This window comes from Hoplias malabaricus, chromosome X2 (genome assembly GCF_029633855.1).
Source record: "Hoplias malabaricus isolate fHopMal1 chromosome X2, fHopMal1.hap1, whole genome shotgun sequence".
In the NCBI taxonomy this organism is placed as follows: Eukaryota; Metazoa; Chordata; class Actinopteri; order Characiformes; family Erythrinidae; genus Hoplias; species Hoplias malabaricus.
The window spans coordinates 2212554-2284642 of NC_089819.1; the positions used below are offsets into that span (position 1 = coordinate 2212554).

Consider the following 72089-nt stretch of genomic DNA (forward strand, 5'->3'; position numbering starts at 1 on the left):
ACAAAACATGGCATCAGTTTCCTTCTTACATCACCAAGCGCAATGCCAAGTGTTGGGTGGAGTGGCATAAAGCTGCCCTGACACTGGACTCTGAAGTCTGGCAAATTTCTGGACAATGTTACCTGCCTGACTGCATTGTGTGAGCTGTAAAGTTCTGTGGAGGAGGGATAATGCTTTAAAAATGTTTCGAGGTTGACCTGGGCAATTGGTTCCAGTGAAATAATATCATAATGCTTCAGGAAACCAAGATATTTTGGAGAATTGTTTGCTTCCAACATGCATTCATGAACAATTTGGGGAAGGCCCTTTTCTGTTCTAGCAAGGCTGTCTTTGGTGTGAAGGATTTTGACTGGCCTGCTCACAGCCCTGACCTCAACCACATCGAGCACCTTTGGGATGAACTAGTACAGAGATTTGGAGTCAGACCCTTTCATACTCACAAATGCTCTTCTGAATGAATGGGCAAAAATTCCCACAGACACATTTCAAAATCCTGTAGAAAGCTTTCCCAGAAAAAATGGAAGCTGTTATGGCTGCAAAGGGAGAATCAACTCTATATGAATGCCTTTGGGAAGTCATAAAATCTCTAGAAGGTTTAATGTGTAGGTGTTCCAATATTTATACATATACATATAGTATATGACCTGGTGCTTCTCTTCCACAAAGTGCACAGGTCTATAGCAGCAGCTGAACCTGCTGATGCAGTTCTTTTAGAACTATGCCCTAAGAGTGAATTTGTGCAAAACTATAATAGTATTCTTCCAGAATGAAATAAAAACAGGCACCTTTTCACTGTAGGAAACCCTCTTAAATACATACCTGGAACCTACTTATCTACCTTGATTGCTTTCTAAGCAATCAAGTCTCAAGATCCACAACATAACCATTTTTATCTGGTAAAATCTGGTATGGGGTCCGTCTGAAATACAGCAGTACAAACACGCTACAGCATGAAGCATTTAAAACCCAAGGGCTCTGCCCTAAGCTGGTCCTGCCTTCAGCTGGTTCTGAGACATAACCCACTGACAGTTGTCTCAGTCCAGCACTGCTGACCACAGTCAAATTAGAGTAAACCAAATGATCAGTCATAGTAAAACCATTTATATAGAAGCCTGGGAAATGAAACTAAAACACAATATAAACTACAACGCTATCAGGCCATCAACAGAGCATAAATTCGCAGAGTATCTCGTCACCAGCAGAAATCCATCCATCCATCCATTATCTGTAACCGCTTATCCAATTTAGGGTCGCGGGGGGTCCAGAGCCTACCTGGAATCATCGGGCGCAAGGCAGGAATATACCCTGGAGGGGATGCCAGTCCTTCACAGGGCAACACAGACACACACACATTCACTCACACACTCACACCTACAGACACTTTCGAGTCGCCAATCCACCTGCAACGTGTGTTTTTGGACTGTGGGAGGAAACCGGAGCACCCGGAGGAAACCCACGCAGACACGGGGAGAACACACCAACTCCTCACAGACAGTCACCCGGAGCGGGAATCAAACCCTGGAGCTGTGTGACTGCGACACTACCTGCTGCGCCACCGTGCCGCCCCCAGCAGAAATCCTCAACAGAAAAACATCCTGACTAAATAACACAGGCAACTCAGTGACTGCAGACATTCATACACAGCAAATTCACCAGTGTTAAATCAACACTGTTAGTGTAATAATTTAACACTCTCAGTGTTAAGTTAACACTAATAGTGTTGATTTAACACTGGTGAATTTGCCGTGTAGAAATGGGCAGGTATAAAAATGATTTAGTTTCCCAGAGAAAGAGGAGTGTAGTCAATTTGAGTGCTGAGAACTGAAAAACATTTACTCAAACCAAAAAAGTAGGTTAGAAGCTGAAAAATTAAACATTTTCCATGGTGAGGGGAACACAACACTCTTCACTGCAAAATGAGACTGCATGTAACCACCTGAGGGACAATGAGTAACAACTGACATTGCCCCAACCCCACCAACCCCACTCCACACCATATATCTCACTATATATACAAATATTTTTATGTAATGTTAAATTAGCTTGTACAATTATATATTTTTATGGTTATTATCAACATTTCTATTATTCAATTTATGTTTGTACTAATTTCCATGTGTTTTTGTGTTAATATTTATGTTCATGCCAACATTGTACCCAAATATTCATACCAATAAAACTACTTTGTGTTTGGGAGAATGGAGGACTGTGAAAAAAAGAGAGGGTGGGACTGGGCAGAGGGGTGCAGAGAAAGAGAGAGAGTGAGAAAGAGAAAATTTTCTATTTACACAATCAGTTTACACAACAGATAAAAAAAGAAAATCACATATTGTGTTAAAATTAAGATATTATGTCAAAGGGGACACCCCTCCCCCACCTCCCTCAATAATGCCACTAACTCTCAAACCCATTCAAGTCTTCTCTTCCTCCCTACCTATTCTTAATCCACAACATCTGTTCCCCCTTTCTGATCATAAGCTTGTTATGTTTACTGCTACTCTGGCTGTACCCCACCACTGTATTCAAATGTGTGTTTCTATCCTCTAAAATTGAGCCTGTGGACCTCTTTCTTAACCAGCCCATCTCTTCTGTCTTTCCAGTCAATTCTGCTCCTTCTTCTCCTGAAATACTTGCTACAATGCTAAATAATCTTCTCTATGAACCATTAAATACACTAGCCCCTTTGAAAACTAAAACTGTGACTTTTTCCACTTCCTCCCCCTGGTATACATTCATGAGCTCCGTACCATGAATCAGACTGGCCACTGCCTGGAATGGCATTGTAAGCTCACTGTTCATGTGAAGGCCTACAGACAACATCTATCTGCCTACAGAGATGTCATACATAATGCTAAGTTTCATTCTCATTACCAATAAATCTAATAAAAATCCCACCAATTTTTTTCCAACAGTTACGAAACTTCCTAAACCCATTGAAAGAATTGTAGCTGCCTCTCCTGCACTCTGTAATGCTTTCCTACATTAAATCAAAAATTGCTAGCATAAACAGCTGTCTGGCATCCTCTGCTACTGATGCTGCTTCTGATCTCTCTTCTACTCATTTTCATCCTCTCTTCCTGCCTTTCATACTGTTAATTCTTCTTACATTGATATCTGATATCTTTACTTCCTGTAAGATTACAACTTGTTCTCTTGATCCACTTCCAAAAACCCATCAGATTTAAACAATTACCACCCAATCATTAACCTTCCCTTCCTAGCTGAAGTTCTTGAATGAATTGTCTACAGTGAGCTAAAGAAGTACTTAGTGGCCCACAATCTGGATATCAAGAGCACTGCACTGGACTGGTTTATATCATGCCTAACCAAATGATAGCGGTTCGTCATGTTACACCTGTTCTCCAACATCTTCACTGGCTTTCGGTCAAATAACACATTTGAATAAAATCCGTCTACTTACCTAAAACGCTCTTGACGATCCCGCTCAAGATTCCTCCATTTAGCTGCACAGCTTTGGTGCTTGAGCATTTTCTAGATTTGTGACTCTGGAATTATCTTCCTCCACTGGTTAAACAATGTAACTCTCTCAACATATTTAAATATAATATTAAATCATATTAAACCATGTCTTGTCACACTTGCATATAATCTGCCTCAAGCCTAATCTGTTATATCTGTTTTCCACTGTGTATTACATATTGTAAACATATTTTAGTTCCTAAAAAGCACTATATAATGACAATATACATTATTATTTCCATTATTCATTCATTAATTAATTCATTGTCTGTAAGCACTTATCCAATTTAGGGTCGCGGGGGGTCCAGAGCCCACCTGGAATCATCGGGCGCAAGGCGGGAATACACCCTGGAGGGGGCGCCAGTCCCCCACAGGGCAACACAGACACACACACATTCACTCACACACACGGACACTTTCGAGTTGCCAATCCACCTGCAACGTGTGTTTTTTTGGACTGTGGGAGGAAACCGGAGCACCCGGAGGAAACCCACGCGGACACGGGGAGAACACACCAACTCCTCACAGACAGTCACCCGGAGCGGGAATCGAACCCACAACAACCCACAACGCGACACTACCTGCTGCGCCACCGCATCATATACAGACGTCATCTATAAACAGAGTGGGTATTTCACACTACACGACTGTTTTTGTTGATTTTTATGGAGATTGGAAAAATATCACACACTAGTTAAGATAGATAGAGTTGGTATTGGTATTGGATACTTGAACATGAAATATTGGCATCGGTATTAGAAGGGAAAAAATGATATTGGTGCATCCCTAATTGTAATAAAAAAAACACCGTTATGTATTTTTATATATATAAAATTCACAAGATGTTTCCTCACCTTTTGCTAGCTGTCTGGTCTGACTGTGTGCTCGAAACCAGCCTAATGTGTTTACAAAGCCATGAACAAAGGCAGGAACAACATGTTCAGGAAAGGGCCTTGTACAGGGGGTGAGTGAAGGTGTTTTACCAGGCCAAACTCTCCAGCCTGGTAGACACCCCTTTGAATGTGCATTTCAACCTCAGCTGTGAGGTCAGACCTGCATCCAGGGCATTTTATAAAGCTGACAAAATCAGCTGGGGACTTGCAGTAAAGAATTTAACATGTTTCTGTGAATGCTTTTCAGTCCACTTTGATCCCTGTAGCGCCCTCGGAGTGACCATTTTGTTTTAAAAGCGAAACCATGTTTAATTTTTTATGTGAACAACCAACGTGAACAACTTTAAGTGCAGTTTTAAGTTTCCTTTTTGCTTGTTTTACAGCCTGTGTTTTTATTCCAGGAGTAAAAAATAAATAAATAAAACGTTACAACTAAACTGCTATTTATTTATAGATTGATGCAAGCAAGGATGAAGGTGGATTTTATGTTTTAAAATGCAGTTGTGAAAGTAATAATAATAATGAAAACGGGAGGCACGGTAATGCAGCACCTAGTGTCGCAGTCACACAGCTCCAGGGACCTGGAGGTTGTGGGTTCAAGTCCCACACCGGGTGACTATCTTTGAGGAGATTGGTGTATTCTCCCAGTGTCCACACGGGTTTCCTCCTATGGTTCAAAAACATGTTGGTAGGTGGATATGCTACTCAAAGTGTCCATAGGTGTGAGTGAATATATGTGTGTGTGTGTGCAAAGGACTGGTGCCCCCTCCATGGTGTGTTCCCGCCTTGTGCCCAGTGATTCCGGGTAGGCTCCGGACCCACCATGACCCTAAACTGAGTAAGGGGCAATTTCCAACACACCTGTGGTATCGGTGCTCTCTGTAGCCAATATCGATGCTGTGTTTAAGTGCCAGTATCAGTATCGGTGCAACACTAATTACAATAATGAACTATGCCTTACAAAAAAAACATCAAAATACAGAGAAACACAAAGGGGATGGGGGTTTGCCATTCAGAAATCTGTGTATGATGCTTGCTTTAAAATCTGTTGCTCTCTTTGGGGGACATTCAGTATCATTATAAAGCACCTTAACCATCAGTAAAATTAGGCCAAAAGCTTATATATATATATATATATATCTCAATATAAAAGTATCTCTCTCTCTCTCATATATATATATATATATATAAATACATTAAAATACAGGCAGACCACAAAGCACCACACCCCACCACACACTTCCAGGATGTCTTTAATAAGAGAGATATCATCACTAAAATATCTGCCAGGGACACAGTAGGCATGATCTGTATGTATGGCCTAGGCAGTCATGTATGACTCCTGCAGCTGTACTTTTGACAGGGCCTTATATTCTGCGCACAACAGGCTCACTGGCTTCCAGCTTTTCACTTCACTTAGGTCCCCTGTTCTGTCAGAAGGGTAAACACTGCTGTCCTGCAGCTCAACCATAACTGTTGTCCAACCAGATTATCACTGAGGACTGCAAGCAGGTCCTCCCCAAACACCAGCCAGAAAGACTTGTAAAAGTCAACTTGCAGATCATAGATGCTGGGAGCATTATAAATTGGCATGCACTACTGTGCTACTTGCAGTTTCTGTATGGATATGACCTGCACCATCTCCTCATTTGCCTCTGGAGACACCTGAGGTAGCCCTTCATAAAACTATTGGAATAACGTTTGGTCCTTCATTTGCTCCCTGGGAGGGAGAGAGAGAGAGAGGGAGAGAGAGAGAGAGAGAGAGAGAGAGAGAGAGAGAGAGAGAGAGAGAGAGTTGAAGAGTTGTTGATATGGTTTGGAAAAACTGCACTGTCATATCACGCCTGATTTTTTATTTATTTATTTATTATTACTTTTTTTTTAAGTAGGCATGTAATTATAAGTTAAGTCTGAATAAGAGCATCATTCCATTGAGCCGTGTTATTTATTTTGGATGCAGAGGTTTGCCATCCATAAATATGACCTTCACACTCCCTTTGAAGTTTTCTTTGCTCCAGAATGTGCTTTGGCCATCTCCTCAGGAAAAGAGTAATAAAAGCAGGCTGTTTTATATTCAGGAAGGCACATTATATGTACTTCTTTTCTGTTGGAATCTCAACAGTTTGATAAATAAATGAGGTCCAATTGTTACTGTTTAATATGCAATAACTTCTCGTTTGCTCCAGGGGTCAAACAAGCCAGGTGCTCATGAATATTGAAAGAATTAAAGATGCGTGAAGTTATTAATTACAAGTTTGGAATCCTTTTTTTGTTTACAAGGTTATTGTGTGTTTTCAGTTTCCGCCTGGACAGACCTGTCACCACAGAGTTACTTTTGCCCTCCAGGTGGTTGAAAGCTGAGAATCTGTCTGTGTGAGTGTGTGTGTGTATCTGTTACAATGAGGCTTAATTATCTACTACTACCATATAGAGTGGTTGTGGTCACTTTGGTTCTTAAAATTTGCTATTAATTGAACAGTGACACAACAAAGCTCAACTCATCTTAATGGCGTTGATTTGTATCCTTGACCAAGCAGAGAACTTGAAGGGTGTTGTGTTGTGTTAATATTACACACCAAGCTACACAAACCACACACTTACCAGTTCTTCAGTATTCCCAGCCCGTCCAGTGAGTAGGAGTGTGTCCAATGTTAAGTTTGTTTCAAAACAAATTGAACCATTAATACTGAGCAAAACCACATTAACATTAACGTTAATATAGCCTGGCTATTTGTTTTAACTGCCCAGTAGATCATGTGACTTATTAATGAATACTCCTGGAGTTGTACAGAAAACCCTCCTCTGCTGTGCAGAAACAATGACAGAGCTAAACATGGCAAAAATCCACATTTAAATTCTATAAAAATATTTGGTCTCACAAACAGCTTAGAATTGTTATTAACTCATCAAATTTAGGTGCCCCATTCTCAACTGGAAAATACTGACTCTTTCTGGACTAAACTGTTGGGAAGACTTGAATGCTTAAAGAAATCAAATAGGAAAGGTATTACATACTAAAATATTTGATATATGTTTACTTCCTGTTTTTTTGAAAACTACATTTTTATTTACTTTGGCACGGCACTTTTATTATGTGCAGTTGACTGTCACCACCGTCACATTCCCGAGCACAGCACACAAAAGACACAAATACCACTCTCAGCATCACACAGGAACAGAAGTAAGCTTTTGATTGACAGCAGTGAGTGGCTAAAATCAAATTACTGGAAGCTGTTGTCAAACCCAGAGCTACATATGGCTGCCTGATTGCACAGCATGAACTGTGTCTCAGTCATCATGATCATTCATAGCATGCAATCATATACATCTCTCACTGCGATTGCCAGTTAAAGTTGAAATGTAGGTAAATGTTTGGTCTGTGGGACATCACATGATAAGCTATTTGAGCAGGGTAGTAAAAGTGGTTACATGAATTTCTGTCCTTGCAATCATCAGTCGCCTAAGCTGAAGCTGGAAATGTTTCTCTCTCTAAAAAGCAAGAAATCAGCTACTGTTCCTGGCTTCTCATTAGTAAGATCATCCTTAAATAGAAGAGAGAGCATTGCAGTGGACACATTCTCTACCATTTTAGGTGATTTCAGGAACATGGGGCCTGACCTCATTTTTTTTTTTTTTAAGTAATTTTGGGGCATTTCTATTGGTCCATTCATCATGGAATTTTCACAAAATATGATAGACAGATGCTGTGTTCAAATGATGTAGTTAATTACAAATCGACAAAATTGAAGATACATATTTATTATTGGACCGTGACAATATATATTCCATTCCAATAAAATTCCATTTGGTGAGCAGGGGTCAGGTCTGTCAGCATTCTTTTACCCAAAAAACAAAAAACTGTTGAAAAAACATGCAAAAGTTCAGTGCACTTTCAGTAATGAGCAATGAAGTACAATAATGAATGGGGAATTTTAAGAGGCACAAATAAAAATTAATATAATTATATAAATCAGGACATTTGTAAATGTTTAAAGGGGACAATATCCAGGTGAACCTTTCTTGTGTTTTATTTCTATATTTTTAAATTATTATTACTAAATTATTTAAACTTAAATTATTATTATAAATAGGAATTCTGAAATGTGATGGTAAAATGGATTTTGGATAATGAACTACAAATAAAGTGTAGCTCTACAGCAATGCTGCAGATAATCCTGTTCAGGGTTGCCAGAATATGCAAATAGTGCAAAGACTTGATAGAAGACAAATCAATCTCTTGAATGTTCCTGGATGTAGTAGAAAAGGATGTAATGGAAGAGCATTTAATTTCACAAAATTACAGTTCCTTTATCTACTCACTCTTGCATCAAAGTGTTTGGTAGGGAATGTATTAAATGATAGTTCTGTTATTGAACTTTGCTTGCAGCCATGGTTTGTTTTCAGCTGAATCCTGTTGCACCTGAACCTCTTACGTTAAATCTTGCATTGCAAGTTGCTTGAAGGAACCTGTTGGTGGACAGTGGAGGTACTTTTGACCTATTTTTTTTTTTTGGCCTTTAAATAAAGCTGCATTATGATACAAGAGTTTATATTTCTGTCACATTTTAATGATTAAAGCTGGGTGTACTCACTATTGATATACAGTCTGTATAGTTATGTTGACTGACTTCTCATGGTCATTTTAGGATAATGATCGGATTATGTTAAAAGATGCTATAGTCTGTTTTAGTAAATGTGTGAGACCACCTAGGTACAGAGAGTGAATAAAGTGCTACTATACTGCATGTAGGCTGCCTGAGTAAAAATAACACATGGTGATATATGAGCCTAATAACATTTAATAAAATGTGAAAACTTCACTAGGATTTTACATTTTCAAATCTCTTCTAATTTTTATTCATAGTATAAATTAAAATATTAAGATGTACATGGACCATTCATACACCACTAGCACATGCTCTTGTTCATCTCTGCCATTGTGTCCTACTGTGCTTTTCTATGGAGTTTACTGAAACTGCAGGACAGACTATCTGTGTCCACAATGGGTGCCAAGAACTCTCAGATTATAAGGATCGTCTGAACACTTTTGGACATATAGGTTAGTTTTTCAAAGACCAGGGAGCCTGTAGTAATCTTGAACCCTCTGGGAAACCAGATATTCTAGTTCAATTATTAAACTTCCACATGGGCATTCTTTCTTGGAACCAAACACTGATCATTTAATTACATTTCAATATTCTTTTTTCGTCGACTACCACACCATCCTCTCCATAAACTGTGGTAAATGTCTAATGAGCACAGAGTGCACTGGATGAGGCTGTCATTGAAATCATAAACTCAGAAGGAGCAACCAGAGTTACCAGAATGCCTGATGGACTAAAGGAGGATTTACTTTCAAAGCCAAAAAAACAAGACAATGGTCATCTTAGTCTTTGTATCATGTCACAGAATTAGGCTATTAGGCATAATTGGATTGTTAGGAGTCTCGGCCAAAAACACTTTTTGATATATCTTCCTGCCTGAGCCGGGAACTGAACTTCAGTCTGCCACATGTGGAAGGTGTATGAGCTGTATGGATAAAAATGCTTCAGAACTAAGTCTGTCTTTGGTTTGGGGAGCCAGAGGGTTATTTTTACATGCATGCTTAAATTCAGTAGTTGAACCCTCTAAAATGGGCATTACATAATTTAATGCTGACTCATAGACAGAGAGAGAAGCAGCATCCTATGAGGTTGTGTGGCAAGGACAGAACAAGTGGTGATGTGAAAAAACTAGAAGCAGCTAGTACACAGGGAATGAGAGAGAAAGCTGTGAACTAATAGCAAGCTAAATTAGATAACTGTAATACTACTAAGTACCTCATCATTTACTAATTAATAACTAATGCTTAATGAATATATAACACATTTATTAATAATGTAAGCAGTGACTCATAAAATAACAACTCATTCGTAACAAATCATTCATTAATTATTTGCCACTATTAAAGTGTTTACATAACTTTCAATATTACATTACTTCTATTAGAAATGGTTTTGTGATTATGTCTTCAACATCTTAAGGTAACACTAGCCTGCTGTGTATGTGTAAGTCTATGGGTTTTTGCCAATGGCAGTGTTTTCTACAGTCAATGGTGTTTGCAAATGAACTGACTAATGTGGTCCAGCATTGTCTTGGAAGACAAAAAAAATATCCACAAGATGGTGCTGTTCCCCTTCAATGTTCAAAAACTACATTTGATGTAGTTTTACAATCTTGGTCAAATTAAAATGTTTGTAGTTTTCTAAGGTGTTGGCAATTTAATGTTTGAAATAGTTAAACAGGCTAAATTCAGTTTGAACTTTTTTCAGTTTTGATTTAGTTCTTTAGAGGGTTTGCACTGGCAAGCACTGATCTTGGTCTCTCTTTCTCTCTCTCTCTCTCTCTCTCTCTCTCTCTCCAAAATTAAACAACAACAAAGCAAATATGCGGTTTCAAACTGTGTAAAGTATAAAAACAAATCATTTTATTAACAACTAAATGACAGATTTTCAACAAGATAAACAAAATATTTGAAAAGATATTAGCTGGGTCAAGTGTGCTGGCAAGCATACTGCTAAATGATGTAGGACTCTCTGTAATAGACTATATCTCTATATGCAAGACTACCTGACTAGCCTGCTAGGATCAATGACAGCTTAAAAGAAAAAGGTACAGTTTTAAGATTGTCATTGCACTACTATGTAAACTATTAGCATTTTATTTAGATGTATTATTAGCCTTATCTCACCAGTGTGCGAATATAGACACTGTGCCACACAGACAAACATTCACTGTAATATTGGAACAGAGAACCCATGTGAGACCTGTCTCAGTGGATTGCCTCCTAGAAAAAAAGTAGAATTTAAAGAAATACAAAGTTCACATGAGTGAATGGAAAATTGTGTGCACCCTCTATCAGAATTAGCACCAAAAAATAAAGACAACTAACTGATTCAAAAGATTTATCCTTTTCTCCCATCAAAACATTGTGTGTTCATGTTTTTGTAGCAACGTTCTCCATGTTCTCATTGCTTGACACAGTCTTCTCAGAGCCGAGGGGGGACTGGGCTCCTCCTTTCTCTGGTGTGGCTATGCCATTTGTCCCTTTTGCCATGCCGCAGCCTTTGGGTTTGGGGATCCTGGTGGGGCCAGACTGACGGAATGCTTCAAGAGGTATCTGTCAGGAAAGAAAACCAGAAAAAAAGGCAAATCAAAAATAATCTATTAAATGAATTTTCAGGGCTGGGTTTCCCAAAGGCTTCCTGGAAATATAAGACTATTGTTAAATGCTAAGTACTACTGCCTAAAGCTCCAGGGTCCTGGGATTATGGGTTTGATCCTCGCCTCAGGACACTATCTCTGAGGAGTTTAGTGCATTCTCCCTGTGCCTGCATGGGTTTACTTCAGGCATGCTTTGGTTGCCTTCCAAAAAAAAAAAAAAAAAAATGGACTCTGTGTGTTAAAGTGTCCATTGATGTGAGTGTGTTCAAGGTGTGTTCCTGCCTTGCATCCAGTGATTCCAAGTGGGCTCAGTATCAATGATAAAGGGAGCAGCACCACATTTAACACTCACTGTAACAGGTATCATGACATTAATACTAGATTTTTTGGGGGGCAAATGGGGCCTAATTCATTAGTTGTAAACTACATAAAGCTGAAGTATATGTGTGCAAAATACTTATTCAATAACTAAGCATTGTATAAGATTCATTCATTCGTTGTCGGTAAACGCTTATCCCGTTCAGGGTTGCGGTGGGTATGAGCTAACCTGGAATCAATGGGTGCAAGCCAGGAACACACCCTGGAGGGGGCGCTAGTTTTTCTCAGGGCGACACACACACCTAGGGACACATTTGAGTCGTCAATACACCTACCAAAATGTGTTTTTTTTTTGACCGTGGGAGGAATTCAGATCACCTGGAGCAGGGCTCAATCCCACAACCCCTGGACTCAGGAGCTGTGGCTCTACCTGTTGTGCCACTGTGCTAACCCCTAATCAATGACTTTGTAAGATTTTGGGGGTTTTGCTTCTGAGGCTATACTTAATGTAATTCATATTTATAGCACTATACTGAAATCGATGGTGGAGGGAGGGAGGGAGGGGTTTCTACCCACCTCCAAAAGTTACAGAGTGCAGTTTCTGCAGTGCTGAGTAGCAAAGACTGAGGCGCTATTCTTCCTTTTACAGACTGGAGGAGCGTCACAAAATAGTGTTCTTTAATGTCTTATTAAATGATTATGTGCATCTATTAAATAAAGTGGTTCAAAAGGTTTAAACTGTAATTAAATACAGTGTAAATAGGCGATGACATAGTGATCTCACAAACTTCATGCAGTAGTGTCAGGTAATTTTAATCAGGCTGTATTTTGACGCATGTGGTTCAGCAATACACATAAATGTCCACAAGAGGGTGATGTTCCCCTTTAATATTAAACTCATACTAAAATATCTAGGGCATTAAACATAAGTGGAAATTTTTTGTGTTGTAAATAAATTTTTATTAACAACACATACTGATTTACTGATTTTCAAACATTTGGTTGGATTTTAAGACAGCAAATTACAAAATAAATAACCGAGAGAAAATTTTGCTTTAGAGAAAATACTACTACTCATTCACAGCAATAAAACCAACAAATAGAACAGGAACTCATTGGAAGTGTAATGGTTCACTCTAGTACATAAACAGCCTGACCGCCTGTGTCTTCTAGCTGGTATTTTTAATCCTAGGGCTTGATGAAGAGCGCGAGATGATGAAGACAAACTTGTGTTGGACTGTTTCAGCAGTAATATTTGAGGAGAGGTGCTAAATGACTCTCCTAAGGGTTGTTTGACAGTTCTGTTTACTGCACAATCAACTCAAACCGTCATCTAATCCCAGCCAGGGAATGATGTCATTGTAAAAGCACTGAGAGAGTATGTCATCACCCCTACATTCATTATCAAGCTAAGATCAGAAACCACAACCAGAAGTGCATCTAAAACCTCTAAAACAGTCCTGGGAACTGAACAGATGAGAACAAAGAAATCTCATAAAAATGTTCTAGATATTCAGCCAAATTATTCCATGTCCTGGATCTCCAAGCTTTAAATGTCTTTGGCAGTTTCTTGGTGTTATGAAAATCCACACAACACTGTTGACACTAAGGCTACTTTCACTGTTTCCAAACTGTAAGCATTATGTCCTGAGTACAAAAATATTCATGTAGAATACGGGTTATGCCTCTGGCAAAGGCAAGGCACCAGAAAATCAACATTTGTCGACTGGAAGGGGCTTTACACATAATGGTCATTAATTAAAAGTGTCCATTTGGAGTTGTAAAGCTTTGAGTGAGCACGTCCTGTGGCAGGAATGACCTACCGACTGGCAGCGCTTCAGCTACTGTTGCCACGGCCAACCAAACACAGGGTTTGTTTGGGGTTTGGAGCATTGGATCTCCCAGGCCTTCAGGAATCATGGTAAATCACAAAGCAGTCAATGAGGACATTTTGTGCTTCAGTGGGTTTTTTTTTTTTTTAAGGACCGCTTGCAACAGCACTAATGACCTAGTCTATTTTGGATATGTCTGTTTAAGGAAAGTTCACAACAGAAACAATGTCTGATGTACCGTTTCAAGACACGACAAATCACATGTGCTTATAACCTTATTCGTTTCCTTGTGATTATGTGGTCTTTGGATATGAATCTTGCATGTGACTCTTTTTGGAAAGGCATGGTTATTTACAGGAAATGGGTAGCATTCTCAGTAGTGCTACTGTTAGGGAGAAGCCAGTCATGAAAATATACAACTAATGTTGGACATATTGCATCGGATTTCCAAGGCATGAATGTCTGGTAGAACTGAACATTTGAATAATTAGTCATGATATAGTAATGAGACAGTTCGGAAAGTGCTTTGCTTTTTCATGGACCATCACAGCTGTTCTCATCGCCTCAGTGAATGACAGCTCCTTTATCCAGACGCATTTTTGCCCTGAGTGTGCAGTTAAGTGGATATAGACTCCAGACTGTAAAAATTCCAGCCTGAATCAATTTAACACTTGATATACTCAGCATTGTACATTAATGGTGAGTCACAGTCTGTGTTCTCTCAGCTTTGGTGTAAGTGTGTGTGTGTGTCTGTTAGTGTGTGTGTGTGTGTGTGTATATACCTCTTTTTTCTGGCCCAGCATACAAGACCGTACCACCAGCTGCTGGCCTTATTTCACTCAAATCCTGCCATACTAATGCACTCTATATTTAAAACTTCATAAGAGTATGCGGAAGAACCACAGACAGTAAGAAAAGGGGATTTCCTCTTGGGTTTGACCAAGATTTCAGTAATAATGATGTCTGCTAATTATAAATAAAGATTGAAAATGAGTTTAAACATTAAACAGAAGCAGATGGAAACAAAGAAAAGCAGTGATCATAGTAGAGACATCTCCCAGAAGTGTTTTATATCTGTATAAAACAACAGTGTTTGGGGCCAGTTGTGAAGATGCGTGAGAACAACTGCCCTAAATTTCAAGGCACTGCTTATTCCAATTTATAGTTATTCTAACATGAATTGAAGGGGTGAGGGTGAACAGAATGTCACAATTTAAAAATAGTATATTTATGCATTATCATACAAATGTCAGATATGTAACAATATAAAAACGACATTAGAAAAAAAGACATTTGAGCAAAAGTTGGAGAACATTTGGTGACACTTAAGGGTTAGTATCACTAATTTGGCTCTGGTCCTTCTGACAAGAACATTTTATTTGGCAACACTCATAGTCATTTTGCAAGCTAGAGAGCCACTCAACGGTGACTGAAACAATGCAACTAAAGATTGTTCTTTTGAAGACAATTATCCTTTTCTAGCCACTGCAAAAAAAGTCAGTCATTCCGAGAGCATGATTTCTACACTTCAATTTCAATAATGAATTCAACTCCAAAACAAACGCTGATCATCAATGTAATGTAATGTACAAGTGAACAGAATGGTAATTGGACTGTCAACAGGGAATCAGTTTACCACTGCAGCTGGAATTGCTCACTAATTCAGTGCTAATACGGCAAGGCTGTGTCTTGGCATACAGTGTCTGAGAGAATTCAGACTGAACTCTACCCTGAAGTAACCAAGCATCTTATGATAGGCTAGACTAACATTTGTTATGGACCATGTTGTGTGGATGAAAAATTAGTAGTATACATGAGAATGAATTCCATTTAATTAGGTCAGACTGACAATTATATTTGGTATCAACCTGGGTAAACACTGATCCCAAAGTGTTAATATGTCACTAAATTTTGGCAGAGGAAGTGTCATGATTTGGGGGATGCTTTCTAGTTGGACTTCTTATAAGTTATATGGCAAGGTGAATGCAAACATTGTCATTCTTGCAAAATATGGGTACTCCCATGAAGCCAGCAACTCTTATGCAAGGCAGAGGCTCTTTCAAAACCATTTCTTAAAGCAGTTAACATTGAGATATTGATTGATTGATTGATTCATGGCCTTATCTGAACCTGATCACTGATGTTAAAGTTACGACGAATAAAACCCTATAGTTACAGAAATATGGAAGAAAACTGGTACAAACAAAATGTCCTGGAGGTGCATATGTGCTCAAGTCATTCAGAGTGAGGGTCTTTACATTTCCTGCAAATTTTTGAAAGCTGTAACCATACAAATGGCTTTTGTTCTTTTCTTTTGGTATTTTTTTCTGCTAGAATTAATACTGTTCCTTAATTAGTTTTTAAACTCTGATTATATGATTTTTATTTACATTGTGAAATATGCTTCCCCTACTTCCATTCTATTCATGTTGGGGTAACTTTAAATAGGGATGAGCAATGACTATGAAATGTAACAAAATATAAGTTGTTCTCTAAATTTGTATTTGAATGAAGAAAATGTAATATACCCACGAAGAAAACATTCATGAAAAAAATGCAGGGAATAAAATAAATGTTCATTGTTCATTTATCCAAAGTACAGCCATGATTAAACTTCATCAAACTCTGAGCAGGCTTCCACTCTTTCATTGAAGATGACTGCCATTTCAGCCATGCATAGACTTCCTTGCAGATTATAGTGTTTTAGATAGAGGCAGAAACTGTGACATCAGCCTATGATTTTACCTCAGCCAAGCAAACGCTTCAGAAATTTCAACATTTTCCACCTGACTTGTAACATTGAACATTAACAAAGACCTCTCCATATGAATCTGCTCACAAATTGATTACATTCTGTACAATAGAACCACCTCCTTGTTCCAACATTCACTGAGTTTTCATTTTCTAAGCTCCACTGACCATATAGGTACAATTACTGACTGTAGTCCATATTTTGCTTTGCATACTTTATTCCACCCCCCCCCCCCCCTTAATCTGTTCTTTAATGTTTAGGACCACCACAGAGCAGGTATTATTTGTGTGGTGGATCATTTTAAGAACATCAGTCATAGTTGATGTTAGTAGACGATAGTAGACGGGGCCCAACCCAAGTCAAACCACGTGGTGTGTGGGCCAGACATAGACCTTTGGTAAAGTTGAGGTGACCGGACTAACCCTGAGTCAGCAGTGTTATTCAGGGCCAAATGTGGGCCATAAGAGAACTACAGATGGGGGCAACATCTGAGCCAAACATTCATTGATATCAGGGATGTAGTGTGTGTGTGTGTGTCACTACTGAAAATGATTTCACAAACACCCAAATACTACCTGCGCACTGGTGGACCTGACAAGGGAAAAAGAAGGGCTTAAATTAATAAGGACCTAACAAAGAATGCAGAGCAACAGATGGACTAGAATCTGCAATTGTAAAACTACAAACTGCTCCTGAGTGCAACTTAAAAAAGGACAGTGAGTATAGAAACAAGAAGGTTGGTTTAATGTTTTGGCAGATCTGTGTATATCATTTCTTCAGTTGTGTGAATCAGATAATTACTGGAATGGATTTCATTTTTAAATTGTACCTTTATAATCAGTTTTAGTGATTAATACTTAGGATACAAAACTGGGAAACTTTACCTGAGTATTTTTTATTAAAATATCACAAGTGTAAAAGAGCACACACAGTCCAAACATAAAAAAATGTCATGCAGTTGAGCATTTCATGACTAAATCACACCTGCATGCTCATTGCATTAGAATGGCCTGAATGCAACATATCACACATGGTATGAATGAGAAACATGTTAAGGTTGATTCATTTTAATAATTATAAAACAAAATCATGTGGTAAATGACAAATACACAAAGAAATGCTAATGGTACATCAGTGAACAGTCATATTACAAGTTGGTTTGCCATTGAGAAAATACAGTAAGTGCACACATTAAAAGGTATGTTAAACCAAAAGTGAAAGTAAATTCAGCACTAGTGCTCTAATTATATATTTGTTATATTATTAGTCACTTTCCTGTTTTCAGTCATAGATCATGCACCCGAATATTGATAAAAACCCCAAATGAAACAGAAACCAATGTCCTTGCATTTTTCTGATGTTAGACACGAGACAAAACGTGCCAAAAACAAAATACAAAGATCAGATTTTATTAAGGTGTCTAGAGCAGTGGTACTCAAAAGTTGGACTCTGTTTTCAATTCATTTAAATTTAGTGTGATCTGTTTTTTGTTACTTGTTATCTGGTCAAAGAGTTTGTAAAACAGTGTTCATGAGAACAATGACATCACTCAGCACGCAGTTAACTATAAAACTTTGCTTGCCAATAACTGATTAGCAAATGTACCAAGGTAAGCTAATACCATGTCCAATAACATAAAAAGCAAATTAAAAATTACTCTGTATAAAGAAAAGGTAGACAGTGAAAACTTCTTGTTTAATGATGAATGAGCTGAAGGTTATGGATATGTTTTGTTGTCTCACTAATTTGTTCTAAATGGACATTCAGCTCTGAGAAAATTTGGTAAATGGACCTCAAAGATTGAGTACCCCTGTTCTAGAGCAAAGGATTACCACCGGTGGCCACCATTACTACAATGACCACTTGGTAAATGATAGACCAGCACACAAATCACTCTGGGTCACTCATATATACTACTTACTGTAATTTGTGAGGGTCGTGAAACTGGGGAGGATGTGGGCTTTATCAGGATGCTACTTGTGATTTTGTTGTTGCCCTTAACTGTAGAACCATTAGGAAAAACTGGAGTCCTTTGCTCCTGTCCAGGGGAATAGCAAGGGCTGACAGGTCGAGGACCACTGTTTATAGCTTGTATATATGCATTGCCTAAATGAATATGGATCTTGTTGTCTTCAGTGGTGATGACATTAGGGCCTGAGCTATTGGACCTCTGTAGTTGCCAGCTGTTTTGTCTCTCTGGGGTTACACGGAAGATAGTGTGACCAGCTGCGACTTCTACAGGCTCTATTGACTGTGGCCTATCAGGGGTTGCTGTTGTCACAGACACTATCTGAATGGGAGACATGGCTCTGTCTGGGCTCAGTGAACCAGAGAAGTCAGGGCTCATGGTTTGGGAATAAGTTGACATAGTAAGAGGTGACATTGCTTGGTCAGGTGTGCAAGGGCTTTCAGTAGAAGGACACCCCTTGGTTTTGTTTTGTGGAGAGATGGAAGCATTCTGGATTATGGTGATTCGTTGTTTTGGTGGACCTCCACTGGTTGGGATGACTGCTGTGCTGGTAAATGACTGGATGCTTTCTGCAGTAGGGCTTGTAATTGCAAGAGTGGCTGTGTTATGACCATGGTCTGGTGTCACCTTGATGTGAAGTGGTTGGCCTGGACTGCGTGCAAGGACCACATCACCTTGCTGAACATGAGTTCCATTCTGTTTTGGTAGCACTTTGCCATTAACTGGCTGCTGACTTTCTCTGTCCTTGAAAAAGGGACCTCTGACTCGTCTTATATTGTTCAAGTTGTTGACACTGTTTATTAGTGAGGGGTTGCATTTAGTAAAATTCATCTCATTATAAATGTGTTCTTCCTCCAGATCACTCTCCTCAAACAATTTCCCATTAACCACGGCTCGTTCTAACGGACCAAGGCTCTTATAATTAGGAGGAAGGGTGTCTGTTGGATCTGTCTGGACCTCCTTTGAGGAGAAATGCAGATCTGAGAACCGCCTTCCATTCATGCCAGGGCGGAGACTTTTACTGAAGCGGCGGTATCTCTCGAGCTCTTTTGTTAAGGTGTCCATCTCTCTGGCCAGTTCTTTATTTTTGACTTCCTGCTGTGTAAGTTTTCTCTGCAAAGTTGCATGGTCTGTTTTCATGCGGCATATGGACTCCTCTGTGCCCATATACTCGTGTATCTTTTCCTTCAGTGCTTCAACTTCTCTTGTTAGATGACTTGATTTGGCCTCTTCCTCTTTCAACCGCTTGTACAGAATGTGTTCTTGGTTGGATTCTTCCTTTTCAGCAAGCTGATACTTGGAAAGCTCCTTCCTTGAGATCTCCAGTTCTTCCATCAGTACTTTTGCTCGTTCTTGTTCATTGGAATACCTCTTTTCCAAGGATTCAAACTCATCCCCTGTCTTCATCAAATCATCTTCAACCATCTTCATCTCCTTTAGTTTTCTCCTGAGCCATTCTACCTCCTGTGTCAAGTCCTTCACTTTGTTGTCCTCCTGCTGAAAGTGATTTGGGATGGATCCCTTTATATTTTCAGCTTTAGCTTTGTTCTTCAAATACTCCCTTTCAACAGTTTCCAGGGACTGAAGTCTTTTCTTCATCATGCTGATTTTGGATTGAAGGTCACAGTTTCTTTCCTCTTCAACTTTTAGTTTAGTCTTGAGCTCATCCCTTTCTTTGGTGGCGATACACATTCTTTCCTCTAGCTCTGCCTTGGATCTCAAGGCTTTCTTGCTCTCTTCAATCAACTTTTCAGTCACTGAGGTGACTTTGTCCTGTTCTGCCTGCAGTTTGCCAGTGCTGTTTTGCACCTTGTCTTCCATCTGTTTCAGTTTGTCTGCCAAGGTTTTCCTTTCATCCACAAGCATCACTGTCAGTGTTTTCAACTTTGTAAGATCTTCTTTCAGCATCAACTCTGTCTTTTGTAGCTGACACTCAGTACCTTCAAGCTCTTTGATCCTAACTCTTAGGGCATCAAGCTCATTGCACATGTGTTTAGTTACTGTCCGCTCCTTCTCTAGGTTGCATTTGAGGGAGCTACATTCCTGTTTGCTCTTCCCAAAAGCATCTTCTAATTTCTCAAGCTCCATAATTCTGTGGTTCAGTTTGTCCACTTCTGCTTTCAAGCTATGACTCTGAGTGGATTCCTTCTCCAGCTTTCTGTTGAGGTCTCTACACAAATCCTCCATCTTGATCAATTCTTCATCTTTTCCTTCCATTTCTAACACTCTTTTCCTTAACTGTTCAACTTCTGACACTAGACTGGAGTTGCCACACTCTCCATGACTTATTTTGTCCCTCAGCTCCTGCAGTTCTTCCTCTGCTCTACGGAGGGTCTTATTTGTCTCTTCAAGTTCATCCAGTTGACGACTAAGTGTGGACAGTTTTTGACGCAGCTGTCGGTTCTGGCTGTCCTCGTTGGTGAGTTTGGCAGTCATGATTTCCTGCTCCTGGTGGAACCGACTGGCTTGGTCACGCAATTCAGTCTCTAAACGCAGGACTTTGCTCTCCTCTTCTTGTGCCCGGATCTGAGCAGAACTTAGCTCTTCTTGAGCCTGTAGGGCAGAGGTCTGTAGCTCCTGAACCTTTGCTGTTTGCTGAGCCAGCTGCTCCGTGAGGCGCTGCTGTTCATCAACAACCAGCAAAGCAAATGACTTCAGCTTAGTCAACTCGTCCTTAAGACTGATGAATTTCTTATTATTCTCTTCTTCTCTTCGCTCTTGGCAGGTTTTTTCTTGATCAATAAGCAGCTTCAATCTAATGAGGGAAAAGGAGACAAAGGTTGGTTGGGGTGTATAATACATCAAAGGAATACATAAACCCTACATAAAATGCTCACAAACAAATATTTAAGCCTACTATGGCGTGTTTTGGACATTTACGTCAGGTACATTGTTATTCCACATACTTATGCTAATCACATTGTTAGGAGTTTGAAGTAGTGGGTGTTCCTTAGTTACTGAGCCAAAGGGGAAAACAGGGTCATGTTGGCTGGCAAATGTTTCATTGGTCTTAGGCCCGCCAGTGGAGGAGGGAATGTTTCAATTGCAGCATGCACAGCTGCCAGCATGTTTTACAAGTAACACATTGGCATAGAAAAATATCCTATTTTGGTGTTTCTCTCCTACATACCCACCAACCACCACCACCTACCTCACTATTAGTCAATAAAAAGGAATTTTCTTTCTTTTAGATTCCTCAGTAGAGAGATTCTTTATTTCCACTTGAACATGTGTCACGTTGTGAACATTTTGTCAGAGGTCAGAGCATAAAGGCTAATCCCTTTCAGAAGTTCAAATGCTCCTGTGTGTTTATAGATAATATTCTGAAACAGAAAATAATCAAACATGAGAAAAAAATTTGGATAATCTACATACAATTTCGCTCACTGTTACAGTTTTACTCAAAAAGAAACTAACTGTAGTGTGTCTTAACTTTTGTGAAGCACTGTTAAGTGTGGGAAATGTGGAAAAACAATGGAACACTGCAGTTTTTGAGCATAATCTTTTCAATGTCATGAAAAAGCAAAGTTGTTATATAGGAGTACCTTTTGCCAATATTACTGTTATTTTATTCCTCATATCATACAGTTTGGATTCAGACCACTCAAGTTAACATCCACTACACACACATTTAAAGATTACGCAAGTGTAAGCGGAAACAACAGGGTTTCCTGTGGAAAGGATTAGGGGGAAATGGTCTTAAAGCGGTCCTCAGAGAATTTGTGCTTCGAGGAATATACAATGAGTGTTTTAGACAGCTCATAACATGATTTAAATCAGAAAAAACACATCTCATATCCTTCCACAGGAACCTGATGCTTTCTTTGTTTTCTGACCTCTGTATAGCTGGTAGAATAATTATCATTTCAAATGATGTTTCATGGAGCCAAGAATATGTCAGAGCAAATAATAATAATAATAATAATAATAATAATAAAGCAGTCTGGGATGGGTTGGGAAGCACTGATATTAAAGATACTGGAGAGCTACTCAAAAACAGACCTTTGGTCTTGAATTACATACATGACGTGTAAGTAATAACAGGTAATGTTACTGGTAGGCTACTTAATACCTGACTCCTAAAAAAAGAGAATCGAAATGATAAAGAACCTTGATCCAGGACAGCTGTGATTTGAAAGGCACTGCACTACAAAAACCAGATATTTGACAAAAAGAGGGGCTAATTTACCAAACCTTATCATCACTTTCAAATATGCTGCCTGATTATTATACATGAAGCCAGTGCAGGTGCCTAAATCGGCAGTTAATTGGCCACATTTACTGGAATATTCTCTCGTTCATGCATACTGACCCTGGCCAAAGAAAAATATGTATTTCCAAATAGTAACTTTATAGGTGAAGGATTTTTTTCCCTAATGGAATTCAATATAAAAAGATTTTGTCCCAAATGGACACAAATGAAAATATACAACTTGCAACTAGTTTTGTATGTGTTGTACACTATTTTTGTGTTAATGTCTCAAAGTAAAGGTCACAATTTTTTTTTGTAAAATATAATTTTGGGAAAGGGGAGAATGATGTTGACTACGCAGAGAAGCACTATATGATTTAGAATCTTATATGTCAAGAGAAATATCGTCATCTACATATGTAGTGAAATGGCTGCTAGTGTAATTTTTAAGTGAGGAATGAGTTATAACCCTTCAGCTTAGGAATTATAAAATGCTGTGATGGAAATATAATATAAAGTAAAGAAATAGGACAGTAGTCCCTCCTTAGCCACAGTTTCAATATCCAGATTTGTAGTTAAACATGGTGAAAAATTCTAGAAATTCCAGAAAATTCATAAGTTTGAAATTAAAGGCAGTTCTAAGAAATATAATGAAATTATCTCAGGACATGTATAATCTACTTGTCCGGCCTGTTGCATGCTGTACATTCTAACCATGAAGCTGTGGATTTAGTATATATTTATGGTTCTGTTTCTGGTATCAGCCGAAGGTTTCAAAACACATGCCCCACAAATGGGGGGTGGGGGGATTATTGTACTTGAGTAAATCTGGAGATATATTTTGTAACATATTACTTTAGTAAATATATGTACATGATATATAGTCCTCATCTAAAGTGATTTCAAACCATTTTTGCAAAAGAAAAATATAATGTAATATATCGTAGCTATAACATTTATATTATTTTAATCATATATCTGATTATTTTTTAACACAATCTAAAATGTTTAATTTTCAAAAGAATTCAGTTCTGTGTCTGTTGTGAACAACATTATTGTAAACGTTTTTGGACACCTACCAATATACTTTCTGGGTAGTGAGATATTATGTGTCCCCACTTGTTGCAGAAAAAAGTTTCTACTGTTCTGGGAACTATAGGATTGTTCTTATCATCAGGTACTGAGGTTGGCAGTTTAGTTCTGTTTCACAGTCACTCAGACTAGTCTCAGAGGCACTGGATAGATCTGTCACTCAAGACAACATAATTAAACTTCTCCACAGTCTAGAGACTTTGCCTGGGAACAGAAATCACCCTTTATCTCTCCAGAGAATGCATGGTAGACAAATCAATGCTGTACGACCTCTTTAGCTGACACGTGGCATTGGGAATGGTGTCTTTAAGCTCATATGTAGCTGCTCCAGAAAGCATTTTATTTCATGTTTTTTATAGCAATTATACAAGCTGAGCACACACTGTGTCCACAATGGGTGTATCGTAAATTAACTAAACTGCTGATTTTAGGGGGACATAAATGTAACAATGGTATAACTCCCCATCCTGCAATCGCTCATAGGTGCAATTGGCCAAATACATCAATCAAATGACCCTTAGCTATTAGCTTGCTATGTTCACTGCATAGTTTTCCATTGTACTGGTAAGAATTAATCTTCAATAAATCCAACTGCTAAGCCTGAAATGGATGGTTGTTAGGAGAAATTTAGTAACAATTTGAAAATGCATCAATTTCTTTTGCACACTTTATATGTGCTTTAACAATCCGCATACTTTAAAGAAAAGACAGATGCTTGCCACAATACAATGACTCACATTTGTATTTGTTACACTAAGGGAAACCTATTTTGGCACCTGTTAGTTGCTGTAATGACTTTGCCGTTCATAATATATGAATGTACTATTTAAACGATGTTAAATGGCAGACTGTATTTGGACAATTAGGTGTTGTTGTTGTTGTTGTTTTTTTAATTTCCTGATTCAAATAAATGTGCTGTACAGACACCGGCTTCTCTGGACAGAAACAGAAAGCTGGATATATTCTACTGAGAGTAAGAAATTGCAGAACGATGTGTCAACCTACGTAGTTCACAAGGGTGTGGGTCTGGAAACAATAAAACAACGACCCTTCCGTCCCATACCAGTTAAAAAAAAAAGCATCTTGTTTGACCTATGGGCCTGAACTCATCAGTATGAGGAGAGAAAAAACACTTTGTAGTCACAGTGGCAATGCAGGGAATCAACAGGCTTCTATTACAGTGGCAACTTTCTTTCACTTTCTCAAAAAAAAATCTTCTGCAAATTTCTGCAAACATCTGTTTAACCTCTGATTGATTGCTTTTGCCTGTGCTCAGCAGCTCAAAGATAAAAGTGGTAAAACAAGCTGTTCATAAAGGGCAATGCTGAATAAAGCCTTTACATGCTTGAAATAGGACTTGATCTTGAGCTCACATTTTCTAATCCTAGCTACTGGTCTGCAATTATAGATCGTCCAAAGCTGTGCTTGTCATGTAATTATAATTGGTGGTTTTTTTTTTTGGTTTTTTTTTGCTATATTCTTCATTTTATTTTGGAGGTTTTGTACTTCTCATACTTCCGCTGTGCTCTATTCAACTGTTAATGTGATTCATTCACTCATTTAATCAGCTCTTAATAAATTACATCCACCTCTGTGTACAGCAACAAAAACAACAAAACACAAACTAATATTGTACTGCACATTGCTGCATAATTCAGACAAAGAATTCATATGAGAAAAACTTTCACCACAGAGACAGAGGGCACAACTGAAGATCTGTCAGGTCTGATTAACATTTAAGCACACGTCCATATAGTAGACTGAATAGACGGATAAGCTCATCTAAAGTTTAATTTACACTGAAGCCATAAAACTAATGCAGTCAACTAGTCAAAAAGTAGATAACATTCAAACATGTGTAAGCAAAGTGACTGTGTTGTAATAAGTTTTGACACCATTTGTGTATACGTGTGTGTGTGCGTGTGTCTGTGTGTGTGAGAGAGAGAGAGAATGTGTTCCTACCTGAGACATAACAGAGTGCAGTGGTCTCTGTGTAAAGCTGCTGCTGAGATGAAGCACTCACGTCTGCAGTGTGAGTATTCCAACAGGGACAAACCAAACAGTGAGAGATGGCCTCACCGCATGCTCAGTGCCTATGGAGCATTACATCATTGCCCTGCCCTTATATGGAACTTTATGTTGCAGAGCCTCTCACTGCTCTCACAGGAGGAGTCCTGAGCTCATGAGTGAGGCACAGGCTTAGTGTGTTTTTTGTACCGTGAGAGAGAGAGAGAGAGAGAGAAGTATGTGTATAAGGATATATATTTGTGTGTATGAGTGACAGAAAGAAGGAATGGGAAAAAAGAAAAGAGACAGAAAAGTGTGTGTGTGTAAGGGCATGTATTTGTCTATGAAAAACAGAAAGAAAAAATGGGGAGAGAGAGAGGGAATAGAATGCATGTGTAATGTGAGAAATATCCTTTTGCTGTGTGTGTGTGTGTGTGTGTGTGTGTGTGTGTGGTTGTGCCTCTAGAAAAACATGAGCTCACAACATTTCCTTCTGGTTTTCCTCACTAAAAGCTATTAAGTCAGCTCAGAGCGGATCATTGATACTATATTACGGTGTTTCTTAAAATAGCTTGTATATCCACACAGAAAAATTAATTTTAATAATTTTATCTGAACCTTTTGCATTACACAATTACATATATACATACAGGTATTTAATTTGTGTGTGTGTCTGCATGTGTGTGTGTGCATGTGTGTGTGTGCGTTTGTGTGTAGCATAGCAACAGAATAAAAAGGGTTAAGGAAAGCATGGTCATGTGAACAAGCTTCATAATATGCAGCATGTTTCATGAACCAAGCAAACTGATGGGTACCATCCATCCCATTATGGTACTGGTTATGTCGCCAGATGGTAAAATAAGTTCATACCAGTTGAGAACACTGTAATTGACACTGGAGATGCCAAGCATGAAACTCTATATAGTTGTAACAGAACAGCACTGGAATTTGTATAAATCACTATTACACTAATCGGCCATTCCTGTTAACAAGGAATGAAATGACAGACTTTTTGAGACCTAAATAGGTTTATAAATAAATAAATAGGTAGGTAATCTAATGATAAAAAAAATTATCAGACATTAATAGCAATCAACCCTACTTTTATGATTTCTAACTTCTTATTTTTTGTTTTATTAGAATGATGTAATGAACAGGGAAATAACAAAAATTTATGAACAAGGAGGCTAAGCTTTTACTAGGGGTTTCTTGGGGTATGCCCACCAGGGGGAAAAAATAGGTCCAAAATGTGTGTTTATATAATAGTTTTTTGTTTGTTTGTTTGTTTTATTGGCACTCCATACATTGTTATAGATGCACATGCAGTACAGGAGGAATTGAGGTAAAATTCCATTATGACCAAAAATTAACTTATTATAAGCAGACGTCTGTACAAATTATTCATCCACTTAGATTGTCCATTCCTGCATTAAGTGTGCAATGACTAAATAAAAGAAATTTTATAATGGCGACATATTATGAGGAAAAAAAATCTATTTTCAGCATTGCAATCATTTGAAGAGCTGGAGCACCTTCCAACCCACAATTGTGACATAAATCAACTCTGGATTCATTGCCATTTAAAGGAACAGACACTAAAACCAGTCATTATGGACAGGGTGAGAATAGTGCTGTGTTGTTTGATTTGTGTGGTGTTTTAATGAAATACATGTCAAAGATGTAAAATGCAATCACAACAAGAACCTGTATTTTCTTAATTCTCTTAATTAGTTTTAAAATATTTTACTCAACTGACAAATGGACAAAGAAAAGATTTCCAATGTTTTCACAAAAAAAAAAAATCTTAGTTGCATTTTGTAAATATAATCAGGTTTTGAATTTGGCACCTGCAACACACAACAAGAAAGATGGGACAGAGGCATGTTTACTTCTGTGTTACATTATCTTTCCTTTTAATTACACTGTTTAATCATTTGGTAACTGAAGATATTAATTAATTAATTAAAATTATTGCAAGTCTATAAATCCATGTTATTGCAGTGTGTATAGAATGAAGCTTGACATTGTTTTGACGAAAAACATAGGCTTCCCAGGAAAAAGATGAAAAAAATCCAGGCAGTTCTTTTTAAAATCCCAATGTTCACTTTCAAATCAGTGGAAACCTCTTATATTTGTATCCCCCACTATGCTGTGGTTACTGATGCACCCCCCAAACTATGAGTTAGAGTTGGCTTTTGCACCTGTCACTGATAACTGTCTGGATGGTCCATTTCACCATTAGCATGAAAAATATGATGTAAAACAGAAACATGGTCTACTCGGACCACAGCATGCACTGGTATTCCTCCAGATTCCCTGAATCATTTCACAATATTAAAAATAGTAGATGATAAAACAATCTTGCATTGAAAAAAATGTTCTGTTTGAAAAATTTGGAAGTTCTCTCATGGCATTTGGCAGCAATTACCTATTTTTCCTTTCAAACACTGAGCCTTTGTTGATTACACCTTTTATACATACATACATCTTCTTTTCCGCTTTTCCATTTCAGGGTCGCGGTTACACCTTTTATGTTTTACCTTAAATATACTTGCTTATTGTGTAAGGATTAAAAACAGTGTGACATTTTGCTCTTATTTTCTATTTACAAATCACAATCAAGTTGTTTATTGAAAATGATGTATGTAAGTTAAATTAAGTTTAAAGTTTCTGGAAATGGGTTTTGTATATAAGTATTTCATTTGTCCAATACTAATGATCATTTTTTGGACTTTCCCTCTGTCCCTGATGGTGTGTCACTTGCTCTGGTAGCGAAGCTATGTAGTTCAGCCAACAGAAACTGAGATCATTGGATTTCCGGCCCTATGACGTACTGTCAAGTCCACAGGTCAAGAATGCCCATATATAATTTGTATAGCCAAGCTTCTAAGGGAGACAAATATGGACAAATATGTTTCTACTTAGCCAGCAAGTACTTTTATTCCATCAGTAAAAACCATGCCAGAACTATAAATAAACATCCTGCTGGACAAAAATCTACTTAAAATATTCAATCAGAGTTAAGTAAATAAAATCCTCTGACTCTTTTTTTTCTTATTTGTTTTGCTTCATATCTGAAAAGTGAGGCTTTCTGTGGGGAACCTAAAAATATGTGCCTTAATGGCACTTTTTGACCATTCCATGGGTGAGTCAATAAGGATTTCAACTTTAATAGTTCAGCTTCAGGAGCCCACCTGTGAGCAACACAGTCACAATGACATTAATTAATTTTATTTATTATTATTTTTTTAATTAAAGACCTTTTTGGATATATATTAACTTTGTCAAACCTGAAGACTGTGTTTTTTCAAGAATGAAATACACTGAAGTATATAATATTTTAGGCAAGGTTATTAAAAGCCCTGCAAAATAAACTATTCCTTCTGTCTGACAGATATTAAGAACTGTGCTTCAGTGTAGTCAACATAATTTGTATTAAATTATTTACTAGGAGAGGGCGGCACGGTGGTGCAGCAGGTAGGTGTCGCAGTCACACAGCTCCAGGGGCCTGAAGGTTGTGAGTTCGATTCCCGCTCCGGGTGACTGTCTGTGAGGAGTTGGTGTGTTCTCCCCGTGTCCGCGTGGGTTTCCTCCGGGTGCTCCGGTTTCCTCCCACAGTCCAAAAACACACGTTGCAGGTGGATTGGCGACTCGAAAGTGTCCGTAGGTGTGAGTGTGTGAGTGAATGTGTGTGTGTCTGTGTTGCCCTGTGAAGGACTGGCGTCCCCTCCAGGGTGTGTTCCTGCCTTGCGCCCAATGATTCCAGGTGGGCTCTGGACCCCCCGCGACCCTAAATTGGATAAGCGGTTACAGATAATGGATGGATGGATGGATATTTACTAGGAGAAACTCCTGCTTATACCATCAAACACTCAATAAAGGCATTTACTCATTATCTATTGTGATAAAAGACAGAAATATGCACTCATAAATACTGTCAGGTTTGAAGCCTCAGCGGTTAGAAACCTTAATCTTGGCATGGTTTATTAAGGGCTGTTAGCTTATATGCCATATATAACATTTAGGTTAGCCCCTCAAATTTTACAATAAAACAGTATCTAAATCTCCAATGACTTCATAATCAGCTGCTTTTTGCCCAGCTTACCCGGAATCACTGGGCGCAAGGCAGGAACACACCCTGGGGAGGCACCAGTCTTTCGCAGTGCAGCACAAACTCACACCTATGGACACTTTTTTTGAGTCGCCAATCCACATACCAATGTGTGTTTTGGACCGTGAGGGGAAACCAGAACACCCGGAGGAAACCCACACGAACACGGAGAGAACACACCAAACTCCTCACAGAGCGGGACTCGAACAACCCCAGGACCCTGGAGCTGTGTGACAGTGACAGTACCTGCTGTGCCACCGTGCCACTCCTGTACTAGTCTGTTGTAAAATCCATCAATTTTGACCTTGGAATTGTATTATATAATGAGCAGAGATCATCTGAGGTTCAGTTGAATACTGGTTTTGCATAATTTTAGCACCATGTATATATGGCCAGATTTGTGCTCAACCTGCAAAATGTTTCATTCCAAGATACAGAGACCAACAACAAACATTTTCAAGCATAATATGTGCATAGGGAAATGCTGGAAATCATTTTTACAAAATAGTTGCTCTACACATGAAAGAAAACACCTTATGCACAAACTGTAGCAGGCCAACTTAGGACAGGGAATCTAGAAGCAATGTTTTTTCTGACCATGGCCGTCATAAATGCAGAGGAATCTGTCCCTTTTTTGGGCCAAATAAGCCAAACCTTTGCACTACGGACACTATATAAATTGTAGTCCCACTGACCTTAACACACCATAAGAACACATAGATTGTTAGAATTAACTTCATCTCAGCATTCAGTTTCAATATATAGCAATATAGAATCTTGTTAGCAAAATGCATTCACTTGGTCTGAAGTGGGCTCTAAAGCTCATGAGCAACAAGCTCAGTTGCTAGACATCTCACTGCGTCACTCTCTGCAGCTCTCTGATGAGTTCTCTGGTGTAAAAGGTGCGCACATTGACTGTGTCACAAAACATCAGAGCAATAATATCATTTTCAAGATAATTCTACGGATGTGGGGCTCATCTACAATGATCAGACAGCTAGAGTAGAAACAAGGAGTTCTAGTGCAAGGACAGCAAGTTCTCTCTGAATGTCAGACGTTCTATCCACATAAAGAAAATTAAGAGGAGAGGAATATGTATCTATGCATCCTACAGAAGCCTCATTGAGAGCCTTCTGATCTGTAGCATCACTGTCCAGCACAAAAACTTTTGAGGCAGGTAGTGAAAACTGCTGGTTCAAGCTGTTCTGCCATCAAGGAAGAACAGTGTAAAAAAGAAGGCTTGCATCATCAGGGAGGAAATGTCCCTGTCACACTTCATATGAACTGTTTACACCCCTCCCATCTGAAAGAAAACTTCAGAGCATCTAGGCCAAGTCTTCCAGACTGACGACCAGTTTCTTCCTAGAAGCAGCTGGAAGGCAGAACAAATCTGCCTGATGGAATTTTAAACATTCATTTTGAAGTGAGGGCTCTCACTTTACTTCTCCCAGTCACTTTTCATGTGAAACAGCCTTATTTTTAGTGCACATACATTTAATTACACACTTTGTCTGTAGCTTGGCCAAAGCTTGTGGTTATAACTGCAATGGATTTAGAATAATGACCAGTGGCCTGATTATAATACACGTAAGTCATCACTAGTCTATTCATGTCCTTAAAACCTTAAACTGTCTAGTGTTCATTGTCATAGGCTTACTGTTTGGAAGTATATGGCAAGTTTAATAAAATAATATTTAGTATTTGTTTAGCTATTTGTCTTTGAAATGTGCTGAATTGTGTAGCATCACCCCTGAGAACCCTGTTCCACATTTCCACAACCTAGTGTTGGTGGGAGGGGCTTTATACCCCTCTAGTTGACACAAGTGTTGGACAAGGGGACCATATGATTATGTGTGATTAAGGCTTTTCTACGGATATATTACAAACACTGTGGGTAAGTCTACGTAAACAATGGGTGAACCTTGAAGGAACACTACATTTGATTTGGGTTTTTCGCTCCTGTGGCTCCTCCTAGTATAATCAGTTTTTACAGCACTGTACAGAATGGGTCAATGGGTTAAGGGGAAAGGCAGTGGTTCCCTACCCTCCTCCAAAAGTTAAATAGTGCAGTCTCTGCAAAGCTGAGCCCAGAGTTGCAATGGCTGTGGCCCTATTCTCCCCAATACAGGTCAGTGGAGCATCACAATGATTTTAGAATCAAATATTACATAGTGTTAAGTAATAAGTAGATGACTTTAGTAATAAGGGGTTACAAAGTGCAAAGTGTGTTGAGAATTGACTTTGACATGTTTATATACTGTATATACACACCAACACACACTTGTACTGTGTTGTAATTCAATTATGTAATGGTGACAAAAAAAAGCATGTGTAAGTTTGTTTATTGGTATGTATATGTACACAGAGACTATAGGGCTTATGAAAGTTATTTATGAGACAAGCTATGCTCTCAAGTTCTAAATCTGTTTTGAAAGCATTCAGGACGGCATAAACAGGCTTTCCAAACTGGCCAGGACAGAAGAGCAAGGCGCCAATTTTGAGCAACGTCTGGAATGTGGGTTACAAAAAGCAGATTTCTTTAATATAGAATCGCAATGAGCTTCACTAGTTCCAGCTCCAAACACATCTTGAGGAATGTGCGAAACAGATGTTTCAGCACCTCTCTCTCTCGCTCTCTTTCTCTCTCTCCCTCTCTCTGTCTCTGCCCCCTTCCTGTCATCTCTCTTTGACTTCAATTTTTTTGTCATCACACATTCTTCACTGCCACATGACACACAAGCTTTAGATCTCTTAAATCGATCCAGCATGAAAGGAGGAAAACAGTTATGTTACACAACTTTGAGTAATTCTTCAAGTGGGTTCACCTTGCTTGTAGTTTGAAGCATTTTTAGCTCTGATAATGCTCAGTTTATTCAAAAAGAGACAGGGTTGTGCTTGACTTTCTGAATTATTATGAATTATTATGAATGCATGTCGTATTTTATGAGATTTGGAACTTGTAAATGTGAACGTGCAGGAGAGACAGAGAGCATGTAGAGTATAAAAAGGCACATGTTTGTACAATTCTATGTGCCTGGGGCCTGATTACCTGACAACGATGATGTCACTGGTCTGTAATCAAACCCACATGGCTCCCCTCTCCCCCTCTCCCTCTTTCTCTCCCTGTCCAAATGATCTCACTGTTTAAGACACAGCATGTGTGTATGTGCGTGTGTATGTTACTCACTGATTGAAAGGACAGATGAGGGCAGAGCTGAGGAAACTTAACTAGAACAAGGTGTGTTTGTGTTCTTCGACACAGTCTGTGGCTTTGGGCTTTGGTGTATGGAGCGAGTTCATTTTTGTATACTCATTACACACAAAGGTCACTGAGGGCCACTATAGTCAAAGATAAACAACATGCCATTCAGATTTTGACTCTGTTAAGATGAACAAATTTGCATCCATACTACTACAAAAAAAAAAAAACGAATTTCTGCGATTTCTACTTCATATTTATGTTCTTTTCCCTTAATATCTCTGTACATTCTCCTTAGTATCTCCATGCAATCTCATACTGGGCTCAGATTGGCTGAGATAATAACAATGATGTTTCATCATTAATGAATGTTTAGAATTCATTAGGAATCTTCACATGATGCTTCAAAAGACTTTTTTTTTTGTCTACACACAATACGTTATGTCTCCTTTTTGTCTGATACTGTTTTTACTGAGGAGTTTCAGGAGAATTAGCATTAAGCCTCTGGAGACGTCAGTGGGCCAGTGTCAAAATGAATAGTAACAAATTTGTCATTGCCTTCAATAAATTGGTTAGATGTTTGATAAGCTTTGTTTATTAAATAAAGATATGAGTATATACAAATGACTTAATGTAGCTTGAGCTCTTGAATCACATATACATTGGATGTATAAGTGTGTGTCATATTGAGTAGCAGCAAATCCAGCAAAGCAAATGTTCAGCTCATAAACATGGTCTGGCCTAACAAGTAATAAGTGAGTAACTCTTTGTTTCCAGACATAACATAAAATATATGAAATATATGAATATATGTCCAAAATTGTGCCGATATTTTTTATGATTAGTCGCTTCATCTATTTTGAGGGATATCCATGAAGGACAGTTTTGTTCAGCATAAAATGGCGAAGTTTAGAAGTCACCATGCTCACTGACAAGCATAGGTTAAGTGGTATAAAGCCCCGCATTGGATTATGTAGCAGTGGAATGGCATTCTCTGGAAGGATAATGGGAGATGTCTGTTTAAAAGCAAACCCTCTGTTTTGTAATTTTAGGAGCGGACATGACCTTTACCCTCAGGGCGGTAGCGAGTTTTCCTGCCCTTCCCTTCTGTTTTGTTTGATTGGCTGTCATCTGCCGCCCTGTGAGCCTTGTGTGCAATAAAAGTATGACATCATCTCCTCTTGTATTCCAGCTGATGAATTCCTCTATCTTTACTTTCTCATTTTCCCTCTCTCTCTCTCTCTCTGCTCAAAATCCCATTAAGGCATTTAGATGTGTCCTGGTGTTTTTTTGTTTTTTTGTTTGCTCACTCGAAAAACATTTTCTCAGCTGTTATACAGGCCATGTTCTGAGTGCATAGAGAACACTGTACACATAAATAAACTAAGAATCAATTATCTAAATATTTTTACCATTTTAAGACAATTTTAGACTAAGAAGCTACTGAGTCTCCATGTAAGGTCAAATTCATATGCAAATAATAAAAAATAACATAAAAAATCTGTATTAATATTGCATTTTCTCTAAGAGAGAGTGTACATTTTGTTGTTGCATTTGTTCAAGCAGGAGGTGTCAGTGTTGCAGCAACACAATGTCAAAGTTCTTAATCCCTTAATGATGAGATCAACAACAAAAGATCAACTGTGTCACTGATGTGGTGGGACCTCTGAGAAAACCTCATTGTTAGAAGACTAACACATTGTTAGAAGCACACACACGAAGTGTGGTTCTGACATACACCTGACCTGAGTTTGTCCATTTCAGCATTATATCCTCAATACGTGCATGTAACTCAACTCTTAATATGGCCCTGAGGCTCTAACATGTTTAATAGTAGCTCACACAGGAGAACAATATTGTATTCGGTGATGGCTTGTCTTCTTTAAGTAACATGTCATAGTTATTTTGGCTTTGTTTGATATTTGCAGGTGCTTTACAGGAAAAAAAAAAAAATACAAATCCTAACCATGTATGACTTCTACAAGCTTTACACAGAGCACAGAGGAACTGACAAAAGAACAAAAGGGAAACCACAGGACTGAACTGACCCAGGCCAGAAAGGAGGCTTTTCAGCTGGACTTAGACAGAGCAGCCATTACCCTGCCTGTGAAAACCTGCCTGTGTTTGTTAAAGAGCTTACATTATGTGGTCTGGTTCACATGCAGGCTTTGCTAACATTGCTGGAGAACCCACACATCAAAGTAAGATAGGAAGCATTTAGGAATTCATGTGGTGCAAAGATGTTTGCAGTAGTTCAGAAATATTTAAAGGCACAGACTGAAAATTATATTAGAATCTTTTTAATCGTCATATTACAGAGGAGCCACTTTTGAGTAGATATACATAACAACCTTCATCAAAGGCAGGAAAAGATTTGCAGTCAAAACCTGCCACCTAATCTCCTGCCACCTGTTCCTTCCTTACCTGTCAGGTGTTCCTTTCCACCTTTGTTTTCATGCTTTGAGCACCTTATCCTGAATTAAATATAGCGCATGTGGCCATGCCCCTACCCACACTATTCACTCAAACTAATAACCTGTGATTGCAATAGCTTTTAATAACTATTCATAGTGTTTAGGTAGCCATGCTTAATCATATATTTGGTCTAAAATATGCTATACTGCTATGAAGTACTTGGATGCTTACACTGCAGTAGTGCCTAACCACAGCTGGGCTTAACTTATGTTATATTTTCTAGGTGATCTGAAACTATGGTGGCCTGATGAGTCATATCACAACAACATTTACGAAGCAAAACATGAAAACACAACAGCATTAAAACGCAACATAAACACACAGGTTCATACTTGTGATCTGGTGTTTGTAGTTCGATTCTAGCATTTGTAACTCTGGTCTGGCATTTGTAGTCCTATTCTTGCATTTACAGTTCTGTTCTAGCATTTGTATTTGTATGGGTTCTCCCTTAGTGCTGTTGTGTTCTCAGCTTTTGTTTGCTTCGTAAATGTTCTCGTGATATAACCCGGTGGGCCACCGTTTTGAACAAATATGGAACAATAGAAAAAATATGAAGGGCAAAAACATTTTCACAGCTTTGCAAGTCGTTCTCAGTGTCCACTACTCAGCTCAACCAAAGATATGCAGTCATGATCTAGTTATCAGATATTCTTGTTTGCATTCTGTATTTTATGTTTGTAAATTACATTACGTATGGTAAAAGTCCATGCTTTATTTGAACTAAATTACAGTGTGGTCCATTGTTCACAGTTAGGTATGTGTACTTTTATCAGTCATGAATGATTTACCCAAACCACATGTCTACACAAACATATTCTCTTAAGTTAATATCTCTCTGTAACTAATACTTTGAAAAATAACCTTGGAACTTGGAACTCAGCCACAATATGAGCTGATTTGCCTCTTGAAAAGAGAGAGAGAGGATTCCTGCATTCTTCCACACTGTCTTATGTTGAAAGTAGATTTTGTCACTGATTTCACAGAAAAAAATAGCCAACTAATTGACAAATCTGTGTCATATTTCCTTAAAAGATTTCCATTTTATTGTTTTACAAAAAGTAAAAAGATGACGAAGCCTACCTGAAATCAATGGGCACAAAACCTTGGACATGGCACCAGTTCATCAAAGGGCATCAAACTCACCCTGTGACAAATTGGCACAGCCAATCCACCTACCAGAGTGTGTTTTCGGATTGTGGGAGAAAACCCATGCAGACACAGAAGGAACACAACAAACTCTTCACATACAACATGTGGGAATAAAACCCACAACCTCTTGTGCCTGAAGCTTTGTGGCAGCGGCAATAATGGCATCTTGCTGCCTCTGGTATTTGGACAGTAAAAAAATAAGAAGAAAACAAATAAATTGAGCAATAAAAGTAAAGCTAAAGCAAAACAGGAAAACATAAATGTCTGCATAACAGGAGACAAACAGAGAGGAGGATAAAACCGTCATTACAAGAACTAGGAAGTTTGACCCAATCAGTCTGATGTTATCAACAATACACTGGCTGCCAGTCACATACCACTTTGATTACAAAGTTCTGCTATTAACATAAAAGTCCAAATTAGCCTTGCCTTTAGTGATTTACTTCCCTATTATAAGGCTTTATGTATCACAGGTGCTTCGTACTGTGTCCCCCAGCTTTGGTATAACCTTATAGTCAGTGTCTCAAACACAGTCAGACAGTTTCATATTAGGCTAAAACAGGTTTAGTCATGCCCTCTGCAAATAGTTTTCTTCTTAGATAAAATATGCAAATCTGAGGGTTCTTGGGCATAGAGAATTTTGGAACCTGAGATGTTGATGCTGTCAACCTGCTATTCTCACCCAACATCTTGAGACCCAACTCAAACTTGCATTACCATAACTTGTCATGTCATGAATCAAATTCATGTCCTGGTTACTTAATCAAAATGAAATCCCAGTGATTCACATCTTAGTGACTGACGTGATTTAGATCTGCATTTCAGTTGCTATGTGGGTTGTTATACACTGTTATATTCATATAATCAAATATTCTTAGCATCAGTAGTAGTAATAATAATAATAATAATAATAATAATAATAATGGCATATAGTAAATAATATGTGGTAAATATATAGTAGATTGTAAATAATATTCATGTACCTTCAGTGTAGTCTGTAGTAAAAGCAGGTTTAGTTGGGTTGTAGAATCTTTAGTTTAAAATTGCATGGGTAGAAATCCAATTTATTAAAGCAATAAGCCACAAGGCCATACACTACTACAAATTTATCACAGGAAAGATTTTTTTGGCACAACACAAAGCGGAGTGCCTAAACATACCATCCCCATGATTAAAAAAAATCTGTCTTATGTATAGATTAACAGTGGGTTATTGCTTTTATAAAAATACAGTATCAATATAAAATATACTAAAATACATCAATGTACAATTCATAGATTTATGTATTTACAAAATAAATCCATTCATTCATTATCTGTAACCGTGTATCCAATTCAGGGTCGCAGTTGGTCCGGAGCCTACCCGGAATCTCTGGGCGCACCCTGGAGGGGGTGCCAGTCCTTCACAGGGCAACACACAAACTCACACCTACGGACACTTTTGAGTCGCCAATCCACCTACCAACATGTGTTTTTCGACCGTGGGAGGAAACCGGAGCACCTGGAGGAAACCTACGCAGACACAGGGAGAACACACCAAACTCCTCACAGACAGTCACTTGGAGCGGGACTTGAACCCACAACCTCCAGGTCCCTGGAGCTGTGTGACTGTGACACTACCTGCTGCGCCACCGTGTCGCCCAAAATAAATATACTTTCACAATAAATATTTTTCTGCCTCAAAATGAGCGCTGTTGCTAGGCAGCATGCCACTGCATGAAACACAATCTGCTTATGTGCATTCAAGGTTTATGAGTAGAAATGTACAGATGTTTGTGCTTTTTCTGAAGGGACTCTTACAGTAAAATTGGTTTAAACAAGCAGTGTAGTTTGACAATGTTCCTATCCTGAAAACACCCTCTATAGGGAGACCTGAATAAAATTGACTAGGTTTAATACAGTAGTACATTTCAGATGTAGAGGGGTGGTCATAGGTGCCTATATTGTGCATTTATGGAATCATACATATATGCAAAAAAATATACACCGATCAACCATAACATTATGACCACCTTTTTTCTACACTCACTGTCCATTCTCTGAGCTGGTACGAGTGGACCAGACATAGCAGTGCTGCTCAAGATTTTAAAAAATGTTGTCTGATTCACTCGTATCTGTGCAACACACTCTAACACATCCACACCACCTCAATGTCACTGCAGCATTTAAACTGATCAACCACCCAAATCATACCTGCTCTGTGATGGTCCTGACCTTTGAACAACAGGGTGGTAGGAGGCTAACAATTTATGCAGAGCAATCGATAGACTACAGTCTGTAATTGTAGATTTACAAAGTGCTCCTGCCTGGGCAGATGACCTGAGAGAATGAACAGTGAGTCTAGAAACAAAGTGGTGGTCATAATGTTATGGTTGATTGGTATACAAACATAGAGTTCACTCTGAGTGTTTTTTGCAAGACAGTCACCTCATAAAGAGGAAAAAAAGCACTCCCCAAGATTATAGGCCATGTGGTTTGAGCAACAGATTGTTGCATTCTGTTAGAGATATGTAATGACATTACGACATGCAGTGATGGGGCGCAAAGCCTAATTACCTCATTCAGCTATTAATGTTTCTTTTTCAGACTGCTGTGTACTCCAAAAAGCTCATGGCCAAAAACATGTCTTTGATGTGGATTTAGCTTTGATGTATACCTATAATCAGAATTAGACAATGTTCTAACTTGATAATAATGCAGATAATGTTCTCTCTAAACAGTGCTACCTAAAATAGACATACGCTAACATCGTAAAACCTGAAATGTCCCAGAAAAGGTCTTTGGGGCAGTGGAATAGGAGTTGGAGTGGTGAAGCACCATTCAGCACTCGGAATAATCAGCATTTCTTGGAGTAGTATTTGTGATCCACTATTAACCTTCTAACATCAGTAACTGACCTCACTTATGTAGACTTACACTTGTGTAAATAACAGATATATCTGAGTATGTATTGTATGTATTCCAGAAAAGGTTGAGACTTACTACAGCAAAGAAGAAATTTTGGATGAACAACACTCTCCCAACAACATTCTGCTGACCAACTATCAGATGCTTGTGCGGGGGGAGGCACGGATGGGGTGTGTTGGGGTGCTGCTGGCAAACTGTTGCACGTTAGCTCACACTCAGGAACCACACTCACTTTTTCCTAACAAACTCCAAAGCCACAAAGAATGACACAATGACAATGTCATGTGAGATGTGAGACGGAAAGGAGAAAGATAGTGGTTGCAAGGCAGTGAGAGAATGTAGTAGAAAAGGACTAAACATGAACTGGAATCAATTTTGCTTAATTTAACCATTATGCTGAAATAAATCTAAAAAAAAAAAAGGGAGCCTATTTTCACACATTACGGATGCCAGTGGTATTATTACCATGGGTCAGGGCAAAACTATTGCTCCTCACTAATATTCTCCATGATTAAAATAGCAACAGTGAGCTCTAATTCTACTAAGAGATATAATATCATCCTCAGTTTATTTTGGATCTTCCAGGGGTATTTTTAAGGACTTTGTAGGGCAACAAAAATGGAAACATCAGTAACTATATATTCTGCACCTAATTTAAGAAGATTATCATATGCCTACTATTCACATTAGTCATCATTTGCCATTTCACCTGTGACAAATACATATATATTCTGTATTCACAAAGCTCTCAGTACATGCACCCGTTTCACAAATATGATATTATTACAGAAAACCTCGATCCAGCTTTATGTTAAGTTATATACTGTTGCATTTTAAGTTTTTATACATGAAATATACTGCAAATATGCATAATCCTTTAGGAATTATTCTAAACAATCCTAAAAGAAATTAATCAAAATTCACTGAATCAAAGCGGTCATGTTAAAAATGAACCAATCATGCAACCCTGCATATCATGACAGGAAGAGGTAGCATAAGTTCCACAATACTCTCAGGCTCAAGCGTACCAGACTCACAGAGCAAGTGGTCCTGGGTCCAGAAAGAAACTAACTCAGCCCAGACTATTCTCAGCAAATTTCAACAAGAAGGATTCAGTTATGAAAGAATGTAGTATTAGCCAATATAATGACATCTTAATTGCTCAGACCCAGGTTTCCAAGTTCTCATCTCTTTTCCCAAAAAAGGCAAAGATTCTGGGGAGTATAAACACGCTGATGCATCTGTCACACACTGAACATGCTTATCATTTACGGCTGTATATCTGTTTATTTTTCCTGAAAACTGTCATTGTTTCTTAACTGGACTATATATGAAAGAGCGATAATAGTTTGAGAAAGTGACACTTTGAAAGTATATAAAAAACATCAATTAATTTTGTTCATTAGTAATGTAAACCTTTAAGACATTTCCCTTTGTAAACTATATATATATATATATATATATATATATATATATATATATATATATATAGTTTACATAGGGAAATATATATATATAGTTTACAAAGGGAAATGTCTTAAAGGTTTATATATCAAATATATCAAATTATTTTACAGTGGCAGGTCTGCAATAAATATTGATAAAAATAAAAATTGATATACTTTTATAAAACTAGCATATGATATGCTTTGCAAGTAAAAATATTCTTATTAGTTGATGTAGTTTCCTATAAAAAAAAAAATCTCTCATTATAAAAACCAGCCTGATCAGCCATAACATTATGACCACCTCCTTGTTTCTACACTCACTCTCCATTCACTCAGCCCCATTGTCCATAGAGGAGCACTTTGTAGCCCTCGGATTACAGGCTCAAGTTTGTCTGTTACCCTTTGGTAAGAAGGAGTAGAAAGTGGTGACCATTTACATTCAGTCAATTCTTAATGATAACTGCAGTGTGTATGCTGTTCTCCGTAACATCTGGTAAAAGTCAGTAGGCTTTTCATACTGTATGCTGTGAGATCATCAAGCCTGGACACAACTCAGCAGGCAATTAATCAGCAGGGGCTGCAGACCCCAGATTAACATGCTTTTAGAGCTTTCCAACAAAGGTTCACCGAACAGAATGGGGGTGGGGAGAGAAAGAGAGAGGGAGATCTGGTGTCTTGTGCCCCCAGTCTTGCAACACATACTCCTCTGACTATGTAATCTCTTTCACTACTTGCCAGAGTCCAAAAAGGAAGTGATTACATGCAGCTACAATGCATCCTACAACAATAGATTAACAAGCATAAAATCAGAACCTTCTGTGCTTTAGATGAGTGACATCCCAAAGAATCTATAATTTCATTACAAAAGTTGGTTAGATTTGTTCTGTGGAATATTGTGTTTTGAGGGTTGTGTTAGGTGGTTTTGCATTTGGATGTACAATAACTTACAAACTTCAAAATAAAATTTTGTGTAAATAAAATCTCAATGCAATGATATGCACATTATTTAAGCCCTTTATTTAATTGAAACTTCATTATGTCAATACGTCAAAAATTGAACCTGAGAAACGTAGTTGTTTTTTTAAAAAAAAAATGCCGTTTTGAATTTGATGCCAGCAACATGTACCAAAAAACTTGGGATGGGTCAACAAAAGACATAGTTAAAGTGGGTAATTGGGTAATGCTACAATCAATCAATTAATTAATAAATGAGCATCTCAGAGAGTTGAATTAAGAAGTGAAAAGTGAAAGACTGCATGAGCAAATATTGAAACAATTCATTAATAATGTTTCTTAATATACATTAATGAAGGGCTTGGAGTTTTCATCATCTACAGTACATAATGTCATTAAAAGATTCACAGAAGAAGCCATATATAAACAGGATCCAGAAAAGGCATAGGTTTCTCTGGGCCTGAGTTCATTAAAAATAGACTGAGACAAAGGTCAAAAGTGTGCTGTGGTGTAACAAATCAAAATGATTTCCTTTTCAAAATTATGGACGCTGAATCCTCAAGGCTAAAGAGGAGAGGGGCCATCTGGCTTGTTGTAGGCAAATATCTCTAAAGCTATTATGCATGATGATATGGAGGAGCATTAGTTAACATGGCAAGGGTTAAGTGTACATCTGTTAAGCCACCATTAATGCTGATTTGGAGGAAAATGCTTCCATCCAGAAAACATATTTGCTTATTATTATTGCTTATTTCAGCAAGACAAGGCCAGTCCACAATCTGCATGGATTACAACAACATGGCTCCTTTTTAAAAGAGTCCAGGTGCTAAACGAGTCCAGACCTGTCACCCACTGAAAAGCAATTGGTGCTTTTACGGAGACCAGAACTATTGGGCAGATGAAATTCTAAAAAGAATGGGAAAACATTTTAAAACTAGAGCAATAGGTCTCCTCAGTTCCCAAAGTTTAACAGACTTTTGTTGAAAAAAGAGGTGATCAACACAGTGGTAGACATGTCCCTATCCTTAATTTTTTAGAGCATTTTGCTGGAATATAACAAAATATTATTAATTATTATTAAATATACATATAATGTTAAGGATGTTATACGGTCCTGTGAAGGGCTTGCGCCCCCTCCAAGGTGTGCCCCTGTCTTGCGCCCAGTGATTCTGGGTAGGCTCCATTCATAAATTAATGTTATGTGGTTGACACTCAGTTTCAGTTCATAGTTTGCAGTAAAGTTCCAACCGAAGAAATCTTACGCAAAGAAGCACAGGGACTAGCAATTGTACACTGTGCAGAGAGGTTAAATTTATAACATTAAATTATTTGGTAGAAATCACTTAGGGAAGGAACTCTGTCTCATTTTGTAAAATCTCTTTGTTTACTTCTGTAGATATTGAAGGAGATATTGAATGGCCTCAGCTGAAACACTGGCCCATTCACGAAACAAAGCCATAATGATGCTTGACCAGCCAGGGACAGTCTCAGCTGCCCACTCATACATCCCTGGTGATTAATCTCTTTCCTTGTGTTTCTCTTTCTCACATCTAAATATTTTGTTTGCACAGCAAATTCCATGAACTTGCACAATGGGGCTGTTTTTCATGGCCACCGCTCCTTCATAGCACGCACTACATGACTGAGCCCAGTCTTCTCACTACAAGCCAAATCAAACACAATGTAAGACTCAAATGCCTTCACAATTAGGCCATTGCAGATAGAGGGTGCTACCAAAGGTGCATTATGTCATCTGGGTTGTTCTACAGTGAGTGTCAGAGCCATGGAAATCACAGAGAGGAAGCATGGAGCATGAGATCTGTGTTAATCATATGACAGCACAGCCAAATCAAATAAGGTCTACTGCTTAATTTCCCTCTTGTTCTTCCAAGTCAGATGGGTTATGTTATAAACCACTAGTCACAGTATTAGCTTACACTGTCATGTAAAAATGTTTTGCCTTCACATTAAGAGAGACCTGGACAGCTTTACTTTGTAATGACTAATTTAAAAAACATTAGTATAAAACCAATAAATATTTTTCAAGGAGGACTCAAACTCTTTTATATAAGAAAACGTCAGACAGTAGTGTTATTAGATCCTGTTGTCATGAGCTAAGTCACTCCCTCTTGTGGACAAATTCAAACTGCAAAAATTCAGAGTACATGTCAAAGAGACGCTTGGCTTCTTATTATTTGCATAATATTTCATATATAGCTCCACATGGATTTGGCCATTTTGTTAAATCTGAGAAACACAATGTAATGTTTTATGTTTTTTAAGGTGTGTAGCACTAACCTTGTGTTTAATAACAACACAGCATCCCTACAACACACTGCAAATTAACTGACTAGAACTAGCTCCTCTAAGAATGTGACATGAACTATGAACAATGTAAATACTGACAGCAGTTTAACATAAGAGTATATTATACCTTCATCAGCTGTTCACATTGCACATTTTCTTATTTAATATACCAACACAAAGATAAGTCAGATTCATTTGGGTGGAGGCTTCCTATAGTTCAAAGCCAACCTGTCAACAGAGGTTTAATAAAGTTGTCATTGTGTAGATTACAAGCAACATCAACCTCTTATAATCCATTTTCAACTGCCAGAAAAAAAGAAAGATCAGCTCGGCAGAAACTGCTAAAAATGTTTCATGCTAAAACCAGAGGCCTTCACCTCATTAGTACAGTGCAGGTATAACGCTATTTGAGAACCAAATTGTGACTATAACCAGAACAGCTCACTTCCTCAAAGAAGGCTGCGAGCCAAATCCAAGCAGAAGTAAATGTGACCAAATGGCCTAACATTGTTTGCTTCTGCATTAGTGTTAACCTGCTAAATCAGTTTTTTTTAAAGAAGAAAAGAAAAAATGCTATATTTTTATATATTTGAATTGACCCATCTACTCTAAAATATGATTTCTCAATACAGTTTACACCAGTATATACAAACAAGGACAAAATATCTCTGATGCAAAGAACTGAAATGCACCTCCTTGTGGAGTAATTCCAAAGCGTAGTTGAGTGACACCACCTTGTGGAGAAATTTAGGTTGACTGTGGCTGTGAGAGAGTTACAAGCCAATTCCAAGAGGTGCTTTGCATCTATATATATATTGATTCAATTTCTTTTATTAATACTCTGATGAAACAAATCATGTATAAAATGTATTGCATATTGAAGGATTGCTCATGCTCATTCTGATAGTTTAATGATGTATCTAACAATTTAAGGGCCAATGTGTAAATCTCTTAATGTACACTATATTGCCAAATGTATTTACTCACCCATCCAAATGATTGAATTCAGGTGTTCCAATCACTTCTATGGCCACTGTTGTATAAAACCAAGCAGCTAGACATGCAGACTGCTTCTGAAACATTTATAAAAGAATGGGTCTCTCTCAGGAGCTCACTAAATTCTAACGTGATACTGTGATAGGTTGTCACCTGTGCAACAAGTCCAGTCATAAAATGTCCTGCCTACTCCAGAGTTAATTGTCAGTGGTATTATAACAAAGTGGAAGTGATTGGGAATGACAGCAACTTAGCCATGAAGTGGTAGGCCACATAATGACAAATGGATAATGAGCGGGGCAAACGGATGCTGAGGCACATGAGCACGCAAAGGTCACAAATTTCCAAACTTCATCTGGCCTTCAGATTAACTCAAGAACAGTGTATAGAGACCTTCATGGAATGGGTTTCCATGGCTGAGCATCTGCATTCAAGCCTTATAACCCCAAGCAGAATGCAAAGCATTGGGTGCAGTGGTAAAGCATGCCAACACTGGGCCCTAGAGGAGTAGAGACAGGTTCTCTGCAGTGACAAATCATGCTTCTCTGTCTGGCAATCCAATGGATTAGTCTGGGTTTGGCGGTTGCTAGGAGAATGGTACTTGTTGGACTGCATTGTGCCAAGTGTAAAGTTTGGTGGATGGGTATCATGTTGTGGGTTTGCTTTTTAGGAGTTGGACTCTGCTCCGTAGTTCCAGAGAAAGGAACTCTTAATGCTTCAGCATACAAAGAGATTTTGGACAATTTCATGTTCCCAACTTTGTGGAAACCGTTTGGGGATGGTCCCTTACTGTTCCAACATGACTGAGCACCAGTGCACAAAGCAAGGTCCATAAAGACACGGATGAGCAAGTTTGCTGTGGAAGAACTTGACTGGCTTTGCTGTGGACTCCTGACCTCAACCCGACAGAACACCTTTGGAATGAACTAGAGTGAAGGCCAGGCCTTCTCGTCCAACATCAGTGTTTGACCTCACAAATGTGCTTCTGGAAGAATGGTTAAAATTCCAATAAACACATTTCTAAATCTTGTGCAAAGCCTTCCCAGAAGAACTGAAGCTATTATGGCTGCAAAGACTGGGCTGACATAATATTAAACCGTATGGATTAATAATGAGATATCACTCAAGTTCATATGCGTGTGAAGGCAGACATGAGCGTTTCATATTTTGAAGCTCTTACTGGTTGTACTTTAACTGTGTTTTATTAATTATATAAGCACTAAATAAGCAGAACTAAATCACGAGTATCCAGCAAGGTCTAGTCAGTGGTTGTGGATAAGAAGAACACCGTTGGGGAAATGCACTCTAGAGGTGCTGTTGTGGTGGTTGGTGATGATCACATTGAACTGGTGGCACTGAGCATGCATTAATGGTGCCAGTGGGGCTAGGTATTGATGAAACACTGATGAGGAAAGGTGCCTACTTTATGACCCTTGTTAAGAGTTAGTGATGCAGTAGGTAGTTTGGGTACTCATGTAATGGGCTCAATGAGTAACTGTAAATGATAAGGATAGCTGTTTGCTGATCGGATCATAAACGGCCACAGTAACCTTAGGGTGTAGCTGTAGGATTGGAACAATAGAAAATGTGTTGCTGCCGGTACGAAGAGAGTGTGAAGCTCTAGTTGGCATAGGATATTTTACATCTTACCTTGAGTATGATTATAATTATAAAATCCCACTTTAAACACCACCTGGATTTCATAAGATTTCTGATAGGATGTCTAATGACTAATCTAGACTATTTATACAATTGAAAACACTGCGGAATATATGGTACATTTATAGAAAAAAATGCATTTAAATGAAAATATGGATATTTTTTATATATTAGTGAGACATTAGTGATGTCATCACTGTTGGATGAATAGTTTAATTAATGTTGGGAGGTAGAGAATAGCTGCCAAACAGCTCCAGGTTCCTGGCATCTAAGGCTTGATTCTAGCCTCGTGTGACTGTCTGTGAGGAGGTGTGTGGGTTTTTTCCAGGTGCTCAGGTTTCCTCCCACAGTCCAAAAACACATGTTGTTAAGTGGATTGGCTGTGTAGATGTTAAGTGTGTGATGCCCTTTGATGGACTGGCACACAGTCCAGAGTGTGTTCCCAATAATTATGTGACTCTAATCAGCATGAAGTGATTACAGAAAAGGAATGTAGAAATGAATATCGAATGGTGCACTATTTCTTTACATTCCTCGTTCTGTTGTGTGGTTTTATTTTTATACTGACTGACCTTTCCCTGTCCTGTTCCAGCAGGTTGGTGAACTCATCACTCTTCTTCATGAACTCTCCGTGATTGTGTTTCTCTTCCTCCAGTCTGCACAGAGCCTGTTTGTGCGCCTTTTCTACCAGAAGCAGCTGCTCCAGCATACGTCGGTATGTTTCCCTCTGCTTCTCCACAAGCTTGTCCAACTAACACACACACACACAAAAAGCAGTGAGAATATGGGCTGTATATTAACCTCATATGCATTGTTACACTATGCACGTATGTAAGTTATATAATTAATGCTGTGTTCATTTTGATATGGAATGAAGTTCTATAAACAACAATGAAGCTGCCTAATCCTAAAGTGCTACACTACATGGCCAGATTGTAGACACTCCTTCTTGCACACACTGTGGGCACAGATGTAAAGTAGTGCACATACAACTTCTTCAAGAAAAGCATGAAATGAAATGAGATGCACTGGAGCAGCTGCACCTGAGCTTAAGGTCATTATGCTCAATGACATATGTCAGCTAGGTTGGTATACAGCCTCCCAGTAGTGCTGGGCAATATGAGCGCAAATCAGTATCATGATTATTTGTACTGTACACTTTACCATGATTATGATTAATGAAAGATTATTTTGTTTTGTATGTTTTACCTCAGCGTTTACATTTGACTTCTTTTTGTTCGGTTTAGTCTAAAATAAAGTCAAAACACAGCACGTCCAAACCACAGATGCTGTGTTTTTCTTTGGTACTAGCTGTTCGTGTGGCAACTGGGGCAGAATACAGTGACTACAGCTTTGTAGTGTGGTTTTAAAGGGATAGTACATAAACACACAGTGGGGACATAACAGAATAAAAATAATTACTATAATTGATATAGACAAGATTAAGTTGATTAGAAGTTCTGAATGTCGATTTCAATTAATTTTCAATTAATTGCCCAGTCCTAACTCCTAGCATTGGCAATTATTGCGATGAAACTGTTTTTATGGTGATGAAACTTTGCAGATGTGCCTTTTCTGAAGGCTACAGTCTGTTACCAAATGAAAGCGAAACAAGCTCTGTATATGTCTAACTTAATCTCTATGTATGGATTTGTTTAAAGAAAATGTTGGATGAGCAGCTACCCACAAACATTTTACCACTTTTGTATGTATTTCACATTTAAATATTGTAATATTTTGATATCCAAATATTGTATGAAATGTAAGAGTTATCTATATTAAAAGGGTTTGCAATATTAAAATGAGATAAGTATTACTGGCAAATACACTACCAGTCCAAAAAATAAGACTATATTTGTTAGCCTCCTTTAACCCTGTTCTTGAATTGTCAGGACCCCCACAGGACCAAACAGAGCTGGTGGAATTTGTGTAGTAGATCATTCTCAGCATGTTACTCATGTATTACTGTGTGTGCTGATATTAGTGGATCAGATACAGCAGTGCTGCTGGAGTTTTTGAACACCTCTGTATAACTCCCAATTACATGCCACCTCTATGTCACAGTATGTCACTGAAAATGATTCACCACCCAAATTATACCGGCACTATGATGGTCCTTTGGGGGCCCTGACCATTAAATAACAGGGTGAAAGGGTGCTAACAACATCTGTAGAGCAACAGGCAGATTACAGTTTGTAATTGTAAAACTACAAAGTGCATCTATTTGGAAATTGGAGTTGATAAAATGGACAATGGGTGTTTGGAATATTAGTGTATATGACTTTTTTTGGACCATGCAGTTTTTTAGCATTTTTCAACTAAGCATGGGTCTATGTCTCCAATGGTTCCTTTACTCTTCACTGTCTTATTAATTTCTGACCTCTGCCATGGGTTTCTCATAGATGTCTTCCTGCCAGCCGCAGCCTTTGCCCTGAATGGCATCTCTCTGCAGAGCCTGAAGCACATTCTGAGGGGTGACAAAGCCATACTGGGCCTCCAGTAAAGCCAGGTCTATTTTGTCTGCTTTCAACACTGTGATCACTTCATCTCTGGCCTAAGAAGACAAGAAAAGAATGTTCTGTAGTGTTTAAACAGCTCAGATTATAAATAGATATTGGGCCCATGCATTCATTCATTTATTAATACATTCATTCATAAATGAATAAATAAAAATGCATTTATTTATATAAGAATCCTTCTAATACACAGAGGGATTTTAAAAAACACATAGAACAGAGGAGGAGAAAAGAAGTAGAGAGTAGAAGTCAGAAGATCAGAAACAACTTTGTGGTAAAGCGTTGCATAGCTTGGATGCATTATCACTGAATGACCTACAAACAGCAATAGTTAGGTGATATGTGCTGAATTTTGAGTTTTGGATGTACTAAAGGGAGCATATTTTTTTTTAGCAAGTTTTTTGGTTTTATTAGCAAGACCAATGAAAGTGGTGCAGTATTCTAAGGTGCAGTATTCTAAACGGGACAAGATGAACACATGAGTCAGAACTTTACATCTTTACATGACAGCATAGGACAAAAGTAAATTTAACACATGGATAAGAAAGAATGTTTGTTCAATTTCCTAGTAAGACCACTGAAAGGAAAGAATCAAATATCAATGTACACCCAAATTGCAAACCAATGGTGAATATTTTACAGCCATACCATCAAATGTAAATGTTGAGTTTCAGAAAGTTAGCACGCATCCAGCATTTAAGGTCACAAATTCAGGATATGAGTGCAGAGGGTGACAGAGTGGAAGTACATTTGATGCTTACATAGATCTGTGTGTTATCAACATTATAGTGAAATTAAGACTGTGGCTGCTAATGACAGACCAGGATGTAGCATGCAAATAATGAACAGAAGATCTGGGGATCTCCTTGTGTAACAGCATTGGGAGAGGAATTGTGCTTGCCTAAAGTGAAATCTTATGGTAAATTAGGAAACAAACCATATAATAATGCCAGTAGCATTATGTTGTGATTGACTACGTCAAATTCAACATTTAAATCTTAAAAGAGGAGGATACTGAGTGTACCTGAGTCAGCGGCAAATAGATCATTTAAAACTGGCCGAAAGAGCTGTTTCAGTACTGTGCATTGTATAAAAACATTGTGAAAAATCTCATAAACAGTGTTATTTATCAGGAATTACTGAATCTGAGTGGTCATGTCCCTTTCTAACAGCTTAGTTAAAATGGAAGTTCAGACCAGGTGACAGATACTGATGGGAACCAGTAGTGTTTTATTTTGTAAAATATAAAACCTATGAAAATAACTATTAAAAATGGTACTGGGGGCAGCAGGCACGGAATTGGTTACCAGCCAATAGGCGGGTTATAAATGTGATTGGTTAAAATGAATCAAGCTTATATTTTCAAATACCATGCCATAAACCAGTAAAGCTACTCAGAGACACTCATGTTTGCCAGAAATGACTTTGGAAGAAATACATGTGCAATATACTGTAGACTTAGTTTACATTTATGGCATTTTAGCAAACACTCTTATCCAGAGCAACTTACAGGTAGGCACACACAGTGTCAGGAGTCTTGCCCAAGGACTCATTGATGTAACACAGATTGGTTGTTTAGACCTGGAATCGAACCCAGATCTCTCACATGGGAGTCAATGGTGTTACCACTGTACCACATTCTGTTTAGCTTAAATGGATTTAATGTAACTTATTTAATGGAACTTTAAGGCAGCAGAGCATTTCAATGATCCGAATCTTATTCTAAGGCAGCGAGTTAAAATTTACTTGAGATTTTTGCAGAACTTCCAACAAATTATGAAACAGAACTAAAGTCTACAATAACAAAAAACATTTATTCCCGAGACATTTCTTGCAGTCAGAGCAGGCAAACACAAGGGTCTAAGGCAGAGCTTTACTGGTTTATGGCACTGTATTTGAAAATCTGTTTTCATCCACACCTGTTGGCTGGTAACCAATTATGTTTCTTCTGCCTCAAAGGCAGCACTGCCTCCAGAACCATGTTGTGTAGTGCTTTTTCACATGTGCTGCTCCAGATGCCTACAAGTTGTATTCAGAACTGGGAGTTCAGAAGTAATGTGAGGAGGGGCAACCAGCCGGATCCTGTCTATTCTTCAGGGGAGACACTTGGTCTAATATCTCAGAGACAGTGAGACAAAATGTCATCAGGGCAGGACAGCTAAGAAATAAATGAAAGGGGAGAAAACTGACAAAGAACAAAGAAGGTCTGAGGATCAATAACTGATATTTTTTTATTTATTGCATCGGTGTGAGACCAAAATGTTAAATGTTGCTTCAACAAGACTGTGGTCAAAAACACCCACAAGGGAGCCAGATAAAGAGGTAACAGACGATGAACAGATCCAGAATGTGGCCATATGAATGTGGAAAAGACTGAAACTCACTAGCTAACCCCATTTTGTTCATATGGATGTTAAAATTTCCAAGCTCAATCATAGCTGGGGACACAGCATCAGCTGGCATACATCCAAGAAGAAATTTGAGGAAGCCTTTGGTAGACTATAAATTAACCAGAACAGCACAGGAGTTGAACTGACCACTCTCGGAGCTACAATTTGAAATGATATTACCTCATGAAATTCACAGAGATAGTAAGTGAACAACCCTTCCTCTGAGGTCTGGGCTTAACTAAGTATCTAAAACCACTAAGTGCCCACATTTAGGGATGAAGTTGGTCTCCAGGTTGTTGCCATGTCTATGTGAGAAAAAACATACTGATGTTATTCTCGACCATTAGTTCAATTCTGAGCTGGCGGCGCGCGCGTCAACACGTGTGCAGCGGCCGCTCCGGAACCAAGCGGGTTTTTTGTTTGTTTAAAAAACGTTTTTTTTCATTTTATTTATAATATATGGACGCAGGAACACCTGCAGTACGTATATATCACCGCCAGACACTGCTTCAATATCGCAAACAGGAAATTTACAGTATCAGCGATGACCTCCAGGAGACGCTGCGGAACCTCCGCTTGCTTCGGAGGCCTAGCCCTGAAGCCTCGACGTTTCCTGATGCCGGCGGCCGGGGAAGGAGACGACGCAAGCGGTGTGAGAGGAGACAGAAGCGCGGCAAGCGAGGGGGGATCCGTGCTAGGCTAAGAGCTAACCCGAGCCGGCAAGCTATCCCTTCTCTCTTTCTCTCCAATGTCTGCTCGCTGGATAATAAACTGGACTATATCAAACTTCAGCGAACTACACGGCGAGAATACAGAGACTGCTGTGTTTTTGTTTTTACGGAGACATGGCTCAGCGACAGTATTCCCGACGCCGACAGAGACCCAGCGCTATGCGGTAAGACTCGCGGTGGTGGTTTATGTGTCTATATTAACACTGAATGGTGTAAGAATTCTGTGCTAGTCTCTGCTTATTGTTCACCGTTAGTGGAGTTTGTGGCTGTGAGATGTAGACCTTTTTATTTACCTCGAGAATTCTCCGTTGTTTACTTAATCGCAACCTATATCCCTCCCGATTCAAATACAAAACAAGCGCTGTGGGAATTATACGAAGCCATAAGCGACTTCCAAAACACACACCCGGATGGTCTGTTTATTGTTGCTGGAGATTTTAATCATGCAAATCTCAAGAAAGTGTTCCCTAAATTCCACCAGTATGTGAACTTTGCTACGAGAGGAGCGAACACGCTGGATCTTGTTTACACAAACGTTCCAGACGCGTACAGAGCAGAGCCCCGCCCCCACCTCGGACACTCAGATCACATGTCTGTTATGCTAATTCCTGCATACAGACCCATCATCAGGCGATCGAAACCTATCCTGAAAGAGGTGAAAATCTGGCCATCAGAAGCAATCTCTACTCTGCAGGACTGTTTCGAGTGCACTGACTGGGACATGTTCAGAGAGGCTGCAACTTACAGCGACAAAATCAACCTGGAGGAGTACGCATCATCAGTGACCAGCTACTTAGAGAAGTGCATCGATGATGTGACCATCTCCAAGACCATCACCATCCGCTCCAACCAGAAGCCGTGGATGAATGCAGAGGTGCGTGTGCTGCTGAAGGCTAGAGACGTTGCTTTCAAATCAGGCGATAAGGCGGCCCTGAGAACAGCGAGGGCCAAACTCTCCAGAGCTATCAGAGAGGCAAAGCGTGCACACGGCCAGATCATCCACAGCCACTTCCAGAGCAGTAGAGACACTCGGCGCATGTGGCAGGGCATCCAAAGCATCACCAGCTACAAGACTACACCACCTGTTTGTGACGGAGATGCTTCCCTACCAGACGTGCTGAACCATTTCTACGCACGTTTGAGGCACAGAACAATGTAACGGCGAGAAAGTCCACCCCTTCTCCCAGCGACCAGGTGCTGTCTTTTACTGTAGCCGACGTGAGGAAAACTCTATGCAGAGTTGACCCGCGGAAAGCTGCTGGACCAGACAACATTCCTGGCAGAGTGCTCAGAGAATGTGCAGCCCAGCTTGCTGATGTCTTCACTGATATCTTCAATATCTCTCTTAGCAGCGCCGTTGTTCCAACATGCTTCAAGAACACCACCATCATCCCGGTGCCTAAGAATTCTTCTGTGTCCTGCCTCAATGACTATCGTCCCGTTGCACTCACACCGGTCATCACAAAGTGCTTCGAGAGGCTCGTCATGAGGCACATCAAAACCCTACTTCCCCCCACACTGGACCCTCTACAGTTCGCGTATCGTCCTAACCGTTCAACGGACGATGCCATATCCACCACGCTGCACCTGGCACTCACCCACTTGGACAAGAAAGACACATATGCCCGAATGCTGTTCATAGACTTCAGCTCAGCATTCAACACCATCATTCCTCAGCATCTGATCGGGAAGCTGAATATACTGGGCCTCAACACTTCTCTCTGCAACTGGATCCTGGACTTCCTGACTGGGAGACCTCAGTCAGTCCGGATCGGTAGGAACACCTCCAGCACCATCACACTGAACACTGGAGCCCCCCAGGGCTGCGTGCTCAGTCCACTGCTGTTCACATTGCTGAGCCATGACTGTGCAGCGATGCACAGCTCAAATCATATCATCAAGTTCGCTGATGACACGACTGTGGTGGGTCTCATCAGTAAGAACGACGAGTCAGCATACAGAGAGGAGGTGCAGCGGCTAACTGACTGGTGTGAAGTGAACAACCTGTCTCTGAACGTGGACAAAACCAAAGAGATGGTTGTAGACTTCAGAAAAACAAGGGGTGAGCACTCGCCGCTGAACATCGACAACTCTGCTGTGGAGATTGTCAGGAATACCAAATTCCTTGGTGTTCACCTAGCGGATGATCTCACTTGGTCCACTAACACCAGTAACATCAAAAAGAAAGCCCAGCAACGCCTCTACTTCCTGCGAAGGCTGAAGAAGGTTCATCTCCCCCCTCCAATTCTCACCACTTTCTACAGAGGAGTCATCGAGAGCATCATGACCAGCTGCATCTCTGTCTGGTTTGGGAACTGCACTGTGGCAGATCGCAAGTCCCTCCAGCGGATCGTGAGGACAGCTGAGAAGATTATCGGTGTGTCTCTTCCCTCCATTACAGACATCTACACCACTCGCTGCACTCGCAAAGCACTCAGCATTGTGGGAGATCACACACACCCTTCACACACACTCTTCAACCTACTGCCGTCTGGAAAAAGGTATCGAAGCATTCGAGCCCTCACATCCAGACTCCGTAACAGCTTCTTCCCACATGCTATCAGACTCCTGAACACCTAGAGACTAAGACTGGACTGAAAGAAGCACACACACACACACACACACACACACACACACACACACTTCACACAAACACTGGTCTGTTGGACTGTAAATGTTTTCACATATCCGGTTTACATCATGTTTACATCCAGTTACCGTTTACAGCACAAATACACTTTAAATTGCAGTGTCTCTCTCCCTCATCCCCTCCGTACTTATGGTTTTTGCCTTGTCTTGTATTACATTGTATTGTATTGTAATGTAGGGACATTGTTTTGTATTTTTCTTAGCCATATCTTCTGCACTTTAATGTGTATGCACTGGTTTATGTTGCACTAGATTGTACTAGTTGCACTTTAATGTTGTGTATTGTTTTGTGTTCTATGTCCTTTGCACTTTAATGCGTGTGCACTGTTTCATGTTGCACTAGCTTTACACTAGTCGCACTTTAATGTTGTGTATTGTCTTATGTAGCACCTTGGTCCTGGAGGAACGCTATTTCGTTTCACTGTGTACTGTAAACACTATATACTGCTGAAATGACAATAAACTTCTTGAACTTGAACTTGAACAATTAGGCAGTGGTAGAGCTACAGTGACATAGCCCAAGTTTAAGTCCTCCTAACATGTTGGAGCAGTTCAGTGAGGGCAGTTAGACGGTGCAGGGCAGAAATCGAAGGATATCAAAGTTAAATGTGTAAGCTGTAAGGAGCTGTGAAGCACTGGTTCAGAATGTGTATGTAAAAATATTTTAGATAATTTTTGAGCATTTCTATTGGTCCGTTCATCATGAAATTTTCACACAATGTGAAGGACAGCTGCTGTATTCAAATGATGTGATAAAAATCTACAAAAAATTGGTGATACAGGTTTTTAATTGGATAGCGATAATATGGTCTGTGTTTTTTATACAATTATATTTTAAAGATGTGTCTTGAAATTATTTCATGAGCTGAGGCTCAGGTTCTCTTACTTTGTGTGATTTGTTCCTTACCCACCTGCAACTCTCCCTCCAGCATGCTAAGGAGAAAGAGGAGGTCATCACGGGACAGATCCCGAGCCTTCCCAGGTTCTGTTGTCCTGTGTCTGTGTCTACTGCTGCTGCTGCTGCTGCTGCTGCTGCTACTGCTACTGCTGCTCTTGCTGTTATGTTTTCCCCTGCCTTTGTTGTCCAGGGATTCCCTCTGAAGTGATCGGTCAACCCTTCGGCTGCTGGACAAGGGCTCTTCATGCTCTGCTGTTCGCCTGCGTGACCTTGCTTGCACCTGAGATGACTTCACCTCTGCTACATTCTCCAGACTGTTGCTACGGGAACGCATAGCTGTTTGCCTGCATGGAGACAACAAAGATGGTGTGTCAAGTGTGTGTGTGTGTGTGTGTGAGAAAGAGAAAGAAATTGTTATGTAAGGTAGTTTAAGCTTTACAGTATACTCATACAGTAATAATAACAGGTTAAATAGACAGGAAGACAATTCATTCATATTTTATAGAACAGAACAAAGCAGAAGCGGTAGTGAATAAGGGAGAAAAGAGAGTACTAAATAATTTTTCAGTACATATTTATGTGTATTTTTAAGTACCAGAATAATGTCCCACAAAATGACTCTGAGTATTGCGCTGACATTCCATATAAAACACATACTCACTCACTCTTTCTCACTCTCTCACACACACACACACACATACACTAAGCAAATGATTCATCCATGATGTCACTTATTCCTTTCTACTTCTCATCATCCATCATCTCTTCTCTGATGACTAACACACCACAGCACAAAGGCGATTTGCACAACTGCTTTTCCACTGTAAACTAACATAATAATAACAGGCTGTCTACTGACCTGCTACAGCTCAACATTTCAACATACTGTCTAAGTTCCCACAGCTAACAATGACTTCAGTCTCAAAAGGGTTAATCCTTAATATAAATAGAATAAAATGCATATATATCATCAAGGTTCTTTATTGACATGTGCACAGTGCAGTGAAATGCTACTACCCTCAGAATGTAACAATAAACACATTCATTCATTCATTCATTGTCTAAAACCAGTTATCCAATTCAGGGTCGCTGTGGGTCCAGAGCCTACTCGGAATTACTGGCCACAAGACAGGAACACACCCTCACACATTCACACCTACGGTGGCTTTTGAGTCACCAATCCCCCTACCAATGTGCGTTTTTGGACCGTGCAAGGAAACTGCAATACAACAAGACAAGACAGAACAGAATTATATGCATATAAACATATATTAAACAGTATCAAATGTAAGTATATGACATTGTAAACAGCAAAATGTGGAACCATATACTCCTAATATACTAAGCAACATGATTTGTAATACCACTGGGTGGGGATTTTTTTTAAAAAGAACTAACAACCCAGTGTCAGTATTTGATCTCACTAAATTTTAGGTCTCTGAATGTGAACGATCTAGTGCAAATCCTTCAGGCTGTTACACTAGCAAAGGGTGGACAAACTTCCTGTTAATAACCATGATTTCAAAACAAACATTGGAAGAGTGGGTGTCTACAAACATTCTGTCATATAGTGTAAGTATATAGGATCTACTCTGGAGAACCAAACACAGTCATTACCTTTAAGCATTTCCAAAGAAAATCTATTGGCTTGCAAATGCACACTTGTTTTTCAGGTTTCCCCACTGCCTGGCTCACTGCATGTAAGCCACAAAACAACATGCCAGCTAAATTTAAGGAGGCATTTAGTAAGTCAGGCAATTACCGACAACATCAATTCTACAACAAGCAGACTCTGCAGCATATTCTGAACATTTTTCTACCCCCTGTATATCACATCCACCTGTTCTACACACACTTTTAAACAACATTGCAAAAATCTGCATAACAAATATAAGACGTTTTGCTTATTTCACTTAATAAAGTTGTGTCAGGAGGGGAAGCTTTAAACTCTGCCTACAAGCAACCACTGTCTCACAACCATCAGGATTCCTTCTTTTTGTTGGCTCACATCTTTAAAATACTGCATGAATTAGTGTGCTGTTATCATGCATTTTGTTCCTTTTTTCACTGTCAAGAAACCTGTACTGTACTAGAGTAAAGCACATGTGCTTCCATCTCTGTAGTGCAAATGGAGTGGTACTTGTGATCCAGAACTGTCCAACATCATTACCTGCCACCTCAAATATTTACTTGACTGAATGCTTTCAAATCCTCACAGCAAAGGTAGTTATTAAAATATGGCAGACAATCCGTTAATATCATTTCAGAAGAATCACTGGGCAATAGCGGGTCAACAAACTTTTGGCCTTAAAGCATACTTTATGGTAGTACATAATGTTAAAAGCTCTGTATAAGCTTTGCATAGTCACCTCTGTCTTCAAGATAGGAAGACACCTAGTTTCACAATGGCTGCCAAACAAAACCCTCATTGTATGATATATAAAATGTATCATATAAAAATTATAAAAACATATCATTGTATGATATATAAGAAAAATGGAAAAAAAGTGTCTTTCATATTTAACCAATCCATGGCCGTGAACACACACACACACACACAGACATGCACACACATTTGTTGTTAGGTGAACCAGTTATGTATAGGGACTCTTATTATGACATAAGTCAGATGACACAGTTTGTTGTTGTTGTTGTGGGGCACACCTAATAGAGCCATAACATGGTGTCAGAAGTAGTCCTTTGGCCTACATATGTACTGTAGAATTTTTAGGTCCTTTTTCTTCCACTCGCCTGGATGTCGTAAAGTGAGCTTGCTATCTGAATTAGCCTGAATAGCAATGGCTGCTAGCAACGTTCCACTGCTCATGTTGATGAAACTCAGGGGATGTGAGTGCGAATTGGGAGATATTTCATGACAAGTTGGAGGACTATGCTTTAACTACTAAACTATCTGAGAAACTAAGGGCGGTGGAAGCTGCATCCCTGAGCTTTGTAATGGTCAAAGAGTGTCACTATATTTATAAGCACAACCTGATGGTGGAACAACCCAAGGACACAAATTCTACCCCCCTCGAGAAAAATTTCACGCCAACGAAAAATTTAATCTATGAACGATACGTCTTTGGTGATTGCAAGCAGGAGGAAGGTGAGCCAACACAATGCAAAAAGACAGCTACATGTGAATATGGTGATCTCAAAGAAAAGTTAATTAGAGACAAAATGGTGCTGGACATTCCAGATGAAAATACAAGGAGGTGGCTGTTAAAAGAGCGTCAGCTGATGTGAAATGGCACTGTTGAGACGTGCAGACTGCCAAGAGACAGAATATGGTTCTGGAAGGACCACCCATAGACTGTGCAAATGCAGTGCCGCATCAACCTACCAGACCACCCGCAGCCACAGATATCCCAAGTGTTCAGTGCCGTTACTGTGGTGTCATCCACAAGGCTTGGAAGAAAAGCTGTACAGTAATTGGCAAACAATGTAAGGTTTGTGGCACTAGCAACCACTTTGCAAGAGTCTGCCTGAAAAGTAAACAGAGGCAGTTAGAGGACAAATTGGATACAGTTGGAGACACTAAACTGGAGTTAAATGACGCTTGGCGCAAGGAACAGTATATCACAGAGAATACTGGCTCTATGCGAGCAAAGGTTAAAAAGTGGTGTGTTAATTTAGTAATCCAGCTTAGGACTCAGCAGTGTCAGCTAGACAGTGGTGCTACATGTGATGCGATTAGCCTCAAAGATAAAATGAGACTAGCACCCAAAGCTCCATTACACCAAGTTACACCAAGCTGAAGTTGTATTCTGGTCAGTTTATGCCCTTTTTAGTGGCATGTGTTGTGCATGAAATAATTGAAACAGACCAACTGCCACTCCTCTCAAGGTCCACATATGAGTGCGTAGGTCTCTTTCTGTTCTCAGTCCCAGCTACTTAAAATGATTTGTCTCTATACTGCAGATTCCGGCAATGCCCTGCTGCTCTCTGTTTCCCAGTTGAGTCAGTCCCTGTGATGTGCACTTTCAACTTGAGTTCATAAAGCTGATGCAATGCATACCTAGAAATGTGCTAGTGGCAATGCAGGCTACTGTTCAAGTACAACTTGATCAATATCAGGCAGATTGCTCAGGTGACAGAGCCCACTGACTGGATTAGCAACATTGTTATACTTAAGAAACCAGGCAAGTGTCTTTGCATTGAACCTAAGCATTTCAACAAGGCCCTTAAGCATTCACTTTACATCATGCCCGTCCTCAAAGATGTCCTATACAAATTCCTTAAGTCAAAAGTCTTCAATTGGCTGGATGCGAGGGATGCATTCCTCCAGTGCAGACTTGATGAGGACAGCAACCACATGACCAACTTCTGGATTCCTTGGGGGTCAATGCAATGGCTCAAATTCTCATTCGGACTTTCTGTTGCCCCAGAGGAACATACTAGAGGAATCGTCATGAGATGTTGGCAGATCTCGAGGGCATGGAACCCATAGCAGCTGATATTCTAGTTATCGGGTGTGGTGATTCTGCACCAGATGTGGCTCGGGATCAAGATGCCAAGCTCCTCTTACTCATGGACCACTGCTGAGAGGTTAAACTTAGGCTTGGTGTAAAAAAGCTTTAGTGCAAGGTAGCAGCTTTCTGCTTTCATGTTCACATCCTGTCGGTGGAGGGTTTGAGCCCAGGCCCAGAGAAAGTTTGGGAATTGATGGACATGCCCACTCTCTCAGATGCCAAAGCAGTGCAGCGGTTTGTAGGATTTGTCACTTACCTTGCCAGATTCTTGCCTAGGCTGTCAGAGCTCTGTGAGCTGTTGAGAAGGCAAATGGACAAAGACGCAGGCTGCCACTGGCTTCCAAAACATGACAGAGCAGTACAGGAAATGAAGTGCCTCGTCACATCAGCACCAGTCCTGCAATATTGTGACATGTCCAGGTCTCAGGTACTACCTCATGCAAGATGGCCAGCCAGTTGTATAGACGTCCTGGGCCCTTTCCATATCCAGACAGAACTACGCTCAAGTTGAAAAGGAATGCCTTATCATTGTATTCGCCTGCCAACAATTGCCTTCATTACCTGAATGGCTGCTCTAAGGTTGCGGCGGAAACGGATAAGAGGTCACTAATAGCCATCTTCAGCAAACCGCTTTTACTAGCACTAAAGTGCCTCCACAGCATTTCCTTGAACCTGCAAAATTACAACAATATATGTGGTATGCAAACCAAGACCGGAAACGTCTGAGTGACACACTGAGTAGGGACGTTGTGCCAGACACTCAGCCTGTGCCAGCAAGTGATATGCAGACTGTCTGTACTATGGAGCAAGAGCAGCATGATCTGTAATTCATCATACAAACTGAGTACCTTAATGTGACTGATTAGTGACTTTGCAGCATCAAGATCCAGACAGATCAAGCTATGAAGATGCAATGAATGCAAACTGCTGTTCTAAATGGCTGGCATGTAAAGACACAAGTTTAAACATAAGAAAGTTTTGATCATGCAAAGATTAGCTCATTGTACAGGACAGCATACTGTTCTGTTGCCAGTTGGTTATCATTCCGAGGTCTCTCAGAGACTTCCCAGATCAATTTGACACACATAGGGGCATAGTATAACCAGGCATGCACAGCGCAAACAAGGACTATGTCAGCAACTGCAGCACCTGTAATGAATATGCCATTAGACAGCAGAGAGAGACCATGATTTCTCATGAGCCCCCCACTAGGCCCTGGCAGATTATAAGCATGGACTTATTTCAGTATGGGGCAAGAGGTTACTGCTCCTGGTCCACCACTACTCTGACTTCTGGGAGATTGACCTATTGTCGGACCTCTCAGCTGAAACAGCAATCAAATGCTGCAAGGCACAATTCACTTGTTACGTTTTCTGTCCCCAAGTTCACTATAAATTGATATTTGGTTTCTTCATAACAGGAAGGTAACAGAAAGAGCGTCATGCTACATAAACATCACAGTTCTGCTGGGGTTTCGCAAACTTACTTATATTAGCTTTAGAACACCCTCTCTGGACACCAATGTCCCTAACATGCATAGAAATCTCAGCATATGTTGCCTCGTCTTTGACCATATTTCTAATTAAATAGTGAAATGGGTCAAGTATGTTCATCATTAATCTACCAGCAGAATAAGTTCCTCTGTTTCAAAATATATGGCACTATTAGCTTTAAAAACATCCAGTTCTGGCTAAAATCTGCAGCCCAACCCATAATTGGCTACAAGCAGGAATTTAAAAACTCGTTATTTTAATTTATATTTGTTCATATTCATTTTTTGTGTTTAGATGTATTTAGGTTCATTATGTTGTAGAAGTCAGCTTGTTTTCCTTAAATCAATGATATTAAAGTTTACAATTTATATCAGATCAGCCAAACTATTAAAATGATTGCTTATTTCTACACTCATTGTCCATTTGAACAGCTCCATTTACCATATAGCTGTACTTGTAGTTCTACAATTACAGACTGTAGTGGGTTGGATTTGGGAAGTGGTGGAGACAAGTTGTATAGGGAGTCTGGGGTTTCTACCCTAGATTATGAAAGAGTTTTTCATTGTGTTTCCTGATTTTTTTCAAAATATACTCACGGGTACAGAAATAAATTCTGGGCCCTGTGAAAGGAAACTGCCACACCCCTAGCCCACACAAAATTATTACTAATTTTGAAGTCTACTACAGTAAATCTTTGCTTTAGCTATGCAGAAGGGATATGAAATAAGAGAAAGCAGAAAGCAAACTTGCACTACTGGATAACTAAGCAAAAGCTAACACAAAAAGAAATAACAGTGAAAATGTTTAGCACAAAATCATAGCATATCCAGCCCCACAAACATTTAAATTGAAATTTTTAGTGCAGCACGAGTTGTGAACTGGCCGAGTTGTGATGTAAACACAATTTGTAACATAGTGGAACAGTCCATCAACAGTAAAATATCATATAATAATGTACAATTTGTACTTAATTCTAATAGTAATGTCCTTTTTAAATATTTACAATTACAGTTCCTGATCTGTATGTCCAGGACAGCTGACCAGGTATTCCTTAGCACTGGATAATCCATGTTATGTGTTTCATTTGATATTGCAACATAATATACATATATATTATATAATAGTATGCTCACAGAAGAAAATGTGCCAGAGAAAGACAGCCTACTCTAACTCTATCCTGTATAACTACTGTGCTGACTGCTCTAGCAATTACATACCTACATGTTAATGCATGAACAAAGCGAACAAACTCAAAAAGAAAATCTTTTTTTTTCCCAGTGTTAACATGGTGTTAACCCTTTGCAGATACATGGAAATTACAGTATTTGAGCAACATTAAAAATAGATATTTAATTGAAACATATATGCTATTAATAGACTATTAAAATAGAACTGTAGGCAATTTTAAATATTCCTAAATAAAATGTCCATGTCCCTAACATAAATTATGCCTGTGTCATGGTCACTGAACAGGGTGAAAAACACACAAAAAAAATATGTGCAAGATATGGACCACAGTCTGTGATAGTTTTTTTTTTTTTTTTTTTTTTAAGTAATATGTAGTTAAATTTGTGTGTGGTTAGGTTTGTGTTCTGATATTTTGCTTACAGCTGGGTGTGGAGTTTCTGATTTAAGTCATGCTATGATTCTTACATTGTGAATTACCCACTAAGTAATTTTTTAAAAAATTATTAAGATCTTTACAGCTTAAATATCTTAAATATTTAAAATATCATAAAATGTGTCTTTATCTTGTAATCAAAATCTTTTATCTTCTGAGTTTATCTGGGTATATTTTTATCTCCATTATTCCAGATTGTTGAACTTACTGCCTTGTCTGACTGGTCATTGTAATTTTGTCTGCCCTTTCTTTTTTTATTTACACTCCATTAATCAATCTCTCTCTCTCTCTGACTGTTGATAATCTTCATTCATTAATTGATCAGTAAATTACCTTTTATTCCACAGCCTTCGTCTTGCTGGTTTTGCAGTACTTGGTTAGCTAATAGCCTATATTTAGCTTATCTGGAATGCTCTTGTAGGTTGTCTGATGTAAAGATAACCACACATTGTCCAAAACTAGTAACTAGTAATTTCATATTTTGTAAAATTGCCAATATTTCAATGTTTAGAAGTATATTTGTTTTATTTAGAATAATAAAATAAAATTATCCAAGCAGGATACATCTGTTCATGGTGTGGTTATTGCACAAGCTTGTTGTTGGGAGACTGAAGGGACATGAGTCAAGGTGAAGCTAATTTAACATAATTTATTGTTCATATTCAGTGGCAGGCAGAGTGGACATAAATTCAGATTAGAGTTTAGAAGTGAATCCAAAGACACTAATATTCTCAGTTTTATGCTTTGTTGTGCTATTTTATTTTAAAGCCTCTGGCAAGAGCCATTTGTTTTCCTCCAAAAAGGATGGAAATATGTTGCCAGCTAGCTAAAGTTCCCAGGTGTGCTGATCTGTTGTATTGTTTTACGACCCCTGAGCTGCCTTAATATAACCTTATGAATGACAAGTCCTGTTTCAGGAAAAATGATGACAGACATTTTTCCCCATTTTGATTTCATTTTTTGTTTTATAAACAAATAAATACATTTTACAATTGTATATGTTATTTCTGTCAATGAAAATGAAAAAGAATTCATTCTTATTATTGGTTCTGTTTGGATTTTAATACTAACATCAGACAACCATGCGTATTTGATTATCAATCATTTAAGTCACTTTTAGCGGTTCCTTTTCTAATGTTGACTAAACAAAACTAACTGAGACACTGACAAAGTGTTTATGACTAAGCCTTTTAAAACGTTTAATTTCACTGACACCTGGTGGTGAAAACACAAAGAGCAACTTTTACATTGCTCCCTCCAAACAAGAACAAGATCCCAAATGTAGCCAAAAGTTTCTGGACATCCAACATTCCTCAAATCAAGAAGATTAACAGGTAGTGTGTGCCCCCTTCTTCTACAGTAACAGTTTCTGGTAAGCCAGGCTACATTTTGTAACATTACTGGGAGAATGTGACGGCATTCAGCAATGAGAACATAAGAGAGGTTGAGTTTGATGTTGGATTATTAATTCTGGATCAAAAAACACTCTAATTCATTCTAAAGATTCTGGCTGGGTGGTGCACTATCACTCCAGACTTCCCCCGGCAAACGCCCCCCGCACCCCTGGTTGGGGAGCTTTAGACATTTTTAGACCACACTAGTTCAGCACGCTAAGCCACTGTTCCTTTTGACTTTCAAAGAAAAAAACTAATATCAGCCAAACCTCTTTGTAATACGTTTCCTTGTTTAAAAAGAAATTGATTCTTTCATTTGCATGCATCCATATCAAACATAAAGGCTGTCACAGTCTTTATACATTAAATCCTTAAGTAAAGCTCAATCTTGTTTTAAACACATGCTAAAAGTATGGTAGCCTCTGAGGTGGACCCGCTCAGTGGAGCATAAACTGGTTCATTCAGGGACTAAAAATGTGATTCTTCATCTCATGAAAGCTGTACTTTACAGATAAACAGATCACTTTGATTTTTAAAAAATTGTGATATAAAGATTACTGTTTTTTTTTAGGACAGGTCAAAAGCTCCCTTCAAGAACTGGCCCAGGGTGTCTAAAAAATATTTCATGAGCTCCACAAACCCCTTCCCAGTCCAAACACATTCTCCATGCTGTACCACAAAAAGCAGCACATATACCTTGATTGTTATAATTTACAGAATTACCCGTCAATATAGTAAATATTAAATTTATACTAAAGACTTTTAATCACTACCTTAACTATTTTTCCCTCTTGCCACTATAAAAGACAGCTGCATCAGACTAAAGCTTTCTTAGATAAAGTTTCTTGACCATGCTTAGTCTACACTCTGGTCTGTTTGGTAGGGTAGGTCACATGACAACCAACTCCACATAGGCTGCTACACAAAAGGTCATGCTAATAAGATTCCTGTTAGAGGACAGAGAAAAGACAAAATAAAGTAAAAATAAACGTAATGCCTGTGTCACGACTTAAGCTAGACATGATAGCTCTCGCCCCTCGCTGCCGTTTTATGCTTAGCTGAACCTAGGTGTGCTTTTAGGTCCTTTACACCTTTATTTGCTACACAAAACATGGAAATTTCTTTTTTAATTCATGCGAGAACTTACATTTACAGTTACATTTAGGTTTCGGCATAGCTGCTCGAGATGAGGGTATGTACATGAGCTTAAATGTTTACAGAGAAGGTTATCGACCAATAACGGTAGCTCTAAAGTCAGACCGTGCAATCCGAATAAGAACCCTTGGACAAACCTTGTATCCCTTTTTTCTCTCCTACTTTGTTACTCTCAATTTAATCATGCAAACATATGCATATTCACAAATGAATTCATAGAAATCATAGATCTATATATATATATATATATATATATATATATATATATAACTACAAACTAAGCAAACAGTGATTCAATGCAAACAATTACAAATTATTCTTCATAAACAACTACCAAAATTCAACAAAACCTGTGTGAGTCACATATTATTCAGACCCCCAAATGCATTTCTTTTTTGGTTCAGTATTGAAGAGAACAGTTGGGAACAGTGTTTCAGCACAGTCTGAACCACTGTTTCAAGTTAGTTACCATTGCTGAATGATACATTCATCATGCTATTTGAAAATTAACGTTAGACACTAGCTGTCCAAGTTTTGACTTGTCACTGAACTGGATTAAGCTTATAATATGAATGATAAAAAACAAGAGTCTGTCCCAATTATTTTAGTCTTGCCCAATAGGTCTGCGTATTACAGAGCAAAGTGTGGACTTTGAGGAGGGCAACAAGGCTTATATTGCAGCATCACTGTTAAGTTATGCTGCACCCTATTTGTGACAGTATAAAATTCAGCTTACAGAGCTGTTCATATGGCTAGCTACTGCAAACTTGACCTTGAATGTTTCTACGTGTGAATTCTTTCAATCTAGAATCATTTTGTCTCACAGAGAGCTGAAAGGTTCATTGGAATGTCAGGTTGTCACAGGATTTTTGCAAAACTTTGCCTCGGTTGCTCCTCCCTTCAGTATGCTCAGCCTAATGTTGTCAGCTGAGATTTGACAGTCTCAATGCTGAAGTGAAATTTGCTACTCCATTTCTGGCTGCTCTTGACCTGGTTAGACCTTTGGAGTTAGCAATGGATGATAGTAATTCTGCAGGGAGCCTGGATTATTTCAAGAACAGTCAAGAAATGTCAGGACCTACAACCTACTCTACTCTTTTGGCTGTGCCACAATGGACATTAACAAGTTTTTCAAAACAACCAGTTTCAATTGGAAATGTGTGACACTGAGGTTGCATGACTGCATGTAGTCTCTGCATTGTACAACTCTAGAAGAAGTTTGTGTATGAGAGCCAGAACCACCTGTATTAAAATCGTCTATATACTGTTGACCAAAGAAACTACATTTCTTAACTAGATTTCTAACATAAAGTTACATCTAAATATGTAATGTCATGAAGTAGTTAATATCTGTTCATAATTTAATTCATTCATTCATTATCTGTAACCGCTTATCCAGTTCAGTGTCACGGTGGGTCCAGAGCCTACCTGGAATCATTGGGCGCAAGGCAGGAAAACACCCTGGAGGGGGCACTAGTCCTTCACAGGGCAACACACACACACACACATTCACTCACACACTCACACCTACGGACACTTTTGAGTCACCAATCCACCTCCCAACATGTGTTTTTGGACCGTGGGAGGAAATCGGAGCAGGACTTGAACCCACAACCTCCAGGTCCCTGGAACTGTGTGACTGTGACACTACCTGCTACTCCACCATGCCACCCCACCTTTAATTAATGGTTAATAAATCAATATATAAATAAAAATATTTCATGATCAAGTATGATTAAATAGAGCACTCTTTGAACAGCAAATAATGAGCTTCTGTCGCATACCATCCTTGTGTAAGTTGTCAGTGATTGTCCTTTGGACAACTGTCAAGTCAGCATTCTTCCCCATGGTTATGGTTGAGTGTGCTAAAGTAGCAGAGATACGCAGTATTTATTCTGTTTGAATATTAATTTACTCATAATGAAATATTCTAATTTGAAATACTGAATTTCTGATTTTCATGAGCTATAAGCCATGCTGATCAAAAGAGAAACCAAAAAAGGCTTGAAATCTTGGAATTTAAGTAAAATAAATATAAAATATAGGACAGTTTACATTTCTGCAATAAATTATGATCACAAATCGTGATAAAAATATTTTATGATAAAAATCTTTCACAATACTCTTTTTTGTTTGTTTATGGAGGTGTTGATTTTTTTTTCTTTAGGAGGTGTTGATTATGAAACTGGAAGAAATGTGTCTTCAGCATGTTTTGGTGCATGCATTCTATTTGACACTAAATCATCTTAGATATTGTGTGCATTGGGGATTTCTAAAAGAATATCAGCAGGGGAGGTGATATTTAGCTGCATGATAGCTTGCCTGGAACATTAGCCACTGATCAATATAAATAGAGTCTTTTTCCTAGAGCCTACTCAGTGGCATTCAGCCAGGAAACTAGATCCGTGATCTAAAACAGAATTCCACTTCCCCATGAGGAAAGGCATTCGGACTATACTTGCACTTGATGCCCTTGCTCCACTCTAACTAACAGGGCTAGAAAAAGTACAGAGTAACTATATTGGGTCAAATTCTTATGCAATAACAAAAAGGCAGAAATGAGGACACATTTTAATATACCTAAAGTAAACTGCTGCTGTTGAAACAAAACCATTTACGTAGAATTATGTAGATTTTCTTAGTAGAAAATAAATATCCTTAAACTCAAATAAAAGTTAATAGAATTGTGTTTTTTACCAAGTCATTACTATTTCAAATTCACCCATTCATGATAAAATCAAATTGTAAATAATGATTAACATTTATGCAACTAAACATTTAAAATGTGACAAATATGAAGATACAAGTTTCACTGACATGAATAATACAAAAGATACTCTATGACCCATACTAATGAGACCTGTCTGGGGCTCTATTTTCCAAAGCAGCCCCACCCTCAGTCCTGAGTTCTCAATGACCCTGCTGTGTGTTTCCCACCTTTCCTCAACATTTTCGTTATTCCATGCAGATACTGGCACATATATATTCAGGGGCTGTTGCTTAAATGTGAAAAAAGTGCACTGTTAGCTTCTTCCATACAGCTGTCTTTATATTTGCCAAATAGCTGAGAAAAATGAAGCATAAAATAAGGCAATGTTGCATGACATTATCCAAGCACAAAAGCTGCCCACTGTTTTAAAAGATTTGTGAAAGTTTTTATTTTAAGGGAATAACTCTGGTACCATGCCTAATAAGAGAAATCTAAAAATGTGCTCCAAATATGCTGCAAAAGTCATAACACAAAACAAACACCCTGTATTAGCCCATGTATGAAACGTTGCTCATGCAAATGTGTTCACCAGCTTAATATATCTTGCTGAGATCTAATGCACCAAGAGTATACTTGTAATAAAGAATGTGTTAAAACTAGTGTATATTGATTAAAATTTTTTATCAAGTTAATCACAGTGACAGCGTGCAGCTCACAGCTCAGACAATAAAACACCTCCATATTCTATCTGCAGCAACTTATATGTTAAATAAATGTTTTAATGAAGCTATTAATTAGTGTTTTAATAAATATTTGATACAATTATTTTGTGTTAAAATGTATGCAATGCAATGAAAGCTAGAATGTGATGTTTTATATTCTTTTTTCATTTTTATTTAACACACAAAACACAAAGACGAGATTTATTGTATTTTGTAAGTAACTCTTTCCTAGTTGCGTGTTATGAAACTCTTGTTTTTGTAATGTGGAGGACTGAGATTTTATAATTCTGCCAATTGCGGTTTGGTTTAATAAAAACATTTTCAAATAACTTCACTATATTCAAAATGCTTCTGGTACCTACTGCATTATTTTCAAACATGGTGAATGTAGAAATTTGGGAATTTTAAACACAATAAAGTAAAACAAAATGCTTAAAAAGCACAAGATGAAAGATAACTTTTCTCAAAAATACTGGAGTTGTTAGATAACAAATTTATATTGAAATAAATAGCCTTTTGCAGAATTTGAATAATTTTGCTACATTCCCACTGTAAAATGAACATTCCAGATTTTTTGTTCTATACACATTTTTGGTGCACTAGATATCTATATATATATAGTCATATAGTCATGATTAATTAAGCAGTAGTATTAATTTTTTTTACGATTAGCAATATCTGCACTAAAACACAAGCAGCCTTTCCCCCAACACAATTTCACAAATGGACTAATACAACATGTAGCCATATACTTAAAATCTTAGATAGCACTTTTTCTGAGTACTCATGGTGTGAGTGCGCTTGTAACGTGTGTGAATATGGACTGAGAAAATCATCCACCCTGTTCTGTTGTAGTTACTGTTGCTAGGATGGCAACGTTCTTTTTATGTCCATGGTTTTTTTATCCTTCAGAGGCAACTGCAGATTGGCCTTGTGCATGTGCTTGATTTCAAATGCCCCAACTGTTTTGGATGATTTGTATCATTGTGAAAATATAATAAATGACCTCTGCTATAATGATGGAAAATGTGTTGAAAGCTTATGGACCACACTCATCTGTTCACTCATGTTTAGCTTGTTGAAATTTCCTCTGTGAGGAAGTGATATAAACACTCAAGTAGCTTTTGTGGGCCTGAAAGCCTGGATGTTGGTGCAATTTGGTGATTTCCTTGCTCAAACACACGCAATTAAACTCCTCACTTTATTGCCAGGTTTAGTAGAGTGTGTAACAGCAAGGAAATCAACTGTGCTGCCAGCAAACTGTGCTGGCCTCTGGTGTTCTATTCCTCACAGAATGAATTGATGTGCAGTGGTGCATTCTATAGAAATGTCATATGCACAGTGCAATACAGTTTATTTGCAGTTCAAAACGAGTAGTGTTTAATCTTAATAAAGGTAAAATAGTGGCTTATTCAAAAATGTTTTCTTTGGGGACTATTTGGTTCTTCCCACCATGAATATACATGATAAATACAAAATATGAAAACAACAGCAAAATATTTTTCTCAGGCTTCAGGCAGCCTATTCATTACTAATGCAAACTTTCTTGTGAGGTAGCTTTTAGAGGCATTAAAAGGTTCATATATCTGGTTTCTATCACTACCATATGAAGTTGTTTAACTGCTTTTCTGCACTTTACAAGTAGAAGCATGAGAACAGCAAAAAAAAAAAAAACAGCAATTAACCATCAATCATCCTCAGAAGAAACAAACACATAACTTGCACTATTGTTTTCATGAGAAATACAAGAACAACTGGAAAACTCCAAAAAGCTAATGTGTTAAATGAAATACAGGAGGAGATACTTAAAGGCAAACTCTGTGATTGTGGGGAAACATTGTTAACTCGTTTGTTTATATTCAGAAGCTCTGCATCATTTAACGTGCAACGATATGTTTGAGGGAAGAAAAGGACAGTTGTTTGTATATGGCTGCAGTGTAACTGGCCTGTAAGTTTTAATTCACTGTTTGCATTACCACAGAATCTCATTTGTAACTCATTTGTAAGTGTTGTAGCACTTTCAGTCTGTGTTTACTTTCATGAAGTTAGCACTCTCTTGAATTTGGAGTCAGTTCCATCTACAGCAAAAATAATTTAATATTACTCAGAAATAGAGCAATACCCTCATCCTGGTTTATGCTTGTCAACATTTGGAGGTCCAGATGTTTGCCTGCCATGAGCAGAGATAGAGAAAGGCTAGCATACTGGACCAAGACCCTTTGTTGTTGTTGTTTTCAGCACATAAACTGGAGATTTAGCAAATGGTGATGAAACTTCAGAAGTCTTTTATTATTAAAATCAAGAATGTTGTGTTTAAGCCATTTTAAGTAGAACTTCAGAGGAAATTATATATAAACCAAATTTTAAAAAATTACAAAAAAAATTACAGCACTACA

The 72089-nt window shown here is 38.6% G+C and overlaps 1 protein-coding gene across 1 annotated transcript; it reads right to left on the reverse strand.

The window, feature by feature from the left end:
- Positions 1-11189: 11189 nt before the first annotated feature.
- LOC136676529 (filamin A-interacting protein 1-like) lies at positions 11190-56460 on the reverse strand. Its single transcript, XM_066653618.1, has 5 exons — positions 56140-56460; positions 49323-49496; positions 47515-47693; positions 18400-21202; positions 11190-11532 (listed from the first exon to the last, which is right to left on the reverse strand). Exons 1-5 carry the CDS (start codon positions 56458-56460, stop codon positions 11350-11352), a joined length of 3660 nt encoding a protein of 1219 aa, XP_066509715.1. The 3' UTR covers positions 11190-11349.
- Between the last annotated feature and the right edge of the window lie 15629 nt (positions 56461-72089).

Excerpts from the sequence above, each read along its gene's own strand:
- LOC136676529 (XM_066653618.1), bottom strand. The coding sequence starts at position 56,460 with ATGCGTTCCCGTAGCAACAGTCTGGAGAATGTAGCAGAGGTGAAGTCA. Across the intron at positions 47,694-49,322 it reads ATGAGAAACCCATGGCAGAG|TTGGACAAGCTTGTGGAGAA; the intron begins GTCAGAAATTAA and ends TGTGTGTGTTAG. Across the intron at positions 11,533-18,399 it reads CACGACCCTCACAAATTACA|ATACCTCTTGAAGCATTCCG; the intron begins GTAAGTAGTATA and ends CTTTCCTGACAG.